This window comes from Homalodisca vitripennis, chromosome 3 (genome assembly GCF_021130785.1).
Source record: "Homalodisca vitripennis isolate AUS2020 chromosome 3, UT_GWSS_2.1, whole genome shotgun sequence".
In the NCBI taxonomy this organism is placed as follows: Eukaryota; Metazoa; Arthropoda; class Insecta; order Hemiptera; family Cicadellidae; genus Homalodisca; species Homalodisca vitripennis.
Window position 1 is genome coordinate 61,885,268 of NC_060209.1, and position 72,089 is coordinate 61,957,356.

Below are 72,089 nucleotides of genomic sequence, written 5' to 3' on the forward strand. Positions count from 1 at the left end.
AAATATGTAATCCCTTACTTTTTTAGTTTTTTGCCGATAGTAAAACACTCCATTAGACGTTTTTTCTGCAAAAGACTTTACAAGTTCTTTGAATTCTGTATCATTTAAGGAAAGTATCGAAGACGGTATCAACTGTTGTTGAACATAAACCGGCAATTCACTGAATTCATCTTTGTTGCACTGTTTTAATGCTAGAAATTGTAGAGACTTTGGTGAGTTCATGTTGTTTATTTAGTAGAAAAGTTTTTTATTAAAGTACAGTATGTTTTTAGTAAAAATGTTTTAAATTGATTAAATTTTATTAAGATTTCGAAGATTTTTCCTTTATTCGTAGCAGATTTGACAACATTTTACAAAGCACAGCTTAAGAAAGTAGAAGCAAACAGCTGTAGATTTGGTTAATTTTTCATTCCACAGAGTAGATAGTAATGTACCGATCGCTTTTGGAGACGAACGACTGTAGATTCGGTTAATTTTTCATTGAGATTTGCTGTGTTATTTCTCAGCTTCCTTTATGGTACATTGAACAGTATTTTACATTGCTTTTCGGTCGGCTCCGAAAGTGCGCCAGGAACCCCATATTATTATCTACTTATATATATATATAAGTATATATATTCTATTTTCTATTCTATTCTATAATCATCTGTAAGAAACGTTTTAACTGATTACATTTTATTTAATTATTTTTTTAATTTATATAAACTTTAGCAATGCATTCGATAAGATCAACCATCGTCATCTTCTTGCGAAGCTACAGGGCTACGGGTTTTCTGGCACAATGTTGCAATGGTTCAGCAGCTATCTTACCGATCGTCAACTTTCCGTGCGCCTTGATGCTGGCGTCTCAACTAGCTTTACTGCAAGTTCTGGTGTTCCACAGGGGTCTCACCTTGGACCATTCTTGTTTTCAATCTTAATCAATGATATTAAGCATGCCATCAAGGTCCCCTTTCTTCTCTTTGCGGACGACATCAAGCTGTTCGTGGAGGTTGCATCTCAGAACCAACTATCTTCGATTTAGTCCCATACCTAGACTCATGCGTTTCGGGAACGACGTTGGCTCTTCAGTCGACCTCTTTGTTGCAGCCCTGGGTGCGGTTCGGCGTGCTGCTGTTGATGAAAGCCTGATCAGTGTTGCTTCATCCTCCAATGTGCTACTTTTATAATTTATTTTTTGTTGTTAGCTTATCATTTAGTTTACGTTGTTATTGTCATACATATTTATTCCTTGTTATCTTTGTCTATTGTTATATTGTTACATTGTTATTTTATATATATATATATATATATATATATATATATATATATATATATATTTACTTATTTATTTTTCTGTTAATATTTACATATTTTATTACAGTTATTTGCTTGTTTTCTCTGCTTATTTTTATACCGTTAACTTATTGTTATTTTTTCTAAAGTTATTTTCATAATGATTTTACATTTAAATTCTTGTTTTCGCTTGCATAGTATAGTAGTTGTTGCTTGCTTTCTTTGCATGAACTCCATTATTATATAATATTTGTCTCACATAATTTAATTATTAATACTTATTTTTAATCTTGTTACACTTGTTGGCCATCTTTATTATTTTTTTGTAATAGTGTAAAATGGTGTATGCCGTTGGTGAATAAAATAAATAAATAAATAAATCCCTAACTGGCATTTGATAACACATTCTACCTTAACCAAGAACTTAATGTACTGTATGAACAACAGTGATAATTGTCTAGTTTAACATGAAAATATGCCTTAATATACATTATTTACTGAGCGTTAACGAAGCCTATTACTCGAGAGGTTTGAAAATGTTATATTCGTGTGATATCCCCAGAACTAAAAGTGAAATTTTGTATAGACCTTCACTCGATGATGGTGCATATCACGCCATGGGATTTCGTTTAGCGTTAGTCAAAGTTTAAAATTGATCTTATGGGTAATAACTATACACCATGAGAAAATGCAGAATAAATACGTTTATAAACATGCTGAGCAAAGACACTTTTTACCAAATATATTACTGCTCATCTTTATAGAACATGGGGATTTAAGAAAAACAAATACATAGTTTTTATTTGCAACCTCGTTTTAACTCCTATGGGTAGTTGAACTTCGTTAAAAGTATTTCATTATTCTGTTTAGAGCATGAACGACGTGTATAGAAAATTTCCTTTTTCTAATTCATCTTTAAAATGTTAAGAACACAACATGGTTCTGCTAGTGGTTGTAACTCTGTTGTTATTCCCATAGTTGAACGTAAACTTTATGGACATAATTTTATATTTCTATTTAAGTGTTAAATTTAATATTTTAAGGATATCGGAAAGTAGGATTATCAAATATATAGTTTTTTGTGGTTTCAAACTTATTTCAACCCAGTTTGATGTTCATGTTATTTGATGTTAAGTGGTTGATGTTCATGGCGAATCTTTAATTGGTCTGCTTATTTTCATAAGTTTAATTTTTACAGGATATCAGGATTTTGAAAATACAGAATAATGACAACCACTATTTCAAAGTTCAGAGGTGGTTAATTGTCATGACAAATCTTTAACTGGTCTTTTAAACCATGATACGCGTCTGTGTCAAATATCATCATTCATTTGAAAGTTAAAAACTAGCATAGTTCTTCTAGAACTTAGAACTCCGATTTAGTCCTTGAGGTTGGATCAAATTTCATGTTTATAGAACATCGATAAGTAGGGAAAACAAATATATAGTTTTTTTGGAGGGGTTTAAACACCGCTTTAATCCCTATGGGTAGTTGATGTTCATGCATTACTTTGTCTGTTTATAGCTACATACATGAAAGTGTGTTCTTAATTTGATCTTTATATGGCATTGGGAAGTAAGAAAAACAAATATATTATGTATTTATTATTTTTATTTATAACTCTGTTCCATTAATATGAAATATTATTTAATTGTTTGGATAATTTGGTTTATATTTGTGTCCCTTAAGTAATAGTCAATGAGATAGGGTCATTGCAATGAATAAACGATGAAGTAGAACGAAATAGTTACTTCCCATTAATTGAAACCACGTAACTTGGCCTGGTCGGTCGGCACGGTGAGCCGTCCCTAGTTTGCTACCCGGGCCAGCGGATTGTTCCAAAATTTTACTCAGTGTAGGATGGGTCTCCCCCTCTTTACATTCAATTGGTGTGGGTCTCCTGCCTCATTTCATTCCAAAATGTGAATCCGAGTGGTGTAAATATCCTTTGTCTTGTGTGTCAGACTCGCGTCTCTTAAAACTCTCCAATATTGCTCGCTCTCATCCTTAATACTATACGATTTTCACTTACACTAGGTGATGATATAATCAAACATTCCCTAGAAAACGCGTTATATTTCGCGGAGTTAGCCTCTTGCACTGGCCAGATGTGAATTCCCTTATAACTACATGTCTCTCTCTCAATGCCAGCCCTTTAAGATGTCTCAGCTGTGCCGTAAGGTACGTGAGATCTGTGAAGACGACTTCGGTGAGTGGCATCGTTCTTTTATCAAACCCCCTTTTCCCTCGCAAAACCTTGTATTAGAGCCTTTAGCTTAAGTATTCACTAGTTCCCCAAGCCTGAGTGACTCTTTATTTTACTATCTAAAATCTCACAGGATTCATTAGTCCTGAGGGGATTAATAAATCTTTACATTATTCTCCCTCGTATTATTCGTATCAGGATCCAGACCCAGCCCCCTATTGTGTTTTAAGCTATTTAATGATGTGTTTGATATTCGTGACATCTTTAATTAGTCTGTTTAGAGCATGAGACATGTTTCTGTCTAATTTCCTATTTCTAGGACACCGGGAGTATAAATACATAACATACTGCCTCTAGGGCCACAACCCCTTTGAAACCCCATGGGTGATTAATGACATTATTTTAAATGAATTATAGGCTGCCGGTATTAGAGGCATTGCTTTGAACTGGTTTCATAGTTTTATTACTGGAAGACGGCGGCAAGTAAAAATCAACAAAACTTTCAGTGATCCACTGAAATTTGCACAATTTTCCTTTGTGCAGACCGGAGTTCCTCAGGGGTCAAAACTACATCTGCTACCCTTTTCTTAATAATTATAAATGATTATTACAACAACATTGTATAGGAAACATAAATGATTTTGCTACGTAGAAAACGGCGTTTAATAAATAAAATGCAAGTAAACGTTGGTAAAAACAAAATTTATTAATCATGAATTCCTTGGCTTTGAAATTACTTCTTCTGCAATATCTTTAATTCATCAACCTGCAATACCAACCAATGTACCTGTAAACCTTTAGAAAAAGTAAAATCTATCAAATATGAAGGATTTTTGATGAGAAAATTAGTTTTGAACCTAAAATCTTAGACTTGCGTTCAAAATTAATATCACAAATTAGAAAAGTTTACGTGAAATTAATTTTGTTAATACATACTTCATGAGAACACTTTATTTTGATTAAATTAATTCAAGTTTTTAGTATGATTTAACATGCTGGGGGTAGGGTACTTAAAAACATTAATAGTTATTATAAGAATGACTAAAAACTTTTTCTATCGCAGAATTCCTAAACAATCTAAACAATCAAGTAATTTTCCTTTGTATCAGCAGTTGCGTATTTTACCGATCTAGCATCTTTTCATTTTTAATGTTCTGAGATATATGTATATAATATATATGTTATATCTCTGTTTATATCTTGATATATAATATGTTTCTTATTCGAAGCGGAAATAGAGAAACTATCATGCCAAATCATCTTTCCTGTACGAGAAGCTTTGAAAGTAAATATTTAAACTACCCGAAGTAAATCAATCGATTTTTCGTCATTCATTAAAGTACTTGGGTCCAAAAGTTTTTAATCAAAATCCATTTCACGTAAAAATTCAATAAATTAAAAGTATTTTTGCAGGAAAGCAATCACTTGGCTTTGTTGTAAACACGATGGAGGAAATATAAAAAGCTTTTTAGTATAGCAGTTTATTTTTTAAACATTTACTCTTTAAATTTGCTCTCACAATTATGTTTTTTATATTTTACATTATGTCTTATAATGTTTAAAAAGAATTATTTACCACCAGCTGTTACAGCAGGCGGATACAAAGATTTTCAAATAATGCTTGACTGTAATGATTCTTATTTGTAACATATATATTTTATAATACTGGTCACACAACTTGTTAAAGCGGCCAGTATAATGTCTGTGCATACATATATATTCAAGTTTGACATGTATTTTTATTAATAAAAATAAAAATCATTACACATAAAATTTATGACAAAAATTCATTTATATGTTTTTGGTATTCAGGTTAATGCTTTAGTTTTTCTACCAAATAACATATTAAATTAGTGAATACACAAGTCCTCACATAACGTATTATTTATTTATATTTTATAATTAAAATTAGATATAAGAGAATTAGTAATTTCTAAACTCGAATAAACTTATAGTGTTATTTGAGTAAAAATGATAGTTTTACTATGTCCGGAGTGTCAGTCCAATAAGTCTATTACATAGTATATTTAATTTTTAATAATAGTGTTAAATACTTCAAAATTTCCAGCTAATTTGTTCTTTACTCTAATATTATCACATAGAAAAAGGAAATAATAATAACCGAGGATTTCACTTTAGACGCAGATAAATGTATCTGAACTGCAACGTTTTATCGTTGTTACTCGTAAACATTTTGTAATTGTATTACAGTTAAGAACAATAAATGCCATACATAGTTCATTATTATCCATTAAACTGCTATAGTTTCTCTCCTTTTTCCTTCGTACAAAATACTTGCAACCCATTTTATTTATCACTCTCGTCGTAACTGTTATCCTTTAATACTTTTTAATTGAGGAAAATATAATTTAAATTCGACAATCGAAAAAAGTGGTAATGTAATTTGTGGCCTACGTGTATTAAAATTTATTCAAATAATAAATATCCAAATTTTTTAAATAATATAGATAGTCTAACAAATAAAATTTAATAATGTCTCGTATGTTGGTTTATGATTTGAGTAAGGTATACTACTTAGATGGACATGAATGTGTCTAGATAATATTATAAACTGCTTTTAATAAATGTAGCAAATAATAAAAAACGCAACTTATAGCTTAATTTTTTGAGAAAGGATTATTCTATACATATCCCAGACCCTTATAGGACATTTTTAAATATAAGAGCCTCAGATATTGCATATACTTATTGTGAATGTTTTTGAAAAACAATTGTAGCTACTACACTGTTACGGGTTAAACTATTGACATATTAGGTAGTTTAACCTGTCACAGCAAAGATTAATATAGTCAGACGTCCATGGTCTGTGCAAGTAGTGCGCATACAATTGTGTCAATATTGTTCCAGTAGGCTGTTACGAGTTAAGTTACATATTACTTCATTATTTGATTGTTAAGAGGTTCATAAGTGAAAATAAATTTGGAATGGCTCTTATTTTTTTGTTTAGCCCGTGAAGAAACATTTCTGGTTCAATTAAATTATATTTCACGCTCTATAATACAGTTTTCCTTATTTACACTACAATAAATAAATACCCCATTTAAGAACATACGTATATAATATGGAGCATATTTCGGTAAAATACTCCTACTTTATGCCATTAAAACAAAATTCTAGTCTAAAGTATTTATTGTGCTACAGTGTTGATAAAATTAAAGCTTTCAAGAAGGCAAGCATTCGTCTTAGCGCTAAAATTTTATCCCCGGTAATTCACTTCATGAACCATAATCAACTATTTATCCTTAAAAATGTATTAATTAAGTCAAGGGTACAATATGGTGTCTATTGAATGTTTTGTGTATACAATTGGTTATGTTTGCAAACTAATTTTGTATTAACTGTGTAACAGCAGTTGACGTTCTACAAGAAAATGTATATGTTTCATATTACATTTTTGTCAATTTTTGTTTCTTAAGCTTCAAGATGACGGAGTTAATACTTTAAAGTACTGTGAGAATATTAACGTGCCAATCTTGCGGGATTTTCCGTCACAAAACTACGCAAACGGAACTTCTAATCTAATAATGCATCTTGAGTTGGACATTTCAAGATAAGTCACATTTGAAATTTACCTGTATTCTGACAATATTACACGCAGAATATCTAAAGTTACAGAATTCTTGATTTCATGTTTCTACCACAAGACAAGCGACAGATAAAAAGCAGAAAGACTCAATAACAAAGGAATATCCTTGCAGAAATACCTTGTTATCTTGAGACAAACAAGACCGTCGTTAGCCGTCCAGTGAAATACTGTACAATAACAACTCTACTTGTACATATTTTTAGATATTTTAAAGCTTTTCTAAGCCCATTGTGGTTGGTAAACTTTGTGTAAAATAAATGATGAAATACGAGTACATTTGTTGTGAACTAAGTATAGAATAAGTTATCCTTTAAAGTAATTCTGATGAATCATAAAATGCCTCTTACAATAGCAATACATTCATCGTAGTGTTCATAATTTTAACTATTATTGTACATCTGTTAAGTCACTAATAACATAATTTCAAAAATTAAATTTAGTGTGAAGAAATGATTTTCTTACTTTCTATGACTACTTTCAAAATACTTTAATATCGAATTTCTAGACTAACACTTTTAATTTGGAACTTTGGCATGCGTGAAGGAATGTTTATAAATTCTAGATACCTATTACATATAATATTTATAATGTTTGCCTTGTATTTGCCCTGGCGTATATGTTTTTAAGATAAAATTTTTACTATAACAGTTAAGTTAAGCTAAAACAGCCTAAAATAGTACGTATCCAATATTATAATCTTTTGCGAATTCTAATTTACAAATGTATTTAACAGTTTCATCATTTCCTTCTATATAGGCTTTGAAATATTATTTTCTTTTTAATAAGCCAAAAATAATAATCACATAAACATGAAAATGTAACTAGTGTCAATTCATAGTATGCTTTAGACCAATTAGTGCAGTTACAAACTTTATATTACTTAAATCTGCAGGAGCAATGTAATGTTTTAAATTAAATATTTGTGTGCCTCTAGATTTGTATACAGGGTGATTCATAAAAGGTGTGCAATATTTCAGGACTTGATACAGGTCATTAAAACAAGGAAAAAACTCCATTGCACATGGGTCCGGAAACGTACCGTTTACTGTCTGTCTGTCTGTTTGTGTTTTTTGGGAAGAAATTACTACTCAAAAACCACTTAAGATACAGAATTCAAACTTAACAGTTATGTTATAATAAAGAAAACTCAATTAAAGTTGCTAACTGAAACAATCGGTTTTATTGTCGTAACTTTTTAAAGTATTTAAATATTACGAGTTACGTTTAACAGGGATAAATGTAATTGCCTAGTAAAATCCTAATTTTTGAAACTATGACTTACTCTCTGTTAGGAATAGCTTGGAACTTGGAAGTGAAAAGATTTTAATACTAGCCTATATAGAAAAATATAGCTCGGGACCATATCCATCATTTGCTTAGTTCGTATCAACTACATTGGTCTAAAATAACTTAAACTGACAGTTTCCGGGTCCGGACGGATGTGAATGTCGCATGTGACTGACAAGTCTGGACATCTATCTTGATGATACGCAGCTTACATCTTGATGTATACAATTAATAGTCTGTTACATCGTCAGGAATCAGAAAAACAAAAATTAAATATGCATCTGTTAAAAATGTTTAAAGTTGTTTCTATGGTGTATAACAGCACTTCATTATTCTGTTCACTCAGAATAATCATGAGAAGTCGCTAATTAATGACCCTCGGAGATTGCAAGCGTTAGTGGAGATGTAAGCAAGCGATCGGGCCAAAACACGTTACTTCACTTTGTACGGTCAACTCTGTAGCTGCATATTTACATTAGAACTTTGAGGCGTTCGCTGTTCTTATCTGGGATTCAATAATAATCAGTTGATTTAAGTTTTTATATAATTAATTAATAAGGTTTAGATTAATTTACATTTAATTTAAATCCTGCATTGTGTTACATATTATTATTTTGGTTACTTACGTTTAATGTCCATTTTATGTTGAAGACGCAGTAATAAGTATACAAAAATAATTTGAATTTTATTGCTTTTATGAAATATTATAATACTAAGTCCTGGCTAAATTAAACTGGGCACAAAAATCATTATATAATTATTCACATATTAAAAGAATATATCGGGAATACCTTCATACTAATTGTAATTGAAAAAATAAAAACACTTCCGCTTATTTTATGTTAAGTAACTTATTGTAAGTTATTGAGTTATTGTTGTAGGAGATTTAGTTTGTTTTATTTGAACAATCGATACTAGTTATATTGGCTTAGTTGTAAATATAAGAATCTAATGTTAGTATCTAGAATTTTAACAGTAGTGCATTCACTTTTTTAAATATAGCAAATTTTATTTAAACATTGGTTACTTAACAATACTGAGTGATCCTGAGTTCTTGGAACGGTACATGACGAACTAACCTGTCAGTTTCAGAAAATATTGTAATCTAACCTTTTAATATGTTTATGTCACATTTAAGTGTAAAATCATCTGCAACCCGTAATTGATTAGCATTTTGTATTCCAAATGTTGAATATAAGTAGAATCATCAAAGATTGCAAGTGAAGTGCTATAGGTGTCCCATGATAGTAATTTTAAAAGTTTAGGTCATATCAACCAATACTGGACCATGATCGTCCAGTAAATTTGAATCTAACCCATAACAAGAATTAGCCTATAAAAATTGCTTTTCTGCAGACCAATATGTTAGCGCTGTGGCCAAAAAGGCTACACAATTTATTCCATAAAACTATTTTGAACATTTTAAAGAATGTCTTTGAAGGTCAGTACAGAATATTTATAAGACTGTCTCCCTCCAATCATCACTTTTGGTGATACAATTTGTGAGTCTTAATATGTGCGAATCTTTTGATATGGTTGTTAAAAAAAAAACTCCCTTGTTTTAATATGTGTAATGTGTTCATCTACTCTCTAAGTTTGGCTCCTCATTACTGTAACCAGGTGCGTGCGGTTCTTGACACTCTGTCCAAGAAGGTGGTTAGGCAGAGCTGGCCCAGTACCTTAGCCACCTAGAATTAACCCCCTGGAATTTTCCCTATGGGCCCACAAAATTGTTGTGTAAAGTGAAAACATCGGAAAATCAATTATTTACAACAAATAATTAGGTTGGGACAGTTTCACCCCACATGTTGGTGAATAAGTGGCAAGAATTGGAGTATTGTCCCGAACTGTGCATGACAGCAAATGGATATCACGTTGAAGTCTACAAATATTTTAAAAAATCTTAAAGGAATGATCATTTATGATCAACACAATCGATACAATACGTCATTAACCTCTCCAATAAATGTATACTTATAGCTAGGGAGTTCTTTTTTAAGCACCCTGTATTATTTGCGAGTAAATATAAATGTGCACACGTGCAAATACGTTGGTAACACATATATCACCGAACTCTCTGAAACTTCTTAGATCAAGAGCAGGATAAGATCCTGGTAAGTCTCGGGTAATGGAGTTGTAAATAGGGTTAGAGCTCCTTATCTGTGGCTGTCGAAACTAAAACTCTGGCTAATCCTTCGGTAACAATGTCTTACAGCACAGAGCTGTAATCGGACTTATATTACGCTGAGAATAATTTACAACAAAACCTTAGCATGAAAATTATACTTAATTTTCGGTTGATTGCGAAACATTGGTTATATTAACAATGTAACATTTTGTGTAATAAAGCAATACATTTTAGCTTATTCTCATAATATTTACGGCTCAAAGATATGTATCTGGTTATTTATGCAGATACAGTTACACTTGAAACACTATCTACATCTTTAGATTATAATTTATAGTTATGAATATTTGTTTGTATAACATGATGCGTTTTTATGAAAACATCATGATTTAAATGGTAAGGTTTGTTAGGAAAGGCACAAATGAAAAATATCCTTTTGCTTTACAATGGTTAGACTTGCAATGTACAACAAAAAATGATAAAACTGCTGAAAAATATGGAGAAAATATGCGAAGCAGATATCTGAAATCTCACACACACACACACACACACACACACACACACACACACACACACACACACACACACACACACACACACACACACACACACACACACACACACTTTTTGCTATAATGTATAGGTGTGCTTGACTTTAAAGTGTTAGAAATAAAGTTATAAATATTGTAAAAACATAAAAATTACGTGTAATTAAGATAAAAATCCTTAAAGCAGAAATTATATCAACTAAAATAAAAAAAAAATTATTAAACTAAAGAAATTATTTGAACTAAAATATAGATAACTATATTGTAGTTCAAATAGAACGCATGTACACTTATTAGTTTATTAGCTTTACGGAAACAACTTACTATTTTAGCATTATGGTGTGTGGGATATCCGTTAGTAGAATATTTTTATTTTAAAATCTTTGGATTTTAATGTGGCTTTAGTGTTTTCCTGGTAGGCTTTTTTGGAGGAGGATTAAGAATCTAAACAATTCATAACTGTAAAGATGTATTATTTCATAAAATAAATACTTTTCTTTTATTGAATAAAATTATAAAACGGTAGAAATTTTTTACAATTAAATATGTACTGTAATTATTTGTAAATTATGTTTGTTATGCAACAAAAACATTTCTTATGAAGGCCATTAAATAAGGTTGTAAAAGTTTTAAATCTGGTTACGAATAAGTTTTGTATCACTTATAAAAATATGAATTGCTAGGAGGAACATTATACTGCATTGGCTTCTACTAAACTTTAAAGGATTTTTTATGAAGTAAATTAATTTGAGGGCTTACAAATTGTATACACACTCACTTTTTTCCAGAGATTTCTAACGTGCTGAAATTGGATTAAAAATAAAAATAACGAGAACAGTGATGCAGGTACGGATATAAAATAAAATTACAGAATGGAATTTGACAATAGCTGAAGAGTATACAAAATCTTGTCTGCATCAGTTTTTTATGGTTAAGAAAAGTCAGCAATGTTTTATTCGTTAAAATTAGTATAATATTAAGGAATTGTTTTCTAAATAGCTTATACGTTTATAATAATAATAGGCATTTAGCCATTTTCCTTCTTAGGAAAATTGTTACCCACGCAGGACGCTATGAGTATTTCAGATCAACAAAATTCACTTTCTATTTCTTGTGTACTTTATTTATTTTCTTATATGGCATATATTGTAACATTTAACAATAAAACAAAATGGTAACTACGTGAATAAACATGAAAATATATTAAAAACTGAATAATTCAATAAATAATTGTGTTTTATAAGTGCATAACACGATATATATTTCAGAAATAAAAACATTTAATCAAGAATTACCACTCACTAATTGATAATAATTAAATGTTTACCCTCCTGGAATATTTGTATTTATATAAAAAAAATGAGACGCTAATGAAATCCATGATCTCTTTTTTCTTATTTGATGTCTAAGGCCTGGTTTAATCTCAAACATAGCATTTTATGAAATATAAATTAATTATAAGTTATCTTGGTATTGTGCTAATTTCATGTCAATTATTTATTTCAATTATAAGTAAAGTTAATGTTAAAAACAAAAATTTTATGAATTGAATGGTTATTTAGAAAATAAATACAGCGTGAAAAACAAAAACTGCATATAGGTACATGTTTTTAATCACCCATTTACATTTTAGAACATTTCAAGTTTATTGTTTGATTTAAATTTACATTAACATTAAAAATTGGTAAATTTGTCGAAATATTTAGGTTTTTTTTTTACTTTAATGCCAAGTAAACTTGAGCGCCGAATAGAATTTATTAAAATACATATAATTTTTACCTTCCTCTGAACGTTGCAAAACGGAATGGAAACTAACAACAACAAATCTATGAAAAATTAAGAATCAGATAACTCGAGTAAGATATTTTCTTGTATAAACAGGTTTATAACAACGTAATCCAATAATATAGTTTTAAAAATATACAGAGCTATACCGATTATACGAAAGTTGCATCAGAAACGTTTATAACGATCTATCAATAATAAAGATTGGTGATTACGAGTTACCATTACAATCGGTAATTGTTTTTTAAATCCGGATTATTTATCGTCAGCACTAAAACGAAACAAATGGTAATCCCCGCACAGATGAGTGTTTCAATCATTTGTGCATACTAATGTTATATTCATAAGCTAGAATAAGTCCGTATCTCTGTTAATATTTCATATTCATGTTGGAAAACAGAATTATGTAATATTTTCACCTAACTTTTGAGAAACATCAGTTTTATGAAATGAGTTTTACTAACTCAAGATTATTATTGTTTTGTTTAACAAGGCAAATTATTCCCAGACGTAATACCCGGCGAAGCAATGCTACTGCAGGTAGAGGTAGTGCAAGCAGCAGTGACTGTGGGTGGGAGTGATGAGCTACGACAGATTGTTAGGCTGTGGCGACCTGATCGAGAGGCCAGCTGCTTGGAGAGTGACGTCAAAGAGATGCAGTTAGAAAGAAGAAGACAAATTAGACGTTTGAGGTTATTTCAAGTGACGAGTCAAGTCGTAATGAGTAGTAAGTAATAGACGAGATGTAGTGTGTAAGTAGTAGTGGTGACATGATAATATTGAATTATAGAACATTTTATAACAATAGTATTTAAGATTATTTCGTTAAAAGGCTACGATGTGTTCTCATTATAGTTTATAACTTGTCTTTGATTGGCTTTCACTGACACTATTTATTATATTATAGTTGTAAATATTTAATATATGGCTATGTACAGAAATGAGGAGTACACTAACATGCACTTAGCATACGGCATAAATGGGGAAATAGTGTTGAAGAAAAGAGGACTTACATGTAGCGGTTTCTTGGCAGCATATCCTTGACCTTGATAGAAAGACTTCTGAAGCTCTTCATCATCGTTTGAGAAAGGCAAGTACACTTGTAATTGCTATTAAAGAAATACTAGTTAGAATATTTAATATTTATTTATTTATTCAATGGTCAACACCTTTAATAATAGTAATTACAATAAAGTATATGGCGAATATGTAAAATAGAATGACAAAGATTTAACAAGCGATTGTAACATGCAATGCTAGTATAAATAAATATAAATCGTTTATAGTATAAATAGCATGCAAAGTTGTTAGTTAGTTATCTTTACCTTATTCTTAGTACAAATATAATACAGGTATTTGTGAATATTAAGACTTTTATTCACAGTAGAGTCTTTTAAAGTATTAATGGTTTTTAAAAGTGCTGTATAATTAGAGTAATGTTTTAAATAAAAATTATTCATTTCTTTTAATTACAATTTTTGGTATTCCATCATTAAGTTTGCATATATTGTTTTTTATATATTATATGAAATAATTTATAAACTTATATTGCTACTGTCAAACAAAACCAATAAGGGTTTTGAACTTTTCAGACATAGACAGTTAAATGAGGCGGTACGATCAGTAATTATGACCTGTAGCATTACAAAACTTTGAAGCCGCCCCAATGAGTACAAGTAACCAATCTTTATCTTTAGAATTTTGAAACTTAAAACTCACACTTGAAACGATACATAAACATCCACGTCATATTACGAAACAAAGAGACAATTTTACCACTTTAAGCAAAATTGTTGGTATTTATATAATTGGTTGAATAAAAACTACCTTTCGCTTGTATGTAGAACAGTAGGATTTCATTATATAAAACTAAGAACAACGTGATCTGAAAAAAATGTATTATAATTCAACCCTCTCATTTCGATCCACGTCAAAATTAAAGCACAATTTATTGGAAGTAGGTTTTTTAGCGCAAATATTCTACCAACTTCACAAAAAATAAGCTGTGAGCTTATAAAATACAAATTGACTCACAGTACCTGGTGTATGCCTTTACCAATAGTTATGTTGTTACATTCGTCTTCTATGCAGGATTTACAACTTGCGTTTACCAATGATTTTATTACAAATATAATTAAAGTATTAAAATAGAGGCGACATTATCCAAAATTCCTTCCCTCATTTATTGGTTATACAGAAGAAACACAAGTTCACTATAAAAAACATATAAGTATAATATATATAAGGTGTAGTAATATTGTCATATTAATTTCTTTTAAGTGCTCAGTATGCTCAAATTAACTTGGCAAGAGCATATATGTAGGTTCAAAATTCATGACTATCATTTACATTCAAACTAGAGGATTACGAAGCCTGTGTGTGAAGAGACATTAGGGAATTGCAAGGTCTTGTCTTGACTTTGTACCTTTGTCTCTCGGTCTTTGTTTAACTCCATCATTGTCTACTTCATTCCCTCTTGCAATATTCTTAATGATATTTTCATTACAATTATTTACATGCGGTGGTAATTAAATTAAAGGAAATTGAATAATTCAATAGTATTAGTTTTATCTGAGCATTAACAAAGCCCTATTGAAGCTGGAAAAATTTGATTTCTGTCTATCTGTAAGTTTATCTGTCTGGTCGGTATTTTGATAAAAAACCTGACCTAAAGACTTAAAATTTGGTATGAAGCTACATTTTTAAATTTTTAACATCGAGTTTAATGACGGTGAATGTACTCCATGGGATTTGGCTGTGGATTAATGAAAATGTTTACATTGGTTTTTTGGGTAACCGTATTAAGTACAGCAAAGTATCTAAATAAATTAATTTGTAAACAAGCTGTTGAGTACAGTCATATGGATTTTAATTTAATGAAATATTATTACATGCAGATTATTTATAAACTAAAAAAAAATAGAGAGAGAAAGTCAATGTTGAAAGTTTATGGGAAGACCTGATTTTAGCGCTCTTTTACGTCGTAGTACCCTCTATACCTCACTGGAGCTCTTATTATTTGAATTTTGTAATGAAACCTAACTCAACGAAGAAAAATATTCTCATTTGGCCTCAGTCATCTAAAAAAACTGTATGTAGGATTGAGGATTTTGAAGGAACTTATTTTTTTCATGTGCGATAGTGAATATTATGACGATGTTTACCTAACCATGTAATTTGGCTGAGCATCATTGAAGCACTTATTTGGCTAACATTGTCTTTTTTGTGTGCCGAGGTGTGTAAAAATTGTTTCTGTAAAATTTATGTACGACCACAGGATTTTTTATAAATACGAATCAGTGAAAACATTGGTTAGTAGAGTGAAACACCTCCTACCGCATCAGAATATGACGATCCAGTCAGAAATGGCAGCGCTTAATGTACTTCACAATGTGTACTTAAAACAACCCGCCATTTCTGATCAGATAAACCTTTTGAGATGCGGTTTGCGGCATTCACCTATACTAAGTGAGTTCTTTTAAATGAGGTATCACTCGACCCATGCTTTCATTTAAGATTTCCATGTTTTCCTCTGTGGGCCATCCCCCCATGGTTGGCATGTCATGCTAATAGCAAGGAAAAATAGTTTACATAGCCATATGACACTGTGCAAAGTTTATAGATGTTATCTGCTATGGTTTGTAAAATATTAAGCCGTACCCAGACTTTTCAAACACCTTGTATAAATAAAGTTATCATTACAATGTGATTTTGTTGTTGTACAGTTAGAAAAAAAAATGTACTTAAATAGCAATAAATAACGTAAAATATAGTCACTGATTAATAATCCTCTAAGCTAAACGCATAGTAAGTGTTGTCAAGTAGTAAACCGAGGTAATAAATACTCCTAGAGGCAGATACTAACTTTGTTGCACTCTTCCCAACTTTTATTTTACTGGCTTAAACTAAGAACTTTGGATGACTCCTTGAAGAAAAAATTTTCCTATTACTAAACAATGACTGAAAGTGCTAATTAACTATGAAATATTATTATTGGTATGGTCCTATAATGTCACCTCTTTCATATGAAATAGTTTGCATTATAAGGGCATATCATTCCATGTGTATTTGTTGTGTTAATAACGTTATAACCCATACGATATATGTAATAAGTATAATCTGTGCATATAAAGCCAGTGAATTTCTTGTGATTATGATTTGAAGTAATACATCCTCTATACTTTCAGGATAGTGCAACTATCCTATCGTTAAAACAAGGATTTTTGTACTGAAATATCGTAAATATGGTACTAATTAAAATCCTACTGTCACAAGTAGGATTTGAAACAACTCTATTTCTAAACTTTGAACAATTTTTTTTAACTTAGAAACACTGACTCTTCCTTTCGTGCCTCTATCGGGTCTCTCAATTTATAATTTATATAATTTCAAACTGTCGGAAATTCATCGTTCAATATAAATGTTATTCGTACAGTTATTTAGATTTTTATTTGATAGGACTCGCTCATTGGTATCTTACTTTGAATGATGTAATGATGTATTCAGTTGGTACCTTACCTAAATTGTGAATAATAACACATATTTTACGTTTTCGGAGTCATAAATAATACACTTATTTATACTTAGAAATTTCTTAAATTTAGATTATAAAATTTATTCACAAAAATATAATTATGACCATCACATTACTTATATTCTTAAATTAAATTTTACCTCACTTACTGTAGAGTGATCCGCAAGTTTCACAAAATCCCTTTACATAATTTTTTATTAGTTTAAGTGCACTTAATTACGCAGCTTAAAAACTAACTAATTATATTTGTTAGAATAGATACATACTTTCTAAAATCAGTTTAAAACTTTGTTATGAATTAGCTGTTCAGAAATTTCAAATTAAATTGGACTTAAAAGAACAATCCTTGTAGTTATTACATATTTAGACTGATTCCCGAAAACTTACACAACCACCACTTGTGTTGTAAAAGTTTTCTCAAGAAAAGGTTGTCTTCTTTCAAATAAATAAATAAAACTAAGGTTAACTTTTTGATTAAAAAATAAAATCTGGCTACAAATTTAGCTTTCTTACAAAACACAAATAAAATAAAATTTCTGATTTAATTTAAAATAAAACATACTTTTCTCTATTATAAAAGAGGCTAAATAAAACTGAACTAAAACCTTCCTTATGCACTTTTTGAACCACGTGTGTCACAACCTGTTACTGTTGGTACAGACTCAAACTTGCAAACTGCAATTTAACTATATTTCACTCCAAAATATTTATTAGAAACCTTATATCTTAATTTATAAAAATAATACTGACTGTTGTATACTAAATGGTTATTACAAGTATATTACAAGAAAACTTGCATTAATTATTAAGTCAATTTTAAATTTTAAATATTTTTATTTTTTCTGTTTAAAAAAAAAATGTTTTTGGTCAAAATAATACAATGATACCCAAATTCCCACGCAGACCTGTAGAATAATAAATTAATTCGAATATATCCAAAATTAAACAGCAAAATAATACTCAAAAAGACGAAAAGATTCGTGTGTCGGAGGTCTTTATAACGTCCCCTTCCTCTACCAGCTAATTATCACCTAAGACTGGCCTCCGACTATCCAATCACAAGACAGAGAGATTCATTGTCAACTCTAGTCACCCCTATTGTATCCCGTCCTTAAAGTCGATTACCAGAAAAACCTGCTGTCTTACTCTACCAGTCATACATCCGCGGACCATTTCTTGAAAAATCACACTATTTATTTCACCTGCTATTTGACATTAATAAATTCTAAAATATTTTCGGCAGTATTTTCTCCTATCAATAATAATAAATTAAATGCTACACTTACTTTAACATCAATACTTATATTAATATAACTATGAGTATTGATATATAAATATTATTATAATATATAATTTTCTGGATTACTAGCTGAAAAAAACGCTTAATAAAATAAATGCTATACTTACTTTAACATCAATACTTATATTATTATAACTATGAGTATTGATATATAAGTATTATTATAGTATATAATTATCTGGATTACTAGCTGAAAAAACGCTAATATATTTTATATTATGTTACATATGTTAACCCACAGCAAACTCTCTCCGGTGTTTAACAATAAAACATGTGACATGCAAATTTGAGGACGAATACAGTATTTAGCAAGATTACGAGTCTCCACTGGGACACGCTCACAGATAACATTGCCATCAAGGCTTCAAGCTATTAGGAGGCGTTAATTAAATTCTCTTATCGAGATTAATAGCTTTGTCTAGATATATCTGCTTCCCTCCTATACACTCATATTACTGCTTTTGTCGCCGCTTGTTATTTCATTAAAATTTAATATTCTTGTTTCCATTCTCAATCTAGCACCACACTTCTTCCAAAATTGGAAAATATCTCAACATAAAACAAATGCACGTGAGTGAGAGGGAAATAAAAGACTACGATATTGTTATTTATAAGTATCTTTCAGCAGCTTCCACATATCAGTGCAGGCCACTATATGAATGAAATAATGTGCAAAACAAAATTACGTCCAGGTCCTAAATTAAACTCGCTGCTAAATTTGAACTACTAATGTCTAGTTGGAATATTTTCAGAACAAAAGCTAGTTAAACGATATTTCACACCTGCCCCAACAAGAGTTGTAACATCAAAGTGTTTCATTGTTCTCTGCAACATTCCATTTAGATGAAAGCTGAGACTGCCAGAATCAACAATTCTTTTTTATATTATTCTTACCTAGAATAACACTAAGGTTTCAGTATTTAGGCATTCATATGTTATATTCAAGGTGTTCATTCCATTTTAATACATTTATTACTCATTATTAACTATACGAATTAATTTTGTGAACTTAGATTTAGTTTATATTCTTCTTTATTCAATTAAATTGTCGTTCCTCTGAATAAGATCTATTAGAATACAGTCCTTTAATGTTGGCACAGATACATTTACTGGAGAATTTGTCTTCCGTCACATTATGCAAAGGATTATCATATTTCGATATGGGAATAAATCAATTTTTATGGCTAAGAAATCATGAATGAAGTTTATTATACTTCGTTATGAATTCTCAATGATCATTTACTGGGAACAGTAATTGTATGTGTTGTTTTAATTAGCTCATTTGGTGCAATATTTAGCATTTTATCACCAAATTTTAGCTAGAATCTCAGTAGGTTTTTAGGTTTTAGTACTTAAATTGTGTGTTCTTCGTGCATATTTAACACGACGTTACTTTATTCATCTTTCATTTGCTGCTTCATATTTTCGAGCCTATTTTTGTCAATGTAGGCTTCTGAAAGATGGGTGGAAAGACTTCCTTGATTGAAGTACTTGTCCTTGAGTAGTAGGTTGTACTTCCTATTAAAACTATCTTGGAAATAACAAGTTTTTCGTAAGTAATCAATAATTTATTGTCAATTATAAAAAATTTTTGAATTTAAATAGTACTTTCCATTTTTAATAACGAAGTAAGGTATTTGTATTATGTAATTATTTTGACATATTGTTGTGTACAAGTTGTTTATAAATGTTATGAATATAGGTCTATTTGTATTTTGAAAATTCTCCGAGCTGCTAATCACTGGTCTCTAAAGCAGCGAAGTATGCCATCTAGGTTTATACATTTGTGGAATTCGGCATTGATCAACTGAAAGATCCCGTTAATTTTAATCAAGTATTTTTTTCATCTGATGGCTCTTTTAATGTTTTGATTTTGTAGCTGAAATAAATCAAAGAGACTGAAACTTTTTACATTTTTATTTTGCAGTATAAGTAGTTTATAAGTAATGTAATTCAAAGAACTAAGACAAAGATGCCTTGTAACTTTTATTCCAGGTTGAGCTAGTGAAACATCATGAACGTCTAGTGAATTGGAAGTATTTATTTAAAGTTTATCTTAGAATATACTATTAAAACACTATTATAAGATCCACATTAATGAGGAAACTATAAATTTTTTTGTTTATCAATGTCTAGATACTGAAGACTGGTTAGCTTCCTTGACATTTTGTAATAGCATTTTTACAATGACGTTCTTCAATGAGCTATTCTTTCCCATAGTCTGAAAAACAAGACTTACTATTCAAAACTTATCATAAATGTTATTGAAATATTTCATACACATTTAAAGGATTTATCTTTGTTTTTGACCTTAGTAGACTTCTTAGCCCTAAGAATGAATGAATCTACATATATTTGATTCATCGTGACAACAAAGAAAACTCAATTATGGCACTGGAGATATCTTAAAACGAAAGATAACCGCAAGAGACGTAAGTAGACCCTTTTCCCTGGAAGTAGGTTTCTGAAATCTACATATGAATATATTTTCTTTGTCGGGGAAATGAAGCAAAGTCGTATTTAGCACCGTAAATACATTAGCCCGTAAGTTAATTCTAACGGCCAGAAATAGTCGCTTTTTAGCTGAGTCAGGAGTATTTACAGTATATATACTCTATTGATCAGAGAAAAGTGACAAATTCTACTATGGCACTAAAAATATCTTATATCGAAAGTTGGTTCATGACGAGGAGGGAGGGGGAAAACTAAAATATAGCATTTGAAATATATTAAACTGACAGTGGATTACATGAGCTCGTAATACGTGGTATTTTAACCGAACTAGGTTTAGAGACCTATGAAAATATTTTCTTAATCGAGGCACCAAAGCAAACTCAGCGTCGGCATCGGAAGTATTTACTAATTAATTTTAACCAAAAATGCTTCTATTTGTTAAAAACTAAAAAAAAAACAAGTCTCTCAACCTCTGACCATCTAACCATAGAGACTGGAGTAATATGGACCTGATCGTATGCCTGCTTTTACTAAGAAGGGAACGAACTTCATTAACTTTTAATTTCTACCATAAGCTCAAAATTCTAAAATATAAATTATCATTTAAAAATTCATTCTACATGGATTTAGTTTAAGACAAACAAAGTTGAAATTTCCTGAAAGCAAATATAGACATTTCTAATATATATATTCCAAAATTATTGTCTTATTTTCAACATTCAAAATTTAGTATCTATAATGTAATTGTTTTTAGAGCAAAAATATACAAAGTTGATGGACAAATAGTATAAAACGAAATAATGCATTTGTCGAATATTTAAAGACTTTATGGAACAATTACAACTTCATAAATGGTTTCACATAACAAACAAACACATATGTCATGTACAACAATACATTCAGTCAAACACGATGCAGCTCATCTAAAATGCATTGGACATCCATCTTCAAAGTGCATATTTAATGAGCGTCTTTTTGCATGACTAATACTGCAGTGACTAACGTACACATGGTGATACAGAACGAACGACGTATTTAACACGTTTCCAAAATACGTCTGTTTGTAGTAGGCAAAATGTTCAAAGAAAGAATGTTCAACATATCGTTACTTATATGCTAACAGCCATACAAAACAATAATATTATAATTGTTATGCAGGTCTTCATATTTCATCAATTTTGATTAAATATGAATGATTACATACAGACTTTCAGGGAAGTTTCAAATCAATACCATTTGTAAAGAGTTATCAAGTTTTATCTACAGCAGTTACTCCTCTAGCTAATACCTGTGTACATACAAAAAATATAAGGTTTTTCCAATATTTTTATGTATACTATTTTAGTATTTTAGATACTTTAATGTATCGCACATTATCATCAAACATTTTCCTAAAGTTAAAATCTCAAAAATTATAAAAAGTTGAAATGAACGCATATTTATGAAATAAAAATAATGATTAAGTCAAAAATCTTCGATAGTTCTTGAATAAAAAACAAAGAAAATATAGTTACATGTAACGTTTATTTTAAACTTATAGGAGAAAAAAAAGATAAACACCTTATGCGATGTGATATTTAATACTATCTAGAACTAATTAAGGCGTATTTTACTTAAGAAGATATATTGAATATCGTTCACGCATACAAAACTAATTGCGATTAGTTCAAGTGATCAGCACTCTAGGACTCGCAATAGCCAGGCACAAAAACAATAAAACATCATTGAGATTCTGATAGATATTAATTGATCCAATCAACATATTATCATTTGATAACCGACCTGTAACTCATTATATTATTTTAGGTTAGTAATATAATTATACTAATGTAATAACATACGAAATTACGCTTTAAACACGTATTAATGGTTACTAAAACAACGTTATGATCTGGATTTCACTGGTCAAATGAATCCATCCTAGATGAAAATAAAACAGTGTAACATTAAATGTATGTTGTGCAGTTCATGCTCTCTTTTACAAAGCGGAAACAAAACCAGGAGCCGATCCGATCTATTGCCAGGGGAAATCAGCAATAGAGAACGAGTCAATGAACATGTCCAGACTTGTCAGTCACACGCGACATTCACGTCGCGATCACGACACTCCCGTTGTCACAAAAATAAGGAATAATCTCCTCAAATAAAGTACTCACACTATTCAGTATGTCTGAAATCTTAATTATACAGTCATGTGTTCGTTTCAATTTGGTGTAAAAATTAATTTAATATATGGTTTTGTAATCACACATTTATGAATTCATGCATGATAGTAATACCTTCTACATTGTGAGAAAATGTTAAAGGGATTTTAAATTTGTATTTGATAATTCTGTATTGTTGTAGTCAATGAGATTTTGTACTTGTATTTACTTAAGAATCCAAAACATCCTAAGAATGGTTCCTATGTAGTACCCATGAGGTCTCCGCCCCTAACCATTGGTTATTATTAAATTGTGCATAAAGTGCTAACATTTATATTTATTACTATTACTAAGTCTCTAGAGGATTCACCTAGAGCTGGTTTCTAGACTTTAGTACGTGTATTGAGTTGATAAAAAACTTATTTTATCAATTATTTGTGGCAATTTTCATCATATTGATGTAAAGGGAAGTAAAATTTTCAAGTAGTGTAGAGAATGATGGTATTAATAATTAATGGGATTCTCTTGGTGTTCAATTACAATATTGAGGTAGACACATCAATTACCGCATTGGCCGGTAGATAATGAAAATGAGTTAGACTCTCCTTCTTACAGGAATAGAATAACTTTATTCTCAGAATAAGTCAAAAATATTTCTTACACAATGGTTCGAAATTCATGCCATTTGAATCATGTAATGATGGCAGATAATGTAAGGAAGGTCTGGCTAATATAGCTTCTACTATCCTTCAAACCATAGCATCTCGGTTTGAGGTAGATCTTTCCTCCAACCTTTTCAAAGAGGTAAAAGATATTATCGTCTTTCATGACAGGCAATATCGACCGCCCTCAAGATATGCTAGCAACATTCAAAAAAACTAATTCCACTAAGTTGGTCGAAGGTCCTGGAATCAGCTACGGGTCGATCGAGCCCAAATCCAGAAAACCTAAAATGTGTAACAAAAGCAATATCTTAGCCCCAATTCTCAGTGATTATCTCAGAATGTACAACTCTTTCATTTCCTACTCTATCCTTATTATATAGGGGCTACCTCAGACAAAATAACGCGATAGACACCGACACGTTGTGATATATGTACAAAGCTCCTCAACCTGAGCATATGAGTACGGCATTACTTCAAACTTATCGCAATCCTCTAGAACCCGGTCCTTATTATAATATTGATCTCCGTTTGATCTTTAGCAGGACGTGATCGCTGCTATTGGAGTCGCGCCCATACCTGTTCGTAGCAAACTTTTTATATGAAACGTTCCACACATCGGTCACAGCAAGAGATTTAGACATCATTGTGCCATCACTTTTAAAGCCTCTGTAGGAACGCCACATTCAGAATATGGAGCCTTTGAGTTCTTTAGAGAACTGAAGGTTCTGCATCTCTCATGTGGTGTATAAATGTTCCCTTTCTACATCCACTGGGGAGTGGATGGAATGCCTTCTCAAGAGATGGGAAGGAAATTGGCAGTTAGATGTAATTTAAAAAAAAGTAAAGACGTCATATTTAACCAGGCGACGAATTTAAGGCTAAGAAGCCCTCTCTAACACTTAACCTGAGGACCAACGGCTTAAAGGTGACTTCCAAATCACCACCAACGGCCAGTCAGGCGAGCTGCTTGCAAGGACAGGATCGCTCAGCGCTCACACATCCAAGCAGGAGCTACGCTCTTCGTTTCTTGATCCGGTTATCTTGCGGTAACCGTTGTACCCACTACACTGCGTCATTGGCAGTTTATTGTTTTCAACATACAGTCTGCAAGCCATCAATGGTGAGTTTCCATATGGTCTATGTGTAACCCTTGTCCTAAGAATCACGGTCCATTTAAACGCACATCACTAAGAACTAAGGCATTTCGTGGAATATAGCGCTACGTAAACGTCTTGAAGTGAAGAAGATAGCGCATATGTTTAGTTATAGATGTGCGGTTTTCAAGCAAAAATTTCTGGTATTATATCATCTTATTAATAAAATGTGTAGTTGACTGCAAATAATTTTAATGTTGACTAAGAGTTCATTTTCCATTTCGACTTGACTACTCTTACAAAAAAAAAAAAAAAACACTTTTAGTACCTTTTCACTAATTTTCATCTTTTTTTAGCTGAAGTGTATAACCACTGAATTTAGAATTTATTTTGAATAGAATAATAACTGTATAGTATATGATTCTATGCACTCTGCAACATCTTACTCAAACGCTATAATGATATATGTTAATTAAAATATTCCTCTATGGGCAGAAAACCTTCTTCAGTAAAGCCTTTTGTTTTTTATTACATAAAATGTACATACATGTTTATTTAATATCACAAAACAAATATTAAAGTTTCTATTATCTTATCAAAATGTAAAAAACTTACATATAGATATTGAAATTTAAAAAAAACACGAAATTTCTCCTAAGATAAACTGTCAGTAGAGAACCACGTGCCCCTCTGCGAGTTTTTAAAACTTAAACAAAAGACACACAGTTGAGTGAGCTCCTGTCTGTTATTTAAAAGCCACCAGGTACGAGCCGTGTCCAAGGTGTAAACATTCAACAATGCAGATACATGTCCATCGCTCCTCCTTACACTTTAATATATTCTGTTTGATGTTACTCAGCCATAACTCTAGTTATGTATTTCTCTCTGGCATTGACTATAATGCATTGCCAAAAGTCTCTGAGAATCCTATTATAAATATGTAGTTTCTCTTAAAATTGGTAATTTAATAAATGAGTATCACTAAATATATGTTCTTATTGGTTTTAATAATATTTTAATTCAATTTAAATACTAATCGGATATTTTCCCTTCACTCCCTACAACCTAGGCTTAATATAGTTAATTAAACGTATTATTACTCGTTATTTTATTGGTCTTTGTCAACCTAGGAAAAGATATTCATACACAAATATGTAGTTTTTTATGAACACAGTAACCACACATTGTCGGAGACTACTGTGCAGTTTATTAAAGAAAGCCATTCAGTTAAATAATGTTTAAATGTATTAAAGTTTTAATTTTTATGTGTAAGAGTTTGTATCCGTATACGTTATTGTATTCAATTGCTAATTTTTCAGGGACTAACAAATCGGTCATGCAAAATAAATACTGCAAAACTATTAAACCATCTTCTTTTGAGAGGGCGTAATTGCAGAATTTTATGCAAAAGATTCCCATAGTAGAATAGATTAACGAGTAGGAATGCGTTCTTTAGAAACTGGTAACATTTTGTACATATAAAAAAACATTGGTTACTATAATGATTTGGATTATGGATATTAATATTCCAGAGTATTAATATTTAAATTATCAATGAGACATCCAAGACGATATAAAATATTTTTTTATTAGTAAGCTCCTAGTGAATATTCAGTAAAATTTATTACCAAATTTTTTTACTATTAAATATTATCTGGTTTTTCTAAAATAAAAATCACAGTTCTAATTAAAAATAATGGATTTATTTTAAACTGGAAAATTAATAAGTTCAACGTTTCAGAATTTTCATCACTCTATTTTCCACAAAGAATTGACAATTCGTTTAGTAAATTTAAAGTTCCTTTGGAAAGAAATAAAGTATTAATCAAATATATCAAACTAAAATTCAGAGCTCTAATCTAAAATAAAATAATAAAGTTTTAAAATAAAAATCAAATACCACTTGGAAATAACTAAAATAAAAATGTTACTTCTAAGTTCACTCAAAATTCAAAAAATAAAAATTTAAACTTCTCTTTACACTAGTTGAACCTTAACTTTCAAGTCTGTACAATTCAGATTACAACTCTCTCAAACAATTATTAATGTTCAATTAATTTCCAATTAATAAATCACAATAAAACAGTTCCCGTTAAATATTAATAAATTACCACTTTTTCCAAATCTCAATTAAAGTTATTAACAAAGTTCAATTTTAATGCACTTTTCTTGCAAGCATGAACCAAATGTAACTTGTATGATTCTATTATGCTCTATTGTTCCTCGAGAATAAGTTATTCAGATTGCTCTGTAGTTTCTATGAATTTAATTTTTTTCTATAAAAAAGACAACAAAATTCATTTAATATCAGATCAAAAATACTATTTCAAAAAAACGTGCAATACATTTGGTGCTTACCTCAAAATCCCTCGCGGAAAAAAATTTAAGAAACACGGCGCATTGTAATTAACTTTTCAGGACATCCGCGGTGTTCTCTCATTGGTCCAGCTGTATCAAACAAGGAGAACAATACTCGCGACAAGACAAGTTCTAATCAATTCAAGGCAGTCAACCTGCCTTCCTAACAATTTAAAACTACCAGTACTAACTTGCCAAAGAATTATATGTTCGTTTTTACCCTGACTTTTCACAATCTAATCTAAAATTCAATCCCAATATTTCGTTCCCAAATTTTTTATTTAATTTAAGTTTTAATAAAAAAAAAATCAATGTAGCTTTAAAAACGCTACAGTTATCCTCACATTAATTATAATGCCTTAGAAATATATTCTATGGCCTTTTAGAAATATATTCTAAAATTGATTTCATTTTAAATTTTTCTTAACAACATAAATCGTAGCACTTGCACCTAAGTTAAGATAATTTAACTCATTAATCAACCAATGAAGATATACTATACAGGGTGTAACAAAAGGGTTGGGCTGGCTATGCATTTTAAGATTTTATGTGTGATTCTAAAAATAAAGAATAACTTTTTTTCCAATTTCCACTTCGTTTAGCCGCTAACTGTCCTTTTGTATTAGTTGATTAACAAATTATTATATCTAAAACTAGTAAACTCGAGAAAATAAATTTGGCACATGGGTTTGAATAGGTAAGAGAAAAAAAAACAAAAACAATAATTGTGTTATTTTCTTTAACAGTAACAAAATAGCATCTGTTGAAAACTTAAAAAAGTAAAATGACAACAAAAACAGTGTGGTTATAAAACATTTACTAGAAACCAAATATTTAGATTATTTTATTGAAATTCAATAGGTTCTAGAGTCAAAAAAATCCATCAAGGCATAAGTGAGTACAACCACTTTAAAGGTATACTTGCACAAGCCAGAAACGGCTAACATTTTGTCTTTTGATAGGCATTAGCTATATTACATCATTTATAAAATGTTTACAAGGTACTAACTATTTCGAGAATGTTAATTAAATTCAAACGGTACTTATTCCAACGAAATGCGTCAATGCATAAGTGAGCTCGGCCACTTTAAAGATACTATTTAAAAAGCCTGGAGCAACAAACAACTTAAACTCTCAACTATGACATGTTTGGTTCTCCAGGCTTGTCTAAGTGTATCTGTAAAGTGGTCGTGCTTTCCTATGCGTTGATGACTTCGATGATAAAAGTACCGTTGTAGTTTTTATAAATCTTTCAAAATAGTTTGTATCTTTTAAAATTTGTATAACCAAAGGAAAACCGCTGATACTTAAAAAAAAGCAAAGTGTTTGCTGCTCACAGCTTGTGCAAGCGTACCTTTAAAGTGGTCGTGCTCGCCCAACCTTATTGCTATACCCTGTATATTGCTAAAACAGGGATTCCATATATTATTACATAAATCCACCTGCCTAGGATATAAAGACTGAGCGCACTTTTAGGTAACAATATGAATTTGAGCAGCTCCAACAAACAATATTACTGCCAGAAAAGCAGGCCTATCTACCCTGCAGACGCGAAATGTTAATTAATATTCAGATGAACTAATCAGGGTCATTTTATCAGCTTTACAGATATGATTTATTTTATTATAACGGCATAAAGTTTTTTAACTTACTTACATTAGAACAATATGCATGCAAATTAAGTGTGAACTGTTTTATATTTAAAAAAGTTGACTCTCAAAACTATTCATCTTTACCGCCCATTAGGATTTTTGTGTGTCGCTGAATTATCAAGGTTAATTGTCATATACATAAAAGACAAATAGTTTAAATTAATATTTTGATAATGAATTATTGTGTTATAGTAACTATATAGGAAGTTAAAATAATTTCACTCCTAGTTCAAATATAGTAAATGTTTAGATATATTGTATATATTTATAATGAAGCTATAGTTTATAGCATTTCCTGTTTATTGCCTGCAATACTTGTAAGTCAAACTTTTATTTATTCTTACAAATACTATAATTTATATTATTTAGCTTAATTTAATATTTCCCCTACATTTACGAGTGTACTGACCTTTAATACCCGTACTTGACAAGTGTCACAGCCTTGCCAGGGCAGTCTAACCTAAGCTACCGTAAATCTGGATTAAGAGAGCCGTGATGTTGAATTATCTCTCTGTGTCGGATCCAATACCAGACCTGAGTGTCAGCTACTACTTCCAAGGGAATGAGACAAACTATTACTAGACAAACCTGACAAACAATTCATATAAATTACAAGTCAATAGATAGTGTGTGATTATATATTGAAAAGATAAGTACTGGTAATACATATTTATAGTCTATTTACATCAATAAAATACAATATAAATGTACGTAAATGTTTATAATAACGAATTATTAATGAGTACTGTTAATTTGAGTAATTGATCCATAAGGTATTTAATTTTAAGCATATTTAAACTAAAAAAATTAAGACAAATATAGTATTAAATAGACAAAAAAGACTTCTAATTAAATTGAATCTTAGTAGGGTAGACAAATCTTTCTTCTCACAGATTCCTACTCCATACACGTGACTATACTGCATAACACACAGTTCGTATAGTACTTTTTAATTATTATAGCCTCATCTGCAATAATTCAATCTAAGAAATGTGCATTCTACTTGTATTGGGTGATTGCAAATATTGCTGTTATCATTTACATATCAAGTACAAAGTTATTAAACCCTTAAATATCTTTTCAAATCATTCACCGCACAAAATATACCTAGAACAATAGTCCGGTAGCCAATGCTGTTTTTTAAAGTTTACAATATATATTATTTGTAAAAGGATTTTAGAATTTCTTATTATAAATATTTATAATTTTCTTTTCAGCCAATATTCAACAAACAAATCAGTGTTAGACTGATATGTGTGATGTTTATCAGAACTGCTTGGGCGTTGGCTGAGCCACTGTAAACTTCAATGTTTGCTGAAGTTATGTACACATTATTTGTATGCGTAAAATTAACTTTTAAGTGCTATAGCATTAGGCAAAAACGTTGATTGAAACGGTAACACACACCACAAAAGTGGTAAGTATTGCTTGCCTTATAACATTTTGTGCACATACTAATATTAGATAAAATTGTTGACTTTTCTTGCAGAGATTATCGTGCATACGTTTTGTACTTTCAAAAATTATATTTCTTATACCAAGCAATTATTTAAAGAAAATATAATTTTTCAACTACTTGAGTAATTCGAAATTTTTCAATCAACGATAGAATAAATCAACCAAATTGTAAAACCGATATCCGAATTTTTAATTGAATTTATTTAAGAAATCCAAACACAGATAAACAATGGAAGTTGCAGCCACCGACAGAACAATGAATAAGGTCAGCGATCAATAGCGGGGGATTGTGACTGCAGACTAGAAGAATTTATTTCCATTTCGCCTAGGGTCGGACTTACTTTCGTTATTTGGTAAAACCAAATGCTACACGTCTTCTCTTTAATGTGAAGTTTCCTGAATTACTTCATCTAAACCTTTTTTTAATGTTATTGATTTGTTAAGGGAAAATGCAGTATTTAAATTTCAATAGTAACTAATACAACGAGGTTCGAGTACACCACACATTGTGTCGTATACCAGGCTTTGCTGTGAGGATGAATGTAAGATTTCAAATTTATAGCTCATGTCATTCCGGTAATTAGGATATAGTTTTTAGTATGTCACATTTAGGTTGACATACGTACTCAGTAGCCATTTGATAAAAGTAAAAAGGCTAACTCTTAGCTAAATTACATGGAATGACATGCTCCATTACTGAACTCGATGTTGACTTTATAGAATTAAGTTGCATTCAAAATGTTAAGCCGATAAGCCAGTCAGATTTCGAGATATAGTACAGACATACATACATATAGGTAGGTATACAGAAAAACATTATTTTTTTTGTTAATAGGCTTTACTAATGCTCAGCAAATTAAAAACAGGTGGGTGCATTCTGAAAATTATGGAACGAAACTAACTGGTATTACATTTTTCGGTCCTTGGATTGAGAACGTAATAGTATTGCAATTCAATAACTATTCTACGAGAAATTATTAATTAAATCCCTAATTCATTCACGACTTCGATAGTCACAAAAATCAACATGTGCTTACACATGTTGATTTTAAAGCTAAACAAACTTTAAACGGATTTAACTTCTGATTGGATCTTAAATGGAGAGGATGGTGCCGCGATTAGGATATTGAATTTACTGATAGTCTAATGAATTTCGTCAGTTAGTTGTCTACTCTTATCAAACAATTAATGTAATTTATCTTCGAAACCTTTAAGTTATTTAAGTAGCCTAAATCTCTTGTACAAAGGATAACATTGAGTGGAATTGTTCAACGTCCACTGACCTAAAGATTAGGAAAGAACTATACAATAATAACATTTAGCAATCTGAAAACGTGAATTCAAACACGTTAACCGACCATTCAAAAAGACTTATGGTTCTACGATAAACACATTTTCCTTAGGATACTTAAAGGGTACTATGAATATGTAATAAGTGATAGTGCGTGTTCGAAAACCTTCTCTAACTATGACATTAAACATTACCAAACTAACTTTCCACTTTAACTTACAAACTAGTAGCTTCTAAGGGAAACTAACTTTTAAAGGATCTAGCGTTAACGTTAAAAATGTGTAAATAATTCATTATAGATTACATAACTAAAGTTAGTTTATACATATATAAACGGAGTAGCCTACTCGTTATTTGATAGAGCAAAGAGCTTATGCTCAGATAAAGATGGAAAGAGGATCTTAGAAGCAATGGATACCCTCAACTAGTAATAAATAAGTGCCACAGAACCAGAAGAATCATTCCTGAGTCAGAAAAACAGAATAGTAATAAATTTGCGTTTATGTCAATCCCTTATGTGCCAAGATTATTAGAGAAAATCAGAAGAGTAGGTAGGAAGTACAACATTAGAACCGCGTTTAAAACACACAATACTCTTAGACAAAGTCTCGTAAAAACAAAAACCAAAGAATGGCACCCAGGATTCCAATCACTGTGTTTACAGTATAAAATATAGTTGGAATATGGAATACATAGGAAAGACAAAAATACCATTAAACGTTAGGATAAAAGAACACAAAGAAAATACTAGAAACGGTCTCACAGAAACGTTAAAAATTGCACACCATTGTTGGTTCAAAGACCATCATATGAATTGGGACGAAGCCAATATAATTCACCGGGAACCACATATCTTCAAAAGGAAATTAATAGAGGCAACATAAATTAAATTGGCAGACCAACCAATAATTCAACCATCAGTTGAGATTAGGCCGCTTTGGTTGCCAATTCTAAAAATGAACTAAAAAAAACCTAAAGCATCAAACGGTTCAGATAATTGTAATAAACCACTGCGGAGTCACAATATGGCTTTAAGAAGTTCATCTAGCATGAATCATTAATAATAACAAAAAGGCCCATTTAATAATAATAATAATAATAATAACGTCTTTATTTAGCAAGCGTTCTTCAAAGTAAGACTCTGGTTTACAAGACAACTTTTGTCATAACTTACAGGTAATTATTACATAAATTACAGGTAATAATAGTTATTCTAAATGATATAAAATTACATAATTATTCTAACTTATAAAATTATATAAAAATCTCTTTAACATGATTTTTAAATGTAATATAACTAAGGGTCTTTAAAGCAGGGGGCAAAGCATTATATATTTCAGGTCCAAAGTAGCTAAAACCTTTCTTGCCAATTTCTAGGCGGACCCTAGGCAAATGAAGTAGGCTGTCCTGCCGAGTACTGAGAGAATTTATTTCATGCCTAAAAATAAGTTTTTTCCTGAGATATTTAGGTTTGCCAGTCTGAAGAACCCTGTGGATTAGTTGGGCAGTCTGTAAGTCACAGCAATTTCCAATTGATAGTACCTTAGAGCTTAATCTAAATTCACTGATGTGATAAAATTTCTTGAGATTATAAACAAATCTCAGAGCTCTGTTTTGCAATCTAGTAAGAACCGTGACATACTCCTGAGACAAACAACGAGCAAAAGATGGAAGAGCGTAATATATAGTGGGAAAAATTATTGAGCGGACAATTTCTAGCTTAGAAGACACAGGCAGTACTTTTACACATCTATAAAGGGTTTTCAGTTTGGTCACAACGCTGTTACATATGAATTTTACATGGTTCGCAAAATCAAGATTGGAATCCAAAGTAACTCCAAGGATTTTTAGAGAACTGTTCATAACTAAAGGTTTGCCATCCAAAGTGACTAACTACCTAATGCAACCATGTGGCTAACAGTTCAGAGATGATCCCACCTGCAAAACAGCACATTTGTCCGAGTTAAGCAGAAACCCATGATCATCCGACCACGACTTTACCCTATCCAAATCTGAATTTATCTTCCCTACAGCCTCTGCTCTCTCCAAAGGATTGTAAGACAATAATAGCTGTGAGTCATCTGCATAACAATGAAGAGAGCAGAACTCCAGCTGGTCTTTCAAGTCTGCAGTGTATACAAGAAAGAGTATTGGCTCCAGGCAACTACCTTGCGGGACACCAACAAAACGGGGCAACGCAGGAGACAGCCGACCATCAACTTTTGTTCGCTGGGTTCTCCCCAATAAATACGACGAGAACCATCGGACTGAATTTTCGTCAAAATGATAGAATTTAAGCTTAGCTAATAACAAATCGAAATTAACCGAATCGAAAGCTTGCGAAAAGTCTAATCCCGTAATCAAGCTCTGAAAACCCCTATCCCTAGCAGAAAGCAGGTCATCAGTGACATTGAGAAGAGCGGAGCAGGTGCTAAAACCCTGTCTAAAACCTGATTGTGCTTCAGGCAGTAAATCCTCAGATTCCAAGTAGCTGACCATCTGCTCTGACACAACCCTCTCCAGTATTTTAGAGACGACCGGGAGGATCGATATTGGTCGAAACTGAGAAATCGAAGTAGGATTGTTAGTTTTCGGAAGAGGGATCACTACACTCTCCTTCCATCAGGAAGGAAATTTCCCAGTAGTTAGAGACACATTGATTAGATGGGTGATTGCTCCAATACAAAAAGGGCTTAAGCCTCTGACCATAGCGATGGATATTCCGTCCACGCCAAAAGCAGTACTTAAAATGGTGTTCATAAGCTCCCTCACCTTTTGCTCAGACACGCGCATAAAGGTGAAAGGGGAATTTACACCTGCACACATATTTTGGCTAAAGAAACTCAGTTTATCCATGCTTATGTTTCGTCCACAACCCATGGTTGAAAAATAGTCATTCAGCTCTTTAGGTGAAAATTGATGAGGTTTTTCTTCATTTGCATTCAGAATTACACCAGCCCGCAACGTAGCCCAAAACTTCTTTGTGTTTTTTATGTTTAAATTATCGGCGAAAAACTTCTTTTTCGCCAATCTTACAGCCACATTGGGCGTTACGAGCCTTACAGTATTCGAGTCTCGATTCTTGGATTTTTAGGGAAAGATAGACATTTTTACACCTATTCTTCTTTTGTGTAAGGTCAATCAGGTTGGAGTCCCTCCAAGGAGCTTTTTTCCTGGTTATTCTCTTTCGCACCATAGGGGCACACACGTCAAAGATTTGAATAATATTTGAAGTTAAATTATTAGTGATGTCATCTACGTCTTCCAGGGTTATTATGTCTTCCCAACAAAAACTAGAGGCTTATGTCTTCCCAAGGCAATCTCAATAAACTTCTCATAATCAAAATCTCTATAATTGCGATATGATATGAACTTAGCCTTGGATTTCGGTTTCTCACATAACACGTCACAGTATATCAGCTTGTGGTCGGTGATACGTTTACCATTGTGCTCCAAGATATTGGAGGTGTCGAATATTCCTACATCTGGATTAAAATTCTTATCTACAATTATGACGTCAATAAGAGACGATGTACTCTCAGTGATGCGAGTGGGTTCCCTAACTATTTGGACGAGACCCAAAGATTGAATAATTTTCTCGAGATATTTCACATCTGCTCTTCTCCTGTCCAGGAAATTCACATTCAAGTCACCCAACAAAATCACTGAGTCTACCTCGGGTGACATGTCAATAAACAAAGCATGAATCAAAGAACTTATGCAAGAATATGGCGCAGCTGGTGGTCTATATGCAATACAGACACATAGCTTCTGACCCTTCAGACAAACCAAGCCACATATATATTCAATGTCAGTATCCACGTTGAGAAGTCTAACAGGAGTAAACTTAATAATGCACCTTACATACAGAACTACACCTCCTCCACGACCCATCAGAGACGGCCTATCGCAACGATGAAGTGTGTAGCCCGGCACATCGAACACATACGAGGGAACGTCAGCGGATAGCCATGACTCAGAGACCCCCAACAAGTCAAATTGAAAATCATCAACAACCGAACACAACTCTGCAAAACCTGTGTTAAGCGATCTAAAATTTACATGCGCTACTCTACAACAAGTGGCAGTCGTTCGATCTCGTTTCCCGACTGGATTATACTCACCGGGGCACAATCATTAACAGGAGACACCTGAGGACTGGGACAGATGACATCTGGAGCAATCTCACTTCCACACCGGGCGTGACAGGCCTCATAGACTATTTTCAGTGACTGAAAAATCAACTCCCCCATACGATTATTCCCGTTTCGATTGAGGTGTCTCCCGTCACGGGAAAGATGATAGTTTCCGATAACATCGCTGTTGTTGAGAAACTCAACATTGAAGTTATTGCACATGAGCATTAACTGTTCATTTAAGTGGAAAAGTGCTTGCGTTTTGATATCCCTCCTTGTAATAATACTATTTAAAATAACAGTAGCATTAGGAAAAGTTCGTTTGGAAGTACTCAACAGGTCCGCGAATGCGTGGAGCACCGCTCTCTTGCCACAGCCCCCATTGTAGCCAGGGCCACCGTTATTAGTTCCAACAAAAATGTATATTATCTCAGGTTGTGCTGATTTATACTTACTGATCTTATCTCTAATGTGAGATATTCTAGCCCCTGGATTTATATCCACAATAGCCCCTCTCTCTTCACATTTTTTCCCCGAATAACGTAAAAGAGAATCACCGATCAGCAAAACATTGGACATGGTCTTTTCCTGATATGTTAAATTTAATTCCTCTCTAGACTCAGCACTGACTTTGCCACTAGAAACCTTTTCTCTTACAAAAGGCAAGGAAACATTTCCACGAGCAAAGGTTTCTTTACCTCCTTTAAAATTACTATTCTTAGTTAACTTAAATGCCAATTTAGGTTTGTTTACTGAACCCATTTCTGTCTCCCATCCTTTTTTATTTCCGCCATCTTGTTTTCTTCTGCCGTGATGATTGCCATTTGCTTTGGCCTCTGGTCAGTCGTAGGTGGTTGGTAGACGAATAGAGACGTATTGTGACCTGTATTCTGTAGTTCAGTTTTAATGAGTAATGTTGTGAATAATTCTTTTATTAAGTGTATGTTTTAGAGTTAGTGAAGTTTACACGCAACATGATGGTTGTGATTCCTGACTTAGGCGTGCCACAACGCTTTGGTATCATTTATTTATTTTAACCTTGTTAGTAATTATTTATTAGGTTAGTTATTTACCCGAAGAAGAGCCGATTGCAGACATCGAAACTTTTTGTTTCACTGAACGATGGCAAATGTCCGGAAAATCCTGTTTCCTTCACAGAGTTGATATTTTCACTGCGGAATATTTTAATGCATCATGGCCAAAAATATACAATTATGGTAATTACTTGGTCATTCAAGACGAAAGAATGTGTATATCACTGTTTTAAGAAGAACCTTCTACATTCAGACCCATTACTCGAGCAGAATTAATATAGTCTTACTCTACAGTTAATATGTAAATTAAATTTGAGTACTACCTTAAACCGTCATATAGTAAAAAGTATTGCGTACGAACGCTATTGTGTTTGTATATACATAAAACAATTTGTTATGACGTTTAGGAAATAAATGTATAGCTTCATATGAAACTTCCACATTAAGATAAGATCTAATACAAAAAGATTACACATTTATTTATCTCAAGATCATAGGGAACCTATGTCATACATTCAGGATTATTAATAATTTTGTTATTGGAGCTGAATATTTAGCTTTTAAGTGAATAAATATCCTTTTGCCACGTATTTATACCAAGTGCTTTACAATTTTTAAGATCTCGTATAATATGAAAGTCTAGGTATTTTATATTTTTAGTATCATATTGTTAGCTACAAAATATACTCTTAGTAATAGATTTTAATGATAGTCTTGATATTGTACGTTAACGAGATATTTTGTGCAATAAAAATCTCATATTGCATATGTTTTCTAACAATAGTGGTTTTAAAGGTAACAAATAATAGGGCAAAACGAATTTAATGGCATATTTCATGTGAATTAAAATCAATCAAACATCATTTGAAGATCGGAGAGATACCCATTAAGGTTATTTATATTCAGTTGTCTAGCAATAAAAATTTTTAAATACCTGAACGTATTTAGAGTATATAGATTTGGCTTGATTAAACCAGAGATATTGACGTATGAATGGGACATCTGATTGTCAGATTCAGAACTTTTAATTTAAAGGAAAACGTTATAATTTGAAATTATAGACTAATTGTATTCAAAATTAATGTCATAAGATTTGAAAGACATTTATATTACATGTAGACTATTTAGGGTATTATTAAATCAATATTAATTATTGTTAATATCGTTAGTACAATCATTATTTGTATCCTTTAGTTTGATTTATTTTCTTGTTACATCAATAAAATATATATGCTTTTTGCTTAATTTTTTAAAATGATTCATTCAATTCAATTTCTTTCTATATCAAACTGTACAAATATTTTAATTAACAAATAAATATAGATAGATAGATACATTTACGGAAGAGGAAAAGTCTTTGAAGTTTGTCAACAGCTTAGAGATCAAATGGCAGTATTTAATTATACTGCAGAACCACCCTTAAGCAAAGCGGTCTATTTCAGTCTTTGATGTTAGTACACACAATATGGTAAATTACGACATCATTACTTAAATAAAGGTAATTATTGTTGCAAAATGTTATAATACGAAACTATAAAGAGGTAATAAATATTATGTGTTTGACTTTGGTCACAGGTTTCATAACTTACAGTTAATTAAAACATAATGTAATGTGTATAAGCATTGTACTCTCGAAATGGATTTATTTTCTTCAATACTTTGTACGTCTTAAACGATAAGTTTTACATATATGTAATTAATTCTATTTTTAAAGGATCTAAAATTAAATAAATGTTCGGTTTTACCATCTGTTGATGTTATATGGCTCGTAAGATGAGGCTAAAATAGTTATGGATATAACTGAGTAATAAACATCAATATAAGTAGATAAGTAACATAGGTTTACATTGTCTGTACGGGTATAACTAATGCGGTTTCACCTCTAATAAGTACGTGTCTCATAGGATTATCAATTAGAAAAATATTTATATAATACTGAATCTTTTGAACTAGTGCATAAACTAGTAGAGCTTAACTATATTTTATAGATCCTAGTGGTGTTATAGGCAATACAATGCTGTAAATAAATAAATACTTATAAACGTGAATTGCTTTTTGATTACTAAAAAAGAATAAAGCATATTTGTATATGCCTAACGTAAGTAATGAATTATTCATGTGAACGGGAGAATACAAAAAGTGCCATGGATTGTACATTATGAAAGGTAGAAAATGTTCTTTTTTTTGTATGATGCACTTGTAACAACATTCCGCAATTTTTATTATTCCATTGAAACTATGCATATGACAAAAGTTAATTTTATAAATAAGTTTGTCAATAAAAAAATGGTCACGTTTCCACTGAAAATTTAAAACATACTAAAGAATATTTTTCATAATTAATTAACTAGAAGTATTCTTTGGTATACTACAACCGGCTCGTCATAAATTATAGACTGAGCGTCTGCAATGGGCCAGCAAAATTTCTTTTCTCTCAGTTGCTCAGTCCGTAGGTGAACTTAGCAACGGATTTGTCTATAAACTTATGACCGTATGACCTTACAAAACTTTGTATGAAGCTTCATTTATATATGCGGACCATCTAGTTCGATGATAGTGCGTGTCACTCCATGGGATTTGGCTGAGCCTAAGTGCACGTATTTTAGCTGGTCCTATTAACCATAATGGCAACGAGAAAATTGTAGATAAAATATATTCGTTCACATTAGCACGTAGAAAATAACAAAATTTAAGACAATTTAGGCCGATTTTTCACTAAGCCTATTTCTTCAAAAACTTTTGATGTTTTCAACATTACTGTATAGGGTTTATATCGATAAAAGTTTCATTAAATACACATTTCACTTGATCAACTGATCAAATTCTATTACCATAACCACAATAATAATGTAATATGTTCCTCTTCACTTAACTCCATTATGAAGGTAAGGAACATTGTGACTCGAGTCAGTACAGCAAGACACTGATGGTATTTGATATGTGTGGTCATTACAAACAGCTGTCCCATTATAAAAAACATTCAACATACAAATTGGAAGAAACGTACTCGAAGGAGTTATATTTTTAATACTACGTCACAAATTATGTTTATATTATTTCAATGTCTTGTACGTATAACTAGTAGCTTTCTATTTTTTATAAATAAGTGATATAGCCAATATACGTGTTGATATAAATATATCAGCCTAATTGGAATTGTTTTGATTAGAAGGATTTTCTAAGAGTTTTGATTACTGGTTTGTAAGATTATAACATTTTACGCTTCAGATCATTTTGCAGGTTTTATTTGCAGGTTTCTGCTTAACTACGTATATATGTGTATAAAAATTTAAAACAAGTATTTATTGCGAAACATGTCTTCGGATCCGTAGTTGGTATACACGTGTACCACTTAACCATTGTTCAGTGGGCACTATAACATCACTACCCACTCCAAATGAGTAACAGACTTCTCATAAACTTCATTTCAAGATTGTCTTGTGGTAAGATAGGTAGACATACATCATACAAAAACATATTTATACCACCTCAGGAAAAAAACATTGTGTCAGCCTAAATTTTATATAACATGTAAAGCCTGCACTGGAAATATCGTTAGTTGTTGTGGCATAAGTTTACAGTTTTTATATTTTTTGTAAATTTTTTACACGGGTTTCTGTAGGATTTTTGAACATTGCAGTTTTAAAAAGACTGCTATTTTTTACTTTGCAGAAAAAAAGTAAAACAACTCATTTAATTGGTAAGTATAGTTTATGTACAAAACTAGAATTTTATAATGTTGTTTGGAAAATAAACAATACAGCACAATATACAGATAGCCTGATTTCATTTTCAGTAATTTATATAGATTTTGCACACAACTCATTATATTTTACGTACAAATGAGTACAGTTTTCAATCATTCATAACATTATAGAGCATACATATCCAGGTTCCTTTTTTATTTATAATGTTGAAAATGTCCCATAGATTCTTACTTTAATTTAGAATTTTCTGCAAACAAAAGTTTGTTTATCTCTCTTCAGTTATCAAATACTGAATAACATTTTAAAGTTATACTTCGTTATACACTTTTTACACAATCATATTTACAGGGAAAGTAGGTTGAAATATATTGGAATAGTCCTGGAAGAAAAAACCACAACTTTATAATAATATAAATTCAAATCAGAAATATCACTGAAATATCTAAACCTTCTTTTATATTAACGCCAAGTATACCTGTGCGTCATATATATTGAAGGCAAATTCGTGTAAAAATAGTGGTTTTATAATAATTCTTTTTCAAAAATGGATGAAAAACCACAACTTATCTAAAAGGAATGAATAAGTAGGGAACTCGTGTAATATATTCTCTTGTATACAATAGATTCATGACAAACCATTATATTAATATAGTTGTTATAAATAGAATTATACAGATTCAACGACAAACATTTATAACGATCTATCAATAATAAGGATTGTTGCATACCCGTTCCTATTGAAATCAGTAATTGCTTTTTAAATCCGGATTATTTATCACCAGCGCTGAAACAAAACATGGAAATCCTTGCACAGATGAGTGTTTCAATTATTTATGCGTACTAATTTTATATTCATAAGCTTTGATAAATCCGTATCTCTGGTAATATTTCGTTTTCATATTGTAAAACAGAAGAGGATTATATGGGAATACGTATTAAACACTTTAAAATAGAAAATTTACTTTTCCTCCTAAATTCCTAAAAAAGATCTGATATGGAGTAAAATGTCATTATTGTTATTGCGGACCCACTTTTGAAAATATTTTTTTTTATAAAACTGCTTGTACAATTTAATGACAATCTCTGGGTGGTGTGTCATGATATTTTCAGTGTCGCAGGTGTTGAACGCCAAAGTGTAAAACTAAACAAGAAAAACGATTATTTCGAGTAATATGTGACTTATTTATAAGATATATTTCCTCACTGTATGGATGGATGTTTTGAGGTAAAGGGGGAGACAATAAAGCACAAACTGGTAGAACTTGTGTTAGTAAATTAGTAGGAAGATGGCACACATATAATATTAGATTAGATGTAAGTAAAACATTTTTAACATTTAGTGGATAAGCATATTCACGTTTTCTCTTAATTTGTAATATTAACCCAACCCCCTCATAATAAATAAATACATTTTCATAATACGCTAATGTTACTGAATATTGTTTAAACAAGAAAATAGTGGTTTATTAAATTATAATAAATGATACTTTACTTAAAAAAATTTGCAATGCTTTTATTATTATTAGTTATTAATATAAATAAATATAAAATTTACATTAGTAAAGGATGGTTATTAATGTTTATGTGATTATAGTTTGGTGCATAAAAAACGTTTCAGTGTTGTGTATAGGTATTCGTTATAGTTGTCTTTCCCTTTACTTACTTAAAACTATTTTTAAAAACTAGATTTTTCCTCCCATTATTCGGAGTCAAATTATGACCTTCTTATGTTTTAGGACATTTTCTACGGTAGATTAGTACTTACCTAACCCCTGAAATCTAAATTATTAATTATTAATGAAATAATCTACTATTTATACTAATTACTCACAACAAAAGTAAACAAATAAATAGAAAATAATAAGTAATGTTTACACGGAACGTTTGATTAAATTTTACAGGCTCTTCCAATGAATATTACATGATCGATACCAACATGGAATTTTTTGCTGATGTAAAAACCAGTGGGGCGTAGCCCGGAAGGATTTAAGAAATACGAATAGGTTTATTTCCATCCTAGGAACTCTAGGAACGTGCATGTAAAATTTCAGTACAATCGATTGAGGAGTTTACGCGTGTAAACAATACAAATAAACAAAGCAATTCAACATAGCATTCGTATTTATAATATTATTAGGGTAGTGAATTGCTGGTTAGTTGTGTTTATTAAAAAACTACATAATGGTTAATCCACAAGTAACCGCAAGTAATCTATATATTTTAATTGTACTTACATTTAATTTTTTCTGTAATAACACGTTTAATTGTGTAATCTTATTTAATTATTTTTGAACATTTTTATTAATGAATACAGTATACATGTATTATTTTGGATAAATATTTAAAGCGCACTGATCTTTCTCTTCAATTAAATTATTTATTTGAGTTTTTTTAACTAACCCCTTGTGTATTTTCCTTTCAAACTACAATATAAATAATTTTTTCCTTTTTCAGATGAAAATAAGGTTTTTATATATCTTATAAGAATATTCTTTGCTAGTGCCCATCATTATTCCAGACAAGTTCTATCTTTGGAACAAGGCTAAATTAAAAGTTTGGGAATGCCACTGACAACACCAAAGTTTACGAAGATATTTTTGGAGAAGGTCCTTTACAGTTGAAAGTTCACTGTATTATAATATATTATATATTAAACGTATAGCAATTATTTGTTAGTATAATTCGATTGGTTTATTGTTGACAGGTGGATTAAGTACAGTAGAATTTAGTTGGAGCAAGAGAACATTTCAGAATATTCCGCCATTTATAATTTATGTACATCATAAACCATCATTTAATAAAAATAAAACGGTTATATTACAATGTTATTTTATTGTAACTGACATTCTAAATTCTACTGATTTTAAATAGGCATATTTTAAAAATTGTAATAACTACGGAGGTTATAATGGATTGTAAAATACCCTAAAGCGATAATAGTACAACAATATTAATTATGTGAACGTGTTATTTATTTTTATATATCGACCAAGCGTTTTTTGAAGAACCAAACCAAAATATGTTAAAACCAAAATTGGAAGTGTATTTCTATTTTCTCTGTAAACAAACTTTGTTCTAGAATAATCTTTAGTTTGGCATAGAATAGCGTCATGCGTATGTATGAGTAAGTAAATAATTTTGATAGACAACTAGAAAATACATATACATGCATATACATTTGCAGGATGGCCTGCAAAGGAGTCCGATGAAAAGATTTAATGAAAGAATATTTCGAGTAGCAAATCAAATTAAAGGCCTTTATTTGCAGAACGAAATGTCACATACCTGACCAAAGAAAGTTGGCCCTAAACAAAAGGCGGCTTACGAAACTGTAAACATATTAATATAGCTGATATTGATTGCTGATGTTTTTGCATTATTTTCATATTTTATATGAAATACTTTAAGTGACTGTACAAATTTAGCTTTATTTATTATAAAGTAGGATACCGGAAGTTAAGTCATGTTCGCATAAAGGAAAATGAATACCCCACATCTGATCTAAAATGACCATGCAAACAAAATAATAGCGAATTATTAGAGGGTAAATTAGAAATTTTAACCTCTTAATCATATATCTGATTTCATTTTTTATTTGCACTATAAACTCAGCAAACATAAATAAATGTGATTACAAACTTCGCCAACAGATGTTAAAAACGGGTCCACTACTTTCACTTTCGAAAATTATTGTTTACTTAGAAGCACGCATTTACCTGCCTTGTTTAATATCAGTCCTTTCGAAGTTTTCCAAAAAGTAATTTATAACCACCAATTGAGATTAGGGTTGCGGCAATACATGTGCTTCATGAGAACATCACCTGCACTACATATTGTTACAAAGATTCCAAATATTGTACTTGTCTACTACAAATTTCTTCTCACCATAAACGCAGCTCGTTACTATACCTAATTAAAACTGTTCCAAATGTTTTGGTTCTCTACTAAACATTTCCTGCTGGTGTAAAAGTAGTTCAGTTCTATACGTTTTCAAACAGTTCCAAATTTTGTAATTGTCTCCTAAATTTTAGAAACGAAAGTGCCATCAACAGGTGGTGACACATGGTTCGTTAAATGATAAGACATAAACAAAAGTTAGACAATTAAACAATAATATAATATAATAAATAAGGGTAACTCTTTTCAAACTGTCAAATATTTTTACAACGAAGCTAAACCTACGCAGTAATAAGTCATTGTCAGCTTGCAGTTATTAATTAATTGCAACACTTTCCTACATCTGAAGGCCATAAAAGATACCCTGAACGTAATCAAGCAAGAAAATAGATTCAATAAAGAATATTATGCACTACACTATCTAAAAGTTAGCAATCCGTGATGGGGAAGTATGTTTATCATAGTTGATCATTGGTCGATTAAATTTCATCCAATCACGATAAAGATCCTACTCTTACAGCGTACCTGTAAATTCGAATGCTTATCATTAATATTTTAGGTTTATCATCAACTCAACTGGAAATCACTTTCCACAGGGAGGAGAACATAGTATGTCAAAATTTTCATTGCTTTTGCCTAATAACTGAGATTAAAATAAATCAGACGAAGAGTTATTTATGTCTAGCTAGCTACTAGTAATTCCGCTTTGAATATATAGTATAGAGAAATTCAATTTCCTAAGTAATCACCTTTTCTACAACAGCTATTTATTCATTGATATGATTTTACTTGCATTAATAGTGTATTATTTTGTTACCATCATTGATTTCCATTTTTAAGATTTAAAACCAAAATCTCACGTATTTTATTATGTCCTAAACGTGACCACAAGGAATATTTTAGTTTTCAAACCATAACAATACTTACAGGTTTATTTTGGTATGGCTTAGTAACCTTCAAATTGCTAAGTAACCGTGATATTATGTATAAAATGGATTCTTAGCTGCTAAAAAGGCATTACTTCCAAAATATAATAGAATATATCGCTTTTGTCAGATATTATTTTTTTTAAATATATGTACTTTTCACAATGGAAATTGTTTTTATTGTGATAGTATACATTGAAACTGTTCAATTTGTTTATTGCTCACTTAGAAAAAGAAGATGAGAAAGCCCTTATTGAACTTAGTTCATAAAAAGATCTTTGCGAATGAAGAGATAAGATTAGTTCACTCCTAATAGTACAATTGTATACTAGCGTTTTATCAGGCACCTCAAATTATATTTTAAGATTATTTGAGACTAAGGTTATTTTTTACATTTAAATCTTTTCGGGAAGCATTATCTATAATAATTAACGTATTTTCTCCAATGATTTCGCAAACTATTCTCCGAATGATTTGACATTTAAAATTGTTCAGGTAATAAAAGATATATTTCTAAGAAAACGAGAAATCATTCATGAACAAAAAACAGCCCACGAAAAAACGTAAATTGGTATTCAAGTCGCATTACAATGAAAGCCGTTGTTTATAAATATGTAAAGCCGCTTACAAGGAACAAATGTGATTCTGTTAAGCTCTTTATCTTGCCTTGCAGATTTCCTATAGTAAATGTTTTTCCTCGTATCGTACTCTAAATATATTTTTTAATGGTAGTCCTACTCTATAGTTTTAAATTAGAGAAGTTAAGAGATTTTAGGTTATCATGAATATATTAAATATGTGTCTTTGTTAATGGTTTACCCTTTAAAAAGAAGAAATTTATGAATTTATTATATCTGTTCACTTAAAAATAATGTTATAAGTAAAAAATATATTTTGAAAAAAAAAACGCACATTTTTATGATGTGAGAGGAAAGGTTTTGTATGTCATTGGTTTAAATATAGTAATCAGGAAAAGTAATAGACCTGAAAGTCATGGACGACAGGAAGTGAAGACGTCTGCGGAAGACAGTCACAGATACAAAACAAGTTTTAATTAATTTAACGTAACAATAAACACTTGGTCATCACAAACGCTATCAATTAATTCAAATTCCTGAAAATCTTCTAATTACTTACGGTTTATTATCTTTATATATATTTCTCTTTTTCGTGTGTATGTGACTGAACTCCTCCTAAACGACTGGACCGATTTTGATGAGATTGTGTGTGCGATTTAAATGGAATTCGAGAATGGTTTAGATTCACAATTTGGTCCAATGTAAATAGTTTATTTAATTAATTAGTTTGATGTTGGAGTGTTTTATATTGGATCCGACAGACTGCGCTACGACAAGTAATACAAAGCGAACTGATAATAATTAACAGCTGTTAATACTTTCAGCTGAAGTTCATCAAAGAGGCAGAAACATTTGTTTACATTTAAAATTTAGAAAATTGTTATTGTAAAGTGCTTGATAAGTAGTTTAATGCAGGTTGCATAGAAGACGTCATTGCCTAATTTAAAATTTATATTGCACCAATGATCCATAAACTATCTAATGAAATGAAAATACTAATAAACGCTATTATTAAAACAACCTCATTGTACAAATCCGTGAATATTTTTATGTGTAAGTTAATCGAATTAGGTTAGATCGAAGGTAAATGAAAAGAACCAAAAGAAGACGCTTTATGATCGAAATTGGTTTTCGTTGATATATTTTCATGAAGGCACACTCCTCAATAACACTTGAATTATCTTAGTCAGAAAATTAATTTTAACAGACAGAATTTGATTCTTTATAACCCAATTAGTTTATCGAGATTCATCCATATAACTTAACTGTTTTGAATAACTTATCAACAACTAGCACAAATCACAAAAGATAGAGGCAGGAAATATGGTACATACCTTCTTAATGCGCCCAAGAGGCTCACGAAGGAACGAATATCAATTATGTCAGCAATGTTTAGAATGTGATAGAAAAAGAATACGTGAATATAGTGTACTGTTTTTCAACGGGAAATTGCGTGCGAAGCCGCGGGAAACTGCTAGTTAATTATAATACTAATTGTTTAAAACTGCTTTACTTGTGAGGCCAAATAAATATTTAAATATTATGCATTATAAATTATCCCATGACGTAACGTCACGATGTCTAATGTAAATGTTTTCATATTGAAGTGTAGACGCTGCCGTTTCCTTACTAATGATTATACTACACAGTATTACAACAGTAAATATGCACGTTTAGTGAACATGATTTGACGATGTTCAGTTCTGTTTTCCTTGTTTGCCACAAAATAATCACAAAATAACTATTTATACTATATAACTAGTTATAACCCGCGGGCTATACACTCAATTTTCAAATCGAAATTCTTATATTACTTAGTAAATGCACATATGATGTATCATGATTGAGTTTTCAAACTTAAGTATGGATACATTAGGAAGATATTATTAGGGTGTTAATGTTTAAAAGTATCGGAGTTTAACCAGACTCTGATATAATCGTTTGTACATGTAGGAACATTTCTGGTTCTAATTGGTTTTATTTCCAGACACAGACTTAATTCATGATATCTGGAATCTTGTTGGTCAGAATAGATATAAAAATTCCGGCACCGAAGAAGCTCAAGACGAACTATTTGCATCTTTTTGACATCAGCGACACCTAGACAACAAAATATATTGTAATGGAGGTGTGTTCTCAATATTCTGATCAGGTTCACAATTGTATGTTGATAAATTCTGTGACTGCATCAGATTCAAGATGCTGCATCAAAAGGAATATGAAATAGACCAACGCTCAACAATAGTATGTTATCAACCTTTACCATCGTAGCTACGTTATGTGAATTTATATCCCACCAGAATCAATTCGGTGGCAATGGTAGCAGTCTCATTCCATTGTTGAAGCATCATGATTTTTTATTGTATTCTGTGCATTACATTCACTTTTGTTTTAAAGTGTACAATAGGACAATATCGATAGTTATGAATAGAAATGTTTTGTAAATTCGTTCTTAAAATTTCATAGAAAATAAATATTATTGGTAATTCAATTTCAGGTTAAGTACTCAAGTAAAACAGAAATAGAAATCAGGCCAAATACTTATTATTCAATTATTATAAAAATATTTAAGCTTTACTCAAGAGATTTTAACAAACAGATTTTTAATTTACCATAATGTCTTGTTCCAATTGTTCAATTGAGCTATCCTGGGATAATGTTGACTCGATATTCACTTTCGATGTGCTGGGTTATTGAGGATCATTTGAAAACCTATGACAATGAAGGAGAAGCAGCATTGGGAATGTGAGAAATGTAGACCAAGTATGACTTGTATTACGGCCCTAGTCCTAGGTTAGGAGGGCTCTGAGAATCCTATGCTTCTTGCTCTCAGGAAATTTATTGAGAAAGTGTTCGAAAAACAAGAGAAGATTACTAAGAGGGTTGATAGTATCATGACGGATATTTCAAGGTTGAACAAAAGTTCGAAGACACTTTTGATAATTTGGGAAAGTTGGAATATGTTTTCTATGCAGAGAAAAAAAACCCAATGACCTAAGGACGTCCTTAGAATGTGGAAGACGATACAACAGAAGCAAGAATGTCATTACACAACTGAGGGAGAGGGAAGACATTGGGGATATACAAAAATGCTGTTGAATCAATCAACTTTGAAATCAGGAGTGAATTCTTCACAGCTCATCGCCTTCCAGGGAAGAAAGGTCAGGCTCCAATCATCCTTCAATGATCTACAAGGGGCAAGAAAATATATTTTATTTAGCTAGAAAGGTTAGGCCTAGATTATCAGTGCTTGACAAAGTGAATCAAGATAATACTATCTACTTCACTGCTTTTGCTAAATGATATTATTATGCTAATCTGATTATTGAGACTAAAAGATTAAAAGTTGAAAGTGGTTTGAAATAGTTATGGTTGGACGAAAATAGAGTCATATGAGGAAAGACCATAAAGTTAAAGCAATCAAATTGAAAAGAACAAAATAGTCATGAATAAAGGTTTAGTTATGAGATAAAATCTATTCAACTCAGCACAAACCCTAATCTAATTTAGTCTGCACAAATCAATTAATTAAAAATAGATTTAGATGATATTATATTGAATTTAAACGGAAGTGTTCGTGCTTTTTATCAGTAACAAGATGTATTGGATGTAATAAGTTATTACGCTGTTCATGATTAAATAAAGCAGAATTTAATTATTGTCGTTACAATAAGAAAATTAGGATCATTAAGAAATATTGGGATACCTTTTTCACGAACATACTCTTATCTCTGAAATTCTTATATGTTATTGTTTTGACTGAAATCATTATAAAAGAAGAAGAATGTAGCCTTTACAACACTGAAAACTTCAATAATATATACTATAGGTGTGGAAAGTATAATAAAGGAGGAGGAATCCTTGTTATTTATAGAAAGCATTTAAAGTCCTAAGTATAATTTAAATTGTACCTGTAATGTTTATGAATGTATAGTATCTAAGTTTACTTTTAACAAAAATTGTTTTACTTTACTTTATATTTATATAAAGTATTAATATATTAATACTTTTAATTTTGAGTTTGAACACTTTTTAAAGTTAGAAGAGATAAAAGATTTTTTCCTATCTGTTTATAATAGGAGACATAAATTTGTGCTCTTACACAAGTTTAGGATTTGACTTTCACTTGTAAAACAATTCAAGAGCCAACTAGAGTTGAATTCTATAACAATACATACACATGTTTGGATAATATTTAATATTATGCTAGATAAATCTAGTTTGGAGGGTACTTAAACATCTTTTGCGGTAGAAGATAACATTTCTGGCCATTTTTGGACTGGTACGAAAATTAAGTTGAATATTAAATATATTACACCAAGTAAAATGTGTTTAGAGGTTATAGACACAAGCAAAGTAAACGCATATATGAAACGTTAAAATGTATAAGTTTGTTGTTGAATCTTTCGAAAATATTTACTTTTCCTATCGTAAAAACTATCAAAATTAAGAGGATGATATCAGCAAATGTTTTGATACAATACAGAAGTATAAAATATTTCAGAATATAAAAATTAATTCCGAAGCATTTAAAAAGGGATACACGTAATTTAAGGCTAAAGGAAATATTTTGAAGTGCAAGAAACTGAATTTTATGATTAGAGAGTATGGAATTGTTTACATGTAATCATATTTTGATTTATAGGTCAGTAAGGCAAATTTTCTGCAGGTACTGATAGAATTAGGCCTAAGGATTTAAAACATAATATATTTTACCAAAAGAATGTGCTGGTTCACTAGGCCATTAGAATTATTCACTCTGGTAATATACCAGAAAACATGAAAATGACCTATCTAAGGCTCAGTTATAAAAATGGAAATAAAAAGGAAGTTTCCTTTTACAGGCCTGTGGACTCTACTTTAGTAATATTTAACATATTAGAACACTATATTTGTGAGAAGCTTCAAAACTATCTTGCTTAACATAACATAACTAATTAATGTTAATTAGGATTTATTAATAAGAAATCAACAATGCATAAAAAATTGTTATGGCAGTGGCAACAGACCTCTCAAAGGCTTTTGACATAGTAAATTATAAAACGTTGATTGAAGGATATTGGAATAAAAAATAAATTGTTTGCAGATATTTTCAAATAACCATCTATAAACTCACAATAATACAGGTACATAGTAACATTCAATAATACAATGTCATACAAACTAGTACTTTACCCCACCACCAGGTATAGAAAACTGAATCACTTCTCATTTCCTGTTCATTTTAAAAGAAAAATATTCAAGAAGAAACAAAATGGATGACATAAAAATACCTTCAAATTCAGATATAGGAACCATCACATTAATTTCTCAGTATATTCGATATTTCATTACGGTTAAAAAAACCCAGTACTGATAACCCCATAGGCAACTTTTTCTTTCAAAGTACAAGCAGAAAAAGGTCACTCACAATGGTTTCGAGAACGATATTCACTTTATCTAATATTGATTGTTCAATGCTATTCCTAATAATCTTGTAGTTTATTTTAATATAACTATACGACTCAATTGCAACGAAAAAATCTCTGTACTTTTATTGTAAAGAAATATGTTTTAATATCTATAAATTATTATAAATTGTTTATTAATATCAGATGTGTTTACATCTGAATTGATGTATATGTAATAATGTAAAATAATAGCATATAATGTATGTTTGCTTTAAAAAGCTTGGTTAAATAAATTTTTCTCCCTCGATTAGCACTGCCAGAGGCTTAGATATAGTTTTACATATACTGCAATGTATTTAAATGTATTTAATGCTTTCTAAAAATAAATACATGTTGAATATAAAAAATTTAATGTGTAGAAGGTCCTGTTATTCGACCGTAATCAAATATCGTGCCTAAAATATCACAATGGACTTAATTGTACAACTGATGAGACAATGAGAATAGCTATTCACCTGAATTACGCAATATTAAATATAAAATTATATTAAAGTTAAATTTATAATTAAATATAAAAGTAGCAACATTATTGTGCATTATATGTCCATATTGTAAATTGATTTTTTACGATAAACATTAACACGATTAAAATTTTGTTTTTGTCTGTTATATTATTCATATTTTACGAAATATTGTGATATTATTCCAGTTCAAGAGGCTCTTAATGATCGCCGATGCTGCAAATATCTGCTAGTGGAATTTCCTCCCAGCTCTTTTAAATTATATGAAACTCCTGTATCGTGATTCGGTTGTTATTACTGTTAAACTTTAAGGAATATTTCCATAAATATTTATTGAATATTTATCATGTTTCTACTTCTTCTTCGTGATGTTCAATAAATATTAATGAAAATACTCCTTAAAGACGGCCTACAGGCCATTGCTGTATGGTGTATTTTTATACTTGGTTCCATGCTTGGCACCTGATTATTCAATTGTTTTGTTCGAAATAAAACACTTCCTTCTTCTTCTTATTTATTGAAAATCATGTTAATTATTTAAGTGTCATGTCTTATGTTTATTATGGGTAATTTTATCTCTAAAAGTTTATTTCTGGTTATGTATAACATTATATTATTAATCTGTATTGGTCGCGCTATTTTAATTAATATACTATATTTCAGTTTTCCGGTTGATCATGACTTTCTATTAAATAATCTACAAGTCAATACTTATTTTTTACGACAATATCATATTAGATTTAGCACAATGAAGACAATTTGTAATGAAATAATGCAAGTGAGGGAAGCAAGCTAGATAAATAGGCCAAAATGCTTTGTTGTTTAAAAACCTTACTTAATATTTTTGAAATAGCTAAGTAATTTTTCTTGAATAAGTTAAAAATCATTGTATAGAAACCTAGTGATGAGATGTTAAATTGTTTAAAGAAGGAGTCTCGTAACTTTAAATAATTCACTAAAAGTTTTACTTACTTACTACACTTAATACATTTTAGTTATTGGAATAAAATTTGTTCTATTCAAAATAATATTTTTTAATAATTTTATCCATTATCATTTTTAACAATATTGTTAGCCCAATGAAATCACATTTTATCCAATACAAGCTATAAATACGTAGTTTGTATCTTTAAAAACCCAATTTTCCAAAGTTTAAAATTATTGTCCCTTATATTATTTCATAGAAAATTTAATTATACGATTACACTAACATAAATAAAACTTTGGTTAATGAAAATATATCCTATCGTTTGAATTTCAAATAACGTATGCCTTATAATATGTAAAAATTCTAACTGGATAATCCGTAGGGCTTTTATGCTTTTGATCAAGTCTAAAAAAGTGTCACAAAATTTAAAACATTTTTATTTTTCGTTTCGGTAGAAGATGTTTAATATATAACGTATACTTTTCTTTTCATGTTGTACGGTTTATTCTTCTTGACTTACATTTGTTGCTTATATTACAGAGAAAATATTTTAAAATAATTATGGCAGGGTTAGAAAATTACATTTATATTAAAACGGTATTTATTGTAAAGTAGTACTAATAATTACCAACTTATCTTAACATTATGAAATATTAAAAATACATGGAATAAGCCGCACATATAATTCATGAAGAAATTTTACATCTTTTTTTTTGAAAATAATATAATGTATATGTTATATACACACCGTATGTAACATAAATGGCTTTTCTGTATATACAAATCTCTGGTATGTAGCTGTGGGACTTACACTACTAGAGAGTCCAGCTGAAAGCATCTTCATGTTTTACGACGAAGTGCATTTACTCTTGTTGTTACGTTTAAATAAAATGTTGCACCTCAAATTATGTTGCCCGACCAGCGCGTACAATTAGCTTGGTTCCGTAAACCTCGTTCTAAATGAGTTTACATGTACGAGTACTTGATTATACATTTTATGTATAGCTTCTTATCTTTTGTTACTAAGTAGTAACATTGCTATCACAAATCACGGACAAATGGAGTATGGATTACAAAATCGTAGCTTAATGCAAATTTATATATTCCTAAACCAATCGTTAATGTAATAATCCTGACTTTTGGTCCCGTAGTAGGTATATATAAATATAACTAATATAAATTTTAACAGCTTCTTCTTATTTGAAACTAAATGCTTAATTTATGAACAAACACTCCAATAAATGAAACATTTTTATTTTTGGGTGTTTTTGATTTTTATTTATGTTTTTTGGGTCTGACGATGTGTTTATTGAGGACGAAAGGCCTCACAAAAATAAAACTTTATCATTATAGGAGTTTTTGTTCATAAACTAAGCATAACTAATATTATTAAATATTTGTTCAAAGAATATATTTTGGAAAAAGAATATTATTAACATTGTCAAACGTTTGTTTTTCAAATTATCAGCAAGACCCTTACAGTCTTACATACATATATGAACTTGGAGATAGTACACATTCATATAATTATGTTTCTGAAATGCAAAACATTTGGATAAGTATGTTTAAAAATGTGCACTATCAATAAGTTTTAACCCTCCAAAAATGTCCCACTTACCCTCATATATCATAAACAAAACTAAATATTTCAAACGTATACAGTATCACGACTGACCCTTACATTTAAATTAAGTTCTCAGTTCTTCTTGCATTTCACAATGGACTTCTTATTGCTTAGGAGAATTTTAGAATTAAGGATTTATTATAGTTTTAATCTTAAGTGTTGATAAGTAGTACTTAAACATGAAGATATGTTTTATCTTATAGAATTGCATTTATGTACATAATCTAAATTTTTCATTTTCACAAACACGTACTACATAAACATTCGTTTTTAGCCATTTCTTACACAAATTTATTGAATCTTAAAATCGTAAAACAACAATAATGAATGATGTAAATCATAAATATAAACACAATCTAGTTATATTTACATACATACATTTTAGAGCAGTCTGAAAAACGTGTGAAACATAAAATAATCGGTATCAAACATGTACACAACGGAGACAGTTTTATTATGATCCGTAAGTGTTATTTTTATACATACAAAGGGGTCAAAACGATGGATAAGATTGTAAAGATCCCAAGAACTATATTTTACACCCCAGGCTTGTTTGTACACAGCATAATGTTAATATACTCTATACCAAAGTTCAACAGAACAGCCTCTCCGTCTTGAAGATCTAGTGACCACTAAGTCAGTCTTCAATGATATAGATGTGAGGCTTGGATACGACATTCTTATTGTGTTTAAAGTCTCATACACTCCCAGACGTCTTCTACAATCACTTTGTCAGTTTGAGTGAATTTAAATCAAGCTACTTAGAATTTGATTAGACAATCAGCACGATACTAATTGATTCGGCTCCCGTATTAAACATTTAGTATGTCCCGATTACCCTCGTCAATGGTTTATTTTCTACCTTTCATAAGAGTATACCTATCTTAATAATAATAAAACTACGCACACACACACACTCACACATATATGTATGTATATATATATAATATATATATATCATATTCGCCGGTGATGACGACGGTGTCTACAAGGTGATAATATAAAAATGATTATACATAAATATTATAATATAGCCTGTAACTTTAAGAAACAACACGTGCTGGCTTCAAACCCAAATTTATCGTATTGTAATTGATTAAAAAGTAACAAAACTAGAAGATTTGTGTACTAACAACTAACTGTACTCTAATTTTCATGAGAGAACAGCCAGCGACTGTCCGAACTCTAATTGCACTATCTTTATTGAGATTAATAGTCACATAAAACAGCTTAACTGTCGGTTATCTCCGCCCACTTCTGAGTGGAGATGTTAATCGCAACTCTCATCATTTTATCGTATTGACAATAGTAACTTAATATTTATATTTTTGCTAACATATTCATGATAATTGGAAAGTAAATTTCTAGTTATTAGTTTGAGCTATTTCACCACTATATTAGATTCAACACTTTTAATACAACATTCTATTAATGTTAACAAATTCATGCGTTCAAGAACAATGAGATTTTTGTGGTTACAAAGATTTTCCTGAGACAAAATAAATAATAAAACAATGTTCATCAAACCGTAACAAAATTACGTGATTAGCTGTTATTTACTCAATACTCGTTAGTAAATATAATTTTTCGAATTAAAATATAATGACTGTTTATTACTAACCGATATTCATAGACTCGCGCGCGCGACGATGTTTAAATGATGAATTAAATCACAACGTTTTTTGAGACGATTTTTAGTTATTTGGTTCACTCACTGATCCTGTTTAAGGACAGTACTTTACAGTATGGTTATTACCTTATTATAAAATTATAATAAAATATATTAAGTTTCTATATATATATATATATATATATATATATATATATATATATATATATATAAGTATAGAATTTGTATAGGAATCTGTTGTATTGAAATCTTAGATAATTTTTTATGTGACGTTTATTTTTCCTAGAATAGTTTCACGGAAGATATTAATATAAGTACGTGTAACCTTTAACCATTAACAGAGTTAATGCAAGTGCATTAGCTAATGTTTTAGCAATTTACTACGTCCTGGACGCTGAAACGTGTTTAAAGTTCCCTAATTAGCCATGGAATATTACCAGTACCTTAATTATTTACAAATCACCATATCACTGTATATTATTGGTTTGGTTGCCAAAATATTTAATTTTTTCTCCTGCGATAAGACAACGTTAGATGACAACAGGAAGATTAAGTTACACCAGAATAATTATACTGAAAGGCCTGTTTAGCTAGAGACAAACGAGATTGTCGTAAGCTTTTCCAGTCAAAAGTTGTTCAATACTGAAATAAACCTTGAAGTATTTTATTTTAGCAGTCCATTTTGGGACATGAATATTATGTAGAATAAAAGTGGGTGTTTAACTAATTTTTATGCAATTTATGTTACAAATTTTTTATCCTAGAAGCCAATTTTGGGACAGCAAACAATGAAAGCTACCTTGACAGGTATCAAAAGGTTCGTTGTCTCTCACAGTAGAATTAACTTATAATAACTTATAGTGTATTACAAGTTTGGCAGGTCCAGTTGTCCGTGTACATCTGTAAACCCGTAGCATACTTAAATCAAAATTGTATGTTGTCTTTCATAAAAATTGTAGGTTATTGGTTGGAAAATGTTACATAGCATTGTCAAACATTCTTAAAAATAGGTATTTACTCAGACTGGGCAAATTATCACGCATTGATTGGATTTCTTTTAATTTAGTTTCAATATTTCTGAATATCTTTTAAAGTAACCTAAATGGTAGGTTTGATATGGAAATGAATTTTTAGTATATATATATATATATATGTATCCTTGTTTGGATCAAAATATACTTTTAAAATTTACATAAAGGGGTGGAACATGAAGTCAGCTGCGACATGTATATACTGCAAGCATTTGGAAAATTTACATCATTAATGTTGATGTTATAACTGGAATTCAGTCTGGTTAATACTTATAAATAGGTTTTCCTACTATTACAAGGTAGTGAAATACAACTAAACTAGATGCGGCAAGCATAATTGATTCCGCAGCTATAAGAGGTTCGTATTCGTGCAACATTTTCTGCATAGAGCGTACGTCGTTAAATTAGCTGCAAACCGATTCAGTTACCTAGTTCTGAGAGTGGTTGTAGAGTAAATATCTCAAGAATATGAGTTGGTAATGGTAAACTGCAGCAGTGGCAATACGTTTTATGTTGAGATTGCACTGTTGAGCGCCTTTACATTGAGACTTGAGGTTAGGCTGGATACAAAGCGATGCGGCGCCACCCCCGGTGTGTAAAATAATGTCATCGCGGCATAAATGTCAACTTATTTTCCATATTTAATCAGAGAATACTTTTTCATTTACAGTTATCATTATCGAAACGTTCAAATTACTGCAGATTTATCACGGATCTAATCGCGTTGTTGATATAGTGTACGAAGACAGAATACCTTACATCGCTTCGTAAATTTTGTGTGTTCGCAATATTTAAAGTCATCTGAAAAATAATTATTAAAAATTCATCTTGTAATATATTCTAGTAGTAAACAATTAAAGTTAATCCAGTAATTTCTCTCAACTAATTTTATATAAAAAACTCATATTTTGCAAAAAACCCTTACCACTAATTAAAAATTCAGTGAACATAATCCCACAAATTCAATATAACAGTTTCTTACATTGTGATGTTATTTGCCTAAAATCAACGTCTCATCAATCAATATCAATCAGATGACACTATGGGATTTATGATACCACCAATGTAGGTTTAAAACACTTGTGTAAAATTTAAAAAACCCATACTTATGCCTACATAATAAATGTTTTAAATATTATTTTGGCCGTTATGATAAATTTGCAGTCCTATTTGTAAATTTCGAAAAGACTTTGGGGAAATATTTACATTTTAAGGTTTATTTACATAAAGTTTCTTTCACTAATGAAGCCCGAACTAATAATTAAATAATGATGAGTTAATTAATAATAAATAACTTTAAAATCACTTTTGATAGTAGTACAATAAGAGAGAAAAAAAACTTCGGGACAGTATCCATGATTTGCTCTTGTTTATTTCAACCTCGCTGGAGTGCAATAACTGAAACTAAAAGTGAGAGATTCCGGTTCCGAACGGATGTGAATGTCGCGTGTGACTGACAAGTCTGGACATGTTCACTGAATCGTTCCCTAGTTCTGATTTCCCATGGCAATAGTCATAGTCCAGGTTTTGTTATGTGGTTTTGCTTACATAGTTTTTGTGAATACCACGCACGGCATATCTATTCGTTAATGTGCGTGGTGTGATGATGTTATATTTCACAACGGTGTACTAATTTAATAAAACAATCCAATGCATGGTATATATGTGTGTGCCTGAGACTTATATGCCGCAATATTACTGGTGTTTAAAGTTGTTTGTTCATGAAAAAGCGTATAACTTACGGAAAGTTTCCATATTGAAATGGTACGTAACAAAAGTGTTTCAATTTAATCGAAGTTCACTATAGGTTGAACATACTAAATAGCACGAAAATTCTCCCATCTATTGTCTGTACGATACGTATTATATAACAGGTATGTCAAGGAACGCTAAGGAAATAATTTTTGTCTAGATTTCATTTATAAACATTATAAACCATTTACCTTGTAGCATATTTATATGAAAGATACATTTGACACCTATATTACAAATAGATGTTATATAGTTTCAGGAAAACTTGTCTCATAATAAGACTCTTCCGTAGATTCTAAATCATATTTAGAAAAACTAAATACACTGTTAGTATTTACATTGGTTTATATTGAAAATACAAGTATAAATTTGTTGGTTTCGAGATGTCATAATGTTTACAATAAAGTAAACTAAAAAGGTTTTACGAAGCAGACGCTCTTGTATTTTCTATTACATGTTCCATTTCTCTGGATGCTCTCTGTTCTACACTAATATAGTTTAGATATGGGTGAAACACATGAATGTTTTGTTTAATTAATGTTTTGGCATGCATTTGTAAGTCCTGTACTACTACTACTGAAATTGTGCAGCTCCGATTGCTGAAATAGCATAAACCTTTTGCTTGAGAAAAAATAATATCAAGTGGAATTTGGTATTGTTTACAAAATTAACAATACAAATTTAAGTATAAATTCCGATCTGTTTCTATAAGAACATTCCTTAGAAGTTTCTAGTAATAAATAGAGCCATCAAGATAGCTTCTCGGCAGTTAAGTGTTGACATGGGTTTGAAACTAAGGAATATTACAATTTCAGTTCTTTCCTTTTTAGAATATTTGTAATAAGCTCATAGCTTACTGTATTATGGATGGTCTGAAGCCCTAAAGTTTGCATTATTTCAAGGTGGTTTCAGATAATTATTTCGTAACGTACAAAAGTGATTTCCCCAAAGCTGGATTGGAACCAGGCAGTAAAGTTTTTGGCAGTAAAGATGATGACCAACAGTGTTAAGACCGTATTGTATATAGTTACGACCACAATATCAACTTTGTCTGGCCTGGCTACTGATCTTATAATCATGCTAAAACGTACATTTCTTTTTGAAAACACTATCTATCTATCAAGAATTAGACTAGATTCTACTAGAACTAGATTTTTGTGTTTATTGATGCTGATGGAATTATCCACTGTAATTATCACTACAGTATTTTTTTAACACTAGATGGTTAATATTTTTGGGTTATTCGTTATCCAGTTTAGGAGATTAGGTATAAAGATAATTGGAGACGTCAGATGATATATATCAACATGCTGTTTTCCTTAGGCAATTTGGTAAAAAATGAAGAAGTTTCCGAGATTGGTTTTCAGCTGTGTTGAACATACATATTCGGCTTTATTAACCATACCAACTAATCACCTATTTACTACTAATCAACTAATCAACTAATTACACCCAAATCTGCGTTGGATATTAATTACTGACAGGTTCCAAGATCAATTTACATTGAATAGTAATACTAAAAGTATAATCTTTTTTGAATTTAATTATAGTTAAGTTGCGTACTACTGTACCCCACGTTAATGTACATAACTTACCTTCAATATTAAAATTAAATTTTGTATGTGCAAAAACTTAAATGTTGCTTCTGTGGTGTATATAATATTTCATTACTTCCTGCTCTTGGGACCAATCATAAACAGGCGTTAATGAATGACCGTAGGAGATTAAGAGCGTGAGTGGAGATCTAAGCAAACGTGTGCGCCTAAATTCGTTACTTCACTTTGTACGGTCAATTCTGAAGCTGTATGTTTACATTAGAACTATGAGGCTTTTTGATGCTACCAGTTGATTTAGATTAAATTAAAATTTCCATTGTGATGTTTTTTATAACTTACATTTAATTATTTTCAATTAAAGATGAATCAGTGAGTAAACAATTTGGCTCTATTGACATTTTATATATATATTTGTAAAGTTATATACCTTTATGACACCAATCTTGAGAAAGTAACAATTTAGTTACTAACATTACTTTAAACTTTTTAACTAAATACTTTTTTAACCTCATTGTACTAAAAAATATTACTTTTGCACTTTTTCATTTTTAATGTAATAAACACTAATAGTTTATTTGCTAACAGATATTTTACAGGATTTCTTGAAGAATGTAATTTGTAATCCTGATGAAACCCGAAAAGCTTCCAACAGCCACTCTGAGGTATGAAATAGTGATTTGAAAAATGCCAATCTAATCAGCTCTCTCTGATTGCTCCAGACGGAGTAAGATATTCCGTTTGTTACTCAATGTTATGTTTCATAGTATATTTTGGAGCGAGGGAAAACTAAGCTCTGGTAATTCTGGGTTAATTGTATTAGAGCTCCTTATGTGTGGCTGTGGAAACTACAACTCAGGTTAATCCTTCGGCAACACTGTCTTAGAGAACAGATCTGCAATTGAGCCGCAATTTGACTTCCACCAGCAATCTTACTTGTGATTTATGTTTAAATGGCACTGTGTCTTTACAAGATACTCATAATAATTTTCATACGGTCGCAAAATACGAATATTATTAACGTTCCCATTGTTTCAAATCCAGCCTTCGAATTTTTACAGCTAAAAGTTATATAACAATAATTATACAAACCGGTAAACTTAACAAGCTATGTTTATGTGTAGTGTCTATTTCCTTCAACTTACTTGTTCTTATATAGCAAGGTTTCAAGTTGTAATATATGTATGTAACAGTATATTTTTTATGAAAACATAAATTAAAGTTATATACAATTTTTGGATTAAACTAACATGTTTCATGATTATTCTAACACAGTTTTGGAATGTATAGATATAACGTTTATGATATCTCATGTTACCCTCCACTTCGTGAAAAATTAACGAACTTATAAGAAGTTTATGTAAATATTTGCAAATATCCGAATTAAAAACTGCTCTTATCTTGTAATTTCAATATTTTGTTCTTATGCGTATAGGCGTAGCGTGGACCATTAATTTGGGGGCATGGGTACAAAGACCTTTAACTACTTATACTTAATGCCCTTAAAGGTACGTACAACCATACGATTAATTTGTTATTTTAAACATTTAATAAACTGAGTCGAAGGGAACACCTATTATTATTTCCCTCCATTATGCAGTATCTTTGATGCATACACCTGGTTTTAAGATTTTGTAGTTGCAGTTGAATGATAAAAATGTGTACTGACGTGTGCTTTTTTACTTTTATGATTATTGAACAGTTAGAAGAAAGTTATTACTATTATAGTATGAAAATAAACTGATGAAATATTTTATTGAGAGTTTATTATTTAGTATATAAACACAATAATAATCCTGAAAAAACTATTCTGTTCTTTGTTCAGTTAAAACCAGAGCTTAGTATTTTCCTCAAGGTCACACTCTTAAAATATTGACGTGAATCAAAACAATAATCTACTAAATAGCAGTAAATAAATCACACAGAACAACGAATTAAAGTTTATTCTGTTCACGATTGACTACAACAATATACAAAGAAAAGTTAATCAATACTTGTTACAAGCTAAAAGATTTTAGTAGGCATAAGGTTAAAGTTTCATCTCATTGGCATAAGCCTCCTTTTAATTAGATTTGAAAATTTGTCAACTAACGCATTTAGCTTTCCTTCTAGCAAAAGTTTTGCTTCAATTTCTTATTCAACAGCCATCAGGGCAAGTCTACTTAAGCGATCTTCCGTCATGGTGCTTCGCAGGTACGTTTTCAAACTTTATAACGTAGAGAATTCACTTTCGGCGCTTGCTTTTACGGTACACCAAGAATGTGATGTTTTTACAAGTTTCCAAAATTCCTGTGAATTTTCCTAAAGAGCATTATAAATAAAAAATCTGCTAATTCTTGGATAGTTATTCTCAAAATCTTTTTGTCGTTGTCACAAAATTATTCTTTGCATAACAGTGAAAGAACTTGAACTTTGTAAAGAAGCTTGCAGACAAGTAATAGAATTTCTGAATTTTCAGGGCATCTGTTATGGAATGTTATTCCAATATAATTATAATTGGGCAAAATTATTCATTTTGCCATAGTAGTTCTGATAAAAACGAGAGTGCGGGTTTACGATTACTGCGTTGAGATCAGCAAAGTAAATGTCGATCTGGAACATTTGTTTATGTGGTTAATACAATGTAGTAGCCTCAGAGCAATCACTATCATCAAGTTTTTTTTCAGAATTTTCCGTTTGTAAAGGAGTGAGTGTGCTGGTCGTTCAACACAGAAAACATCATGCCATATTTGTTACTCTACTCTTATGAAAAACTAAGAAAAAAATATACAAGGATATATTAAGCAGCTCACTAAAGTGTTCCTATGTTGACCTCATAACTCAATATTAAGCTTCACAAAATAGAACGATATATTTTTATCAAACAGAAAACAAACATCCACTATTATAAACTGTGTATCACGATTTGAAACTGCGTAAATTACAAGGTTTGCACTCGCTTCATTACTGTTTTAATTGAAGAACTGTGTATCGCCAAAGTTCCCGAAGAACTTTCAAAGTATTCTCCTTTGCTTCATTCCTAGTTGTGTTTAATTCATACTGCTACTTAGTGGTGAGTGTTCTAAGCTAATTGTATCTTACTTACAACCGGATGACAATATTAATGAAAATTACGTAGTAAATAACAAATTTAGCAATATGTCACTTAAATTAAATGTTACTTTTTTTTCTAAAGGTAGTGTAATAATTTAAGTTTAAGAGAAAATATGTGTTGGAATGAGGAAGTTTACCGCTCTGTGAAGTTTCCAGCGAAGCCAAAAACCATATTAATCACCACAGTTAGCTTAAAAATTTAAAATCATGCTTTAAATGCCTATCACAGTTTTGCATGCGTTTTATAATACCAGTAATAATTAAATTGCATGCGGACTGAAACTCGGATCTATCACTTGCCGGCCGAGGGTGCTGATCCCTATACTACTGAGTTCTTTGCTTTTTTTTAATAGATTATTTTGTACTTAACTTTATTCTGGCGCTCGTGTGTTTAAATAATCAAAATAACACCCTGAAAAGTTAATTTTAAGTTAAATGAGTCCACATCGGCTATCGGTATTAGAAGTGTGATTTACTGAAAAATTCAGTTATATTATATGCAAAAATAATTAAACATTACATACTAAAATCTCTAATTTGATTTGTAATAAATATTTCCGCAGGAAGATCCTCAATAGAATCCAAACACGTAGAATAACATTTATTTCATTAAACAAAAAAAGGAAAAATCAAGAATCATACTCCATGTTAAAAATTATTAATTTTTGCATAAAACTCAGTCAACCCATCTTTCTCAAAATATTTATATCTATAACATACAATTTAACCACCTTGTGGGGCATATAACGATTGTTTAAATATGTTTTTGGATAAAATAAGATTTGTTTACGTATCCAAACTTTAAATGACAAGTATATTAAAGTATGTACCTACCACGAATAAATTAAAAGCGAAAGTAAGTGTTCCCAAAAACAAATGTATACTTGAGAGTGCAAGAAGTATTTTTTTATTCAATTTGTATATGAGGCAACAAACAAAGTCAGGTATATTACAAAGATAAAATAAAGAAGGTACGAAGTTTATTCTAGTTTAATTTTGGTTTAAATTGAAGATCTGTGTTGTGTCAAAGTTTCTGAATATCCTTCCCGAGTATTATCCTTCCTTGTCTTCCTTCCTCGCTCAGTTTAATTCACTGCGCTACACTCAAGTGCGGTACTGAAGTGGTGAGAGTTCTCATCTTCTTTGTAGTCCACGCGTTGTTTTGGGACGAAAGAATACTTAATTAACTTAATATTTGATAACATCAGATAATAATATCATAGTATATACTAAAGTTTTAACTTGCATTGTTTATAATTTAAAAATATAAAATGTAAAGTAGTATATTGAACACTTTTAATAACTGGATTATTTGATTCAAGTTTGTTTTTGATACACATAATTATAAACTAGGTTAAGATAAACAAATCATGCCAGAGCGTTGTGACACGCGTAGGAATCACAGCCACTATGCTGTGTTTCAACTTCCCTAACTTCAAAACACGCACTTAATAAAAAGCTAAACACAACACTAATTATTAAAACTGAATTACAGAATACAGGTCACAATAGATCTGCATTGGTCGACGAATATTGTACCACTGAATGAATTTATTGCACAATTAATGTAGTTTATCTACTAACTATTAGAAATACTATTTTCCATACCAAGATGAATTAAACATAGATTAATTTGTTTGTTTGCTCTCTACTTTAAATACCAACCAATTAATCAGTATCGAAAGATACAAAATGCTACTTCCATGTTCCAAATTTATTTAACTTACTTGATCTATGATACGTTGGTTAAGAGATTGCCGTAAACGAAAACTTGTGACTTTTTCACACGATTTTCCAACAGAGTTCTTTTAATAATGAGAAATTTATCTTACACAGTTCATGTTTTTGTCATTGTTTGTGTATTTTCTATTAAAATGTCATTCAGATTGTCCCTCACTTTGAAGGAATTAAAGATTTAAAATAAATCATGCATTCTGTAGTTAACTCGAGGGTCGCAACATTTCTATCAGTTTATACAGCATTATAGTTATTGGTATGATAAAACATACAAAATTTCAAAAACGCACCACAATAATTCGATTGGAAAACATACTATTAAACTGAACTAAGTGGTATGAAAGAACAATAAGGACGGAATGTATATGATCCTGTGTGAAGTATACTTGATTAAGTTCTGATTAAACAATGGTTTGACTAACTAAAAAGTTCTCACTCTGAAAGTAAATAAGTGTCTACAATTTATTTATTTAACATCATGATAACATTGTTTGAAAATAGCTGTTTGAGTATTAGATCCTAGCTGGTAGTCGAATGTTTGTTTGATTACAAAGACGCAAATAACTCTTGTTTATTGACTCGATTAACTTCCAATAAACTAAATAAAAATTGGAAATATCCAAAACCCAATTATCCTTTCGTCAACTATTGTGAACAATAAAATAAATACAAAATCACAAGCATTTGTCCAAGTACAATTTATCATTTATATGTTATACCCTATTTCTATTATAAAAATGTACTTGAAATCGGATCTCACCCTTGATGGCAGAGCGTGCTACCAATAACACGGCCGAGCCCTAACCTTTATGCATTATATATATATTATGCATTAATATTTTATAGCAGACTTCAATATAGTTGATAAATAATAAAAAAGTTAATATGAGTTTGTTATTACGTTGTTGTGTATGAAACGTGAAAATGATATGAAAATTAACAGTATTTTTTCATCTGATTGCGTCAAAACTGTATATTTGTGTATTCAAAATTAAATATATAAACATACAAAACTAATATGTATTTTTTGTAGTTTTAGTAACATAGGTACTGATAATTATAACATTTTTTAAATGTCAATAAAAATAACCTCAAATAAATAATAATTTGAAAAAGATTTACCCTTTAAAGTTATTTGCAGCTCTTAACTATCTAAGCACATTACGTTTCCATGAAAAAACAGATTATTAATTGATATAATATTACAAACTCTTACCTCTATTATGTGTGTTCTATTTATTTGTCCTATTATCGTAATATACCTAAATTTAATATTGCGGTGTTTTCAGTATATAATAGTAAATATCACATTCGCTAGATAATAGTAAATAAATATTACTGTGTGACACCTATGTTTTTACTATAAATAAACCTATTTCCAGCAAACCTATTGAAATTAGAATGAAATATTTTTGTTTTTAATCGTATTATTACTAAATTATATAAACAAAATATTAATTTATTTCTCTTCTTTAAAGCGTATACTTGTCAAGCTCTAAAAACGCCAAAATATATAAGTCATTGAATTTTGAAATGTGTTTGGATATAATTATTAAATATGGATATAATTAATTTGAACTAAAATTGCACTGTTTTTATAAGAGACGTATTATTTTAAAGTAGAAAAAGGAATTCAAATATATTTATCAATTATATCATTTATTGAATAATTTTCAAAATGTCTTTTCTGTTTATAAGAAATTAATTACAGAATGTAATTAATTTTTATTATGTGTAGGTGAAAAACAACCCTTATATCTTTTTCTATTTTGTATATATATTGGTTGTAAGAAAATATTATCAAACAAAATATATTTGAAATTGGATACATATTCTACATTCAAATCATAACAACTGACCATCTGAAAATACGCAACATACAAGGTTCAATATGTTTTAAATTTTGTTAAATATTCTCGTTTTCCATAGTAGAATAGTCAGGTCAATTTGAATTTCACAAATTCTTTTACCGTATGTAAGTAAGCCGATTGTTTATAAACTTGAATAAAACAGTTAATTTATTATTTTAACATTTTAATAGCGTTCTTGAATACAGCCATATTTAATCCCGAAGGCGAGATAAAATAAGGGATAGATTTACCCAGCTTTTAATCTCACCTGTAAAAGCTGCTTTTCAGATCCATCTTGTTTTCCAGCAACCCATTTTCTGCTTTAAATTACAGTTAGTTTTGTTATGTCAAACTTAAGGCAAGTTTTCAAGCTTTATTAAGCCGTTAATATGTTTTGAAAAACTATTGAGTAAACACTCATATCTTGGTAGACTTATGAAGTGAGTAAATACATTGCATTTATTATAGCCGTATCAAGAATCGTTAGTAAATATTTAAGATATTGAAACTAGAGATTAGTGAAACAATTTCTAAGAGGAAAAAATATGTGTGATATTTGTTTCTGAATGGCTAGAACATTAAAATTTGTTGCTTGAAATTGACCGATTATAATTTCACCCACGGACGAAAAATTAAGCTTAAACCTTTCTGCATAATTTACCCATAATACTATTTATTATACTATTGATAGTTTTTTAAATGTATGATTGAAAAATAATGTTGGTGATAATTGAAAGATTCCAGTTCACACTCATACAAATTTATTTCTACACCATCTTTTCACAAGACACGTTTTATCGAACCGTTCAGAAACTATTTAAACCATTACACCATGGAAAATCTCTCGTTTAAAATTTCATAAAGTGTACTCAAATTTATTTTTCTATTTAAAAAAATTCAAGCAGGTTACAAATTCCTAGAATTTCTAGAATTACGTGATCCCTAAAAAAATTCTGGTGAAGTGTAAAATGTGAAAGAAGAACTTATCGCAAAAGATGAAAACTAAACCTTTAAGCCGAGCCATTATTAGCTTTGCTAAAATAAATACTGCTTATCACGAAGAGATAAAACTGCTAAGCTAAAATAGTTTAGATTACTTACGGAATAAGATACTATTGAAACGAATACTTACATATCATTGATAAAAGAAATGTATAAATTTTAAATGAGGATTAGATTAGCTAAGCAACAAGAAGGAACGGTGTGTATTAAATTTAGCTTTTAACGTAGCCTCTATCTGACGTCGTCGCCGACTCGGCTTCTGGGGGCTCGAGTACACGTCTGTCTGAAGAGATCCATAAACGGTCGGAAACGGAGGCGTTAAAAACAAACTTTACGCATCAACATCAGAAACACCTAGATTTCAAAAAAGCTGTCAGGTGTCCCAGCAGCCAGCCAATTGTAACATAGATGAAGAGGTATTTTCGCTGTCTCATCAGGTGAACACTTGAGTACTCTGCGATGTTTATGATACGATTCCAAAGCATGGTGGAGCAACGAGCTTTTTACACTTAACACAGTTATGGCGGAAAAGGTTTTTTTCATTGCGAATGTAAAATTTAGCTACATTTCACCTTCCGGTTAGTGCAGCATGTGATGTCTCACCATACTATGTCCAGATTCCAGGACTCGAGTTTGTAACCATTCTGACCTTGTTAGTGTTATGTGTAGGAGATAGGAAATTTAAAAATCATGCAGTGTTCTTGCTGGTGTAATATTAACCTTCATACAAAATGTCACGCCACGCTAAGTAACAGCCTTCGAAGAGGTTGGTTGCAAAATTTAAAGTCTAAAGATGAAACCTTCTTTGAAATATTTTCCCACATCATATACTTACATTTTGTTCAATAAGATTATAATGTGCTATATAAATATGTTAGTGGTAATAGTTCACCTTCCGGTTAGTGCAGCGTCTGATATATGACACATACACTGTCCAGATTCCAGAAGTCGAGTTTGTAACCATTCTGACCTTACCAGTGTTATTGTAGGAAATAGGAAACTTATAAATCACGCTGTGTTCTTCTTGCCGGTATAATATCAACTTTCAAACAAAATGTTACGACACACTATGTAGCAGGCTTTAAAGATGTTGCTTGTAAAATTTCTAGTCTAAAGATGAAATATTTCTTGAAATATTTTCCCACTTCATATGCATACATTTTTGTTCAATAAGCTTATAGGTTTCAGAGTAGTGTTATAATAATAAAATTCCCCGTGAGCTATGGAGAGTACAACACAAGAATGCGCTGAAGTCAAATCATTTCACCGGCTGTTAAACATTCCACTTCATAACTTTTCATCTTACTCTACAAATGTCATATGTTAATATCACAATTGAAAGCATAAAATGTCTAGTTTCTCGTAGAATTCGAAGTTACCAGTTAGACCAATGAACAAGCATATTCGTTAAACCTCATGTAAATTCCATTGACTAACATGAACCACCATCGAACTTGCTTTTATAGTGTTGCTTATATCGAAATGTAGCCTTAAAGTATTTATGTCATTTCGTTTTAGATAATTCGTGCGAATTGACAGACAGACAGAAATAACTTTTTCCCATCCTTCACTAAAGCTCAGCCAATTACCACCGGTATATATTATCAGATAATCAACTTAGTTAAGCAATAGCTTTACTATTAGCAACTGTTTTTACATTAGTGAAGAGCATCGTCTCCTCTTTATTCTCAAATTATTTCACTTTAATCACTAGGAGTGAACCCATTCTTTCATAACAGGCTTCGTGAATGTTGAGTTTATCTCCATTTCATCATCCGCTCAGTGCAGCGTCTGAAATCTGACGCCAAAATTAAACCTGTCCACTTTTACTAACTTTTATTTAGGATTTGCGCGTATAGAAACACTTCCGGTTTCATTGAATTACATTTCAAATGACATAACTGGATTTGAAATATAGCCCCGATCATAAAATATATACTCCCGTAGGTATACAAATCCTACGTAAGAAAAAAGCGTATACTTTCGAGTTTTGCAATATTTTTTCGGTCTTAATAATCGGAGTGAAAAGTTCCTTAATACTAAATAATATAATTCAAATAATTCAAACTGCAAAAATGAATCAGTTCTAATTGGAGATTTTATACAATTATTCCATAGTAACTTTAAATACCTAAACCAACATAATTATTAAGCGTCTAGTTTCAAAGAAAGCATCTTAATACCTGTGGTTTTGAAATTTAAGACTGACATTTGTTTCTTTAAAGATCTTCATTGATGTTTTTGAGATATTATCCAGCCTCTACAAGAATGCAGTAATGTTTTAATACATGGATGAAAGTGGATTAGCAATATATTCACAATACTCATGTTTTTGTTTTAAAATGTTGACTGGTAACAAATAATCATGGAAGAGAATCGTATCTTGAATTGTTTGAGTTAATGAAAAGTATAACAATTTTCTCATAGTTGCAACACAAACTAAATAGGTAATTAATTAAAAAATACCGTATGCTTATTCTTAGAAGACTTGAAATCAAAATCAGTATACTGTAGATTCGTAGAGCTAGATGATATTTTAAACAACTTAATTTGTTTTTCCTTACTCCTACTAGAGAGTTAAGTAGTCACCATGTTTGGGAATAATTTGGTTAGCATATATGGACAATGATATTGAGTGAATTCCTATCGGTTGGTTAGTTAGTACGTTGTAGAATTATAGTGAATGATACCAGTTGATTTTTGTGGGCAATGCATTCTAATACCGATAGAAAATGAAAATATTTCAAATACATGAAGTGTTTGCATAAATATTTGTTACTCCGATCAAAAAAATCTAAAATACAGGTCTCGGAAACCTACTTTAGTAAAAGGTCGTTTACTTCTAATACTTGTTGCTACTGTTTGAAATATTTTCTGTGCCATGGTACGAAGGAGTTTGCATTGATCTCCCAACAAAGAAAAATGTATGTAGATAAATACTTAGAATGAGATAGGTTATAAATACGTGACTTTGCGTTATATCCAACCCGTTTAAAAATATACCATAATATAGTTTGATTTACTGCCCTGTTCATAAAAAAAATATTCATTCGTATATAATATTTATATAATATAAAATATAATATTCGTATTTAGCTCTCGGAACTCCACTTTGATCAAAAACTGTTTACTTCGGACTCTTGTAATCTTATTTCGTTCTATAATATTTTCAGTACCATAGTTGATAGCATGTTCTTCCGATGAAGAAAAAAAAAATGCAACTGAGAAGCCTATTACGGCCTAAGGGGGGTTCTACCTTTTTACTATATACGCCCGGGTTAATAAGGAAATATTTATTGAATTCACGCAACATTAAAATATAATAATCAATAAGATTTGCGCTGTAGAAGTATCATCATTTTTCAGATTTTAGACTGGTAATAATAGATCTTTGTGCCATGTGACTGTTCATTTTACTTTTTTTCCTAAGCCATTGTAAAAATGCCATTTACAATGTCAATGAAGCCCACCAGTTTGAAGTACCTTATGTGAAAACATTCAGAGCTTTATTCATTAACGTTGGTTTAATAACAGATTTTAAATATTATCTACAGTGCATTCGAGGTTGAGTAGAAGAGAGGGATAAATTAACTTTAACTCCGCCTAAAAATTGAGTAGTTTTTTATTTTCACTCTTTCATTAAATGTTGTGTGTAAACAGATATTTCAGAAAATTTGTCGAACTTAATAAAAAATTTTAAGCTACTGTTAATATCAGTTAAATTAAGATTATGAAACATAAATACTAAAATATTTTATTAATTTAAATATTTCAGCTAACTGTTCTAACCATTTTCTTCATATAAACCTTTCTTGGATATTAGTGAATATTTTACAAAAAGCATTAGCCGAATTGATCAAACGGTTCGCATGATTGGTGCTCAGTAATACATTTTATGATTCGTTATTATTTA